Genomic DNA, 59,797 nt, shown 5'->3' on the forward strand with positions numbered 1-59,797 from the left:
CTGGTAAGAAGACAGCAAGATGGCCACAGTTGGGTAACATGGAGACATTAGGTCAGGATTAGTAACATTTTATATCAGTGTTGTCCATCTTGCAGTCCTTTAGCTGTTTTTGAAGCACAACTCCCAACACCCACATACCCCCTCCCCCCCAACAAGGAATCCTGTTTCCCTTTGTAAGATATGGCAGAAAGAAACTGTGTGTTAACTTCATTAATTCAGCAGAATGAGAATGCACTAGGATGAGGCTCATTAGCAACCCATTAACAGTTGTCTCTTTGCCAGAGAGCAAAACTCCATTATATATATACACTGGGGGTCATACACGGGGGGATAGCATGAACCATCTGCAACCAGCTGCTGAGATCAGACATTGGATCAGTAATGGGCTCCTCATATTACTCTCCTAATAGAAGTAAACTGCAAAGCAAATTTCTGTTTCTGAGCTACTGCTGAACACTAGAGGATTCTGGGAGCTGTAGTTCAGCAGCAGCAGGAGAGTAAGAGGCTTTTTACTGCCAATAGATTTGCTACATTAATGCAAACTAGAACGCTATATTTAATCTGCAGAATGCTTTACCATACCTAGTAAACAGCCCTATAAGCTTAGTCTCAGTAGCTTCCGTTCTGCAGCTCTCAGCAGAGAGTGGAGGGGGAGAGAGATGATGGGAGGGGGAGAGAGGAGCGAACTAAGCAGACTCGTGCCCATGCCCTGAAGGATTTTTCTGAGAGTCTGACACAGAAGAACATGTGTACACAAAAGAAGAAAAGAAATCCTGTGTTTCTTTTGATAGAGGACTCATTGAGCATTTCTGTGAGTGCTTATGGCTGTATTTACATAGACCTTTCTGATAAAGCTTTTTATAATTATACCTTGAAAGGGGCAATACCTTCATCTTTATTTTTTAAAGCAAAAAACTAGATTGTTTATATGTATAATCATATAACATATATAGTATATTATATATATAATTGAAAGACAATGGCAGCCGTAAAAAAAATACTGGATTTCATTAACAACATTGGACAGGGTTTTCAGTGCAGTAACCCATTGCAACCAATCAGCTTTCATCTGTCTACTGCAATATAAAAATTAACGTAAATCTGATTGGTTGCTATGTGTTGCTAAACTTCTCTGGTGTGAGTAAATGTAGGTTCCCTTCTCAATGGGAGAGGCTCCATCAGCATAGGTAAGAAAAATATCCCTTATACTAATCCCCCATAGAGCTGAAGTAATAGGGATAAATATGGCAGCTCCTACTTATGTATAGAGGTAATACATAGTGAAAGCTATAGGCTATAATATACTATTCTCAAATATATAATACATAGACGATAAAGCTCCCTTGATAAATTGATATATTTCATTTTAATTAGAAATATTTTGCTGCCGGAATATTCCCTGTTGCTTCCAGTAGTTGTAAATAGATTGAGAGACCTTGAGTTGAGTTCATATCTCCATATTATTAGCCATTAGTCTAATTTGCCCTTCAGAGCTTGGCAGCACCCAGCCCGGCGTGTGATAGGTCAGAGTAAATATTTAAGCAAACGATGAAATCCACCTGGGAAACCAGTAACAGTGTTCCACGAATGCCACGTCCCTGGGCGTCACAGCCCCACAGGCTTTATCTCCGGCTCTCTCTCTTGCCGTTCCTTCTTTTGGAGATTTGTTTTGGCTTGCCAGTCAAGCACCAGGTATATCCGCCATGAGGTGGCTCACTGTGCTCCAGCTCTGCCTTCTGTGCACGTTTTATACCGTGGCGCTTGGCCAAAATGCGACTTCTGAGGAACCCACGAAGAACTCAAGCGAGGAGGAGACATCAGACGAGCTTCTGGAAGAGGACAACGTCTTGGTTCTAAACAAGAAGAACTTTGACAAGGCCCTTGAGACCTATAAATATCTCCTAGTGGAGTTCTGTAAGTATATTCCTAGAAATATAAATGTATCAGGTCTATATCCAACCTTGTCAGACCCTCTCTCCAACAATGGACACTTTGCCATGTTGGGTAGAGGAGGTCTTCTTCTACATTGCACAGACAAAACTAAATGCATTACCAAACCCACAAACCCATATATATATATATATATGTGGAATAGTTTTTCCGGCAGATACTTCAGATATCTTCCAGAAAGGGATGGATGCCTATTTAGCTTCTGAGAAGGTACACGGTTACTGTAGATATTGGTGGACAGTTACTTCCACTAGGTACTACTCCCACTACTGAATTAATGCAGAACAGGTATCGGACCCCTTATCTGGAAACCCATTATCCAGAAAGCTCGGAATTACGGAAAGCCCGTCTCCCATAGACTCCATTTTATTTTTAATCAAATAATTCAGAATTTTAAAACTGATTTCCTTTTTCTATGTAGAAATAAAACAGTACCTTGTAATTGATCCCAACTAAGATATAATTACCCCTTATTGGGGGCAGAGCAGCCCTATTGGGTTTATTTAATGGTTAAATGATTCCCTTTTCTCTGTAATAATAAAACAGTACATGTACTTGATCCCAACTAAGATATAATTACCCCTTATTGGGGCAGAACAGCCCTATTGGGTTTATTTCATGGTTAAATGATTCCCTTTTCTCTGTAATAATAAAACAGTACCTGTACTTGATCCCAACTAAGATATAATTACCCCTTATTGGGGGCAGAACAGCCCTATTGGGTTTATTTAATGGTTAAATGATTCCCTTTTCTCTGTAATAATAAAACAGTACCTGTACTTGATCCCAACTAAGATATAATTACCCCTTATTGGGGGCAGAACAGCCCTATTGGGTTTATTTCATGGTTAAATGATTCCCTTTTCTCTGTAATAATAAAACAGTACCTGTACTTGATCCCAACTAAGATATAATTACCCCTTATTGGGGCAGAACAGCCCTATTGGGTTTATTTCATGGTTAAATGATTCCCTTTTCTCTGTAATAATAAAACAGTACCTGTACTTGATCCCAACTAAGATATAATTACCCCTTATTGGGGGCAGAACAGCCCTATTGGGTTTATTTCATGGTTAAATGATTCCCTTTTCTCTGTAATAATAAAACAGTACCTGTACTTGATCCCAACTAAGATATAATTACCCCTTATTGGGGGCAGAACAGTCCTATTGGGTTTATTTCATGGTTAAATGATTCCCTTTTCTCTGTAATAATAAAACAGTACATGTACTTGATCCCAACTAAGATATAATTAATCCTTATTGGATGCAAAACAATCCTATTGGGTTTAATTAATGTTTTGTTGATTTTTTAGTAGACTTAAGGTATTGAGATTCAAATTACGGAAAGAACCCTTATCCAGAATACCCTTGGTCCCGAGCATTCTGGGTCCTGTACCAAACTGAGCTTTATATACGGCAGCATATTCCTCCCTGTGACATATGTAACCAGTGCTGGAAACAGACTGGTGAGTACATGGGAAGAATCCCATCTGGGATGTACAGGTGCTGGTACTGCAGCCAACATGGGGCCATGGGAGCAACACAGCTTTATTACCCAAGCACAAAACATTGTATAGAGTAAAAGTAAAATCTGAACCCTATAGATTCGAAAACTCTCCATCTATGACGACAGATCCACTTATAGTTTGACCATTGGAGACCAGGAAACCTTCCTGCTGTGCTGGTTAATAAAAAGAAAGCCTCTTCCATACATTGCCCTTCCATAGCTAAAGGCTGAGGCTTATTGACCTGGCCTCAATATTTCAGTCTTTTAGCATTTGCTGATGTTTCATCTCCAGGAGCCTATAAGGGTGTACAGGTGGGGCTACAGGCTGGTAAGACCCAGGAACCTTTGCTCCCACTTGCAGTTTTATCACTTGTCAACATGGAGTGTAGTCCTATAGTTGCCAGAATAAGGAGAAAACAGTAAGGCTGGAGGAACAGTCCTATAGCATTTCAGATGCCCAACCATGTGATTTCAACATAAGGCACAGGGTCCTTAGTAGAAGCAGATTATACAAGTAGCTGGTCTGTAGCCCAAACTCCATGTGAAGGGTCCAGTGAAGGCTACATAAGTATCATAGTCTTCATCCAGATATTACTGAGCCTCTACACCTTAAATTAAACAGTTGGGTAAGATTAATGTGCTTCCATCGCTTCAACCCACATACTCCAACCATTAAGGTGCCTACACACCATTTAATATTGGCTGCCAAGCCAACCACTCTTGAGTGAGCTGACAGACTTTTGGTTAGTGTATGGGCCCAAAGCAATTCCCTCCTCAGTCAATATTGGTCAAATCCTAACTAGATCAGGTCTTGCAGAGAATCCCAGTGGTTTAGGTGGCCAATGAAAAGCTTGGCCAAGGAAATTTAGTCATATCTTGCCAGCCCATGCCAACGTAATCAAGTGGGTTTAACTTCTACAGCCATAAGTCTCTTGACACTATGGTGCTTCATAATATGTTCTCTTCAACAATTAATCATTCTGTCAGCCCTTTGCCCCCTACCACAGAGGTAAGAGACTTCTATTGAGCTTACAGGGATGATATCTACTTTATATGGCATCCAGGCATCTCCCATGAGTCAAACCCCTGGGGCCCATACTGCAACATAGAAAATATACATTTACGGGCAGCAGGGGTTGTAGTGGTACAGTGTTTGGATGTTCTCCCTTTGGTTGTGAGGGTTTCCCTTGGGGGGATCCATTCTATTACCAACCCCCATAGCACTCCCCAGTGTAGGCAGCCCCAATCAGTACCATAAAGTGATTGGCTGGACAGTTTGAATGAACAAAGAACAAGGGTCTGGTTGTACCGTTATTACAAAGGGTGGGTCACTAGTAATGGTTCTGCCTGTGTTAGAAATACTTACTGACTAATGCATGATATTTGCTTGCTCATCCCTTGCTATGGGAAAGGGTAATATCCTGGTTGCTATTAAATGCTGATGGGCTGTGGCCGGAAAGGATCGTTTCTATGGGCGCCATCGGCATAGGAAGCTAGAGACAGGGTATTGTGAAGCTCCATATGTAGCACAATTAAATGCACCACCGGTTACCCCCCCCCCCCGAGCTCTTCCGAGGATGTTATATGAGTTGCACTTAGCCTTTCCTTCTGGGTTGCAGTAAAGCACTGCCACTGCCTTGTAAATCTTTTACAACCTTCCACCTTTGCTATTATTATAAAGGGAATAAAAACCTTCTTTAATACCCCCCATGACCACCCCTAGCAATCGTGTAACTAAAGCGGGAGCAGACCCCATATCTGTAGGGATCAAATGGAGAGAGGGGGCCCAGTAAATTGCAATTCCTTCACTCCCCATTCCCTGCACAGGGGCCAAAAAATATACCTTGCCGGAGGGTATCTACTGATTAGCTGGTTCTATAGAGCTCAGGAAAATTTATATTGTAGTGTTTCCTGACTACAACTCCCAGCAGCTCTCCAGTTTGGTATTTTAGCAGCTATATGGTTGCTAGAGTCTTATATACCATAGCAACCAGGCAGTCGTTTGAATGAGAGACAGGAAAATGAATAGGAGAGGGGCTGCATAGAAAGATAAGGAAAGAAAGTAGCAATAACAATAATACTGTAGCCTCACAGAGCAATAGGGTTTGGCTGCCGGGGTCAGTGACCCCCATTGGAAAGCTGAAAAGTGTCAGAAGAGGAAGGCAAATAATTAAAAAAAACTAAAATAAATAATAAAGACCAATTGCAGAATTGGGCATTCTGTGAAATATTAAACGATAACCTAAAGGTGGACTACCCGTCAAACCTAGATGATATATTGGCCTGTTCTGGGAGAATAATGGCAGAAACATTTGGTCAATTCAGCAGTGTTATAGAAAGGTCCATATCTCCATTTGGTTGCACCAACCCACCCCCACCCTCATGCTGAATTTCCTCTATTAAGGGACGCTATTAAATATACAATTACATAGGTTTACTCTTGTTATGTTTCTAGGGAATAGGCAATGGGTAGACTGAGTGTTCTGACTCCGGGGCAGTGTTGGGTCCATGGTATTGGGGTTGTCCCTTCTTCTCAGCTTGCATTATAATGGCGCCCATGGATAATCGGAGACACTGAGGAGGTCGGGGCTGAATCCGGTGCCCCTGTATAACTCAGCTCAGAGCTACATTTTATCACCTCTGTGGGAAGGAGCAGGTGTAACAGCGCAGAGTCATTACAGAGAAGCCATTTTCTGCCCTGACCTTCGGGTTCCAGCTGGTTGGTTCCCATTGGCTTTGTCCTGATCAAACACAAATCTGTCATTCTGTGATAGTCATATAAAAGCCAAAGGGATTCTGGGAATCTCCCTACATAAGACCCTGGGTCTTATTGTACTCAAAGGGGCAAATGTAACAAACAGTGTCCAATGATGGTGTCTTGTTGTCTCCCAATGTCACAGAGAAAATTCTAATGATAATCACACTGTACAGTATATTATATATACAGTATAGGACCCGTTATCCAGAATGCTTGGGACCAAGGGTATTCCGGATAAGGGGTCTTTCCGTAATTTGGATCTCCATACCTTAAGTCTGCTAAAGAATCAATAAAACATTAATTAACCCCAATAGGGCTGTTCTGCCCCCAATAAGGGGTAATTATATCTTAGTTGGGATCAAGTACAGGTACTGTTTTATTATTACAGAGAAAAGGGAATCATTTAACCATGAAATAAACCCAATAGGGCTGTTCTGCCCCCCAATAAGGGGTAATTATATCTTAGTTGGGATCAAGTACAGGTACTGTTTTATTATTACAGAGAAAAGGGAATCATTTAACCATGAAATAAACCCAATAGGGCTGTTCTGCCCCCAATAAGGGGTAATTATATCTTAGTTGGGATCAAGTACAGGTACTGTTTTATTATTACAGAGAAAAGGGAATCATTTAACCATGAAATAAACCCAATAGGGCTGTTCTGCCCCAATAAGGGGTAATTATATCTTAGTTGGGATCAAGTACAGGTACTGTTTTATTATTACAGAGAAAAGGGAATCATTTAACCATTAAATAAACCCAATAGGATTGTTCTGCCCCCAATAAGGGGTAATTATATCTTAGTTGGGATCAAGTACAGGTACTGTTTTATTATTACAGAGAAAAGGGAATCATTTAACCATGAAATAAACCCAATAGGGCTGTTCTGCCCCAATAAGGGGTAATTATATCTTAGTTGGGATCAAGTACAGGTACTGTTTTATTATTACAGAGAAAAGGGAATCATTTAACCATGAAATAAACCCAATAGGGCTGTTCTGCCTCCAATAAGGGGTAATTATATCTTAGTTGGGATCAAGTACAGGTACTGTTTTATTATTACAGAGAAAAGGGAATCATTTAACCATGAAATAAACCCAATAGGGCTGTTCTGTTTAAAATTCATAATTATTTGATTAAAATGGAGTCTGTGGGGGACGGGCTTTCCGTAATACGGAATACAGGTTTCCAGATAAGGGGTCCGATACCTGTGTGTATATATATATATCACTGATTGCAGCACTTGCTTAGACCTTGTGCTCTGTTTCCAGTCTGTAAGCTGTGACCCTTTTCAGGCAGAGGGTTGGATCTGGTCTTGAACTGGACGTTCTCCCTGCAAGGACCTATATCTGATTGATAATTTAAAAAGATTTTATTAATCCAAAAAGAATATGAATATTAATACAGTCTTCCATTCTCCCAGTGGCTCGGAATTAAATATGTTACAGCTAATAAGGATTCCATCTTGGAGCACATTCAGTTATTGCAAAGTTGGGTGTAGGGTGCACTGGGTAAAAATCTATAACAATTTCTTTTGGGGGGGGTTGGTGGTAAAATGTTGGGATCTTCTATTAATTCCTTATTTTCTATCTAAGATGCTCCTTGGTGCGGTCATTGCCAAGAGCTTGCTCCAAAATACGCCAAGGCGGCGGAGATCCTGAAGGACAAGTCAGAAGAAGTGAGGCTGGCTAAAGTAGATGCCACCGTAGAATCTGAACTGAGCACGGAGTTTAATGTGAATGGGTATCCCACCCTGAAATTCTTTAAAGGTGGAAACAGAACGGGCCACATCGATTATGGAGGTAGCAAATTTGGTTCCTTTTATTTTTCCACTATTTTTTTTTTTAAGTGGTTTTGGAGTCACATGGGAGGTTGAATGGGAAACCCTAAACCAGGGGATCCCCAACCTTTCTTACTTGTGAGCCACAGTCAAATGTAAAAAGACTTGGAGAGCAACACAAGCACCATAAAAGTTCATGGAGGAGCCAAATAAGGGCTGTGATTGGCTATTAGGCAGCCTCTATGCACCCTATCAGCTTACAGGGGCTTTATTTGGTAGGAAATCTTGTTTTTATTCAACCAAAACTTGCCCCCAAGTCAGGAATTCAAATTGAGAGCAACATCCAAGGGGTTGGGGATCACTGACCTAAACCATAAGCTCAAAAATACCTTCCCTTCTTCTCTCCACTCAGCTTCTTTCTTCTCCTCTTTTCTACCATTTCTGACACAGACAAGGTTGATGTTGATGGTTCCGGCATAGTAATACATATATGGGACCCGTTATCCACAATGCTTGGGACCTGGGGTATTCCGGATAAGGGGTCTTTCCGTAATTCGGATCTCCTACCTTAAGTCTACTTAAAAAATTATTTAAACAGTAATTATACCCAATAGGATTGTTTCGGCTCCAATAAGGGGGTAATTAAAACTTAGTTGGGATCAAGTACAGGTACTGTTTTATTATTACAGAGAAAAGGGAATCATTTAACCATGAAATAAACCCAATAGGGCTGTTCTGCCCCAATAAGGGGTAATTATATCTTAGTTGGGATCAAGTACAGGTACTGTTTTATTATTACAGAGAAAAGGGAATCATTTAACCATTAAATAAACCCAATAGGGCTGTTCTGCCCCAATAAGGGGTAATTATATCTTAGTTGGGATCAAGTACAGGTACTGTTTTATTATTACAGAGAAAAGGGAATCATTTAACCATTAAATAAACCCAATAGGGCTGTTCTGCCCCAATAAGGGGTAATTATATCTTAGTTGGGATCAAGTACAGGTACTGTTTTATTATTACAGAGAAAAGGGAATCATTTAACCATTAAATAAACCCAATAGGGCTGTTCTGCCCCCAATAAGGGGTAATTATATCTTAGTTGGGATCAAGTACAGGTACTGTTTTATTATTACAGAGAAAAGGGAAATAAGTTTTAAAAATGTGAATTATTTGATTAAATTGGAGTCTATGGGAGATGGCCTTTCCGTAATTTGGAACTTTCTGGATAATGGGTTTCTGGATAAGGGGTCCGATACCTGTACAAGTGGTTCTGTTGGCAGGGGAACCCAATGATACCTGGGCCCAACATCCTAGTATTGTGGTAGACCAGTCCAACATGCTTATTTACTTATAAAAACAAGTGACTGATTCTTGGAGATGTTTCATTTATTCGTTATTCCAATTCAGAATGGATAGAAGTTTCCACCACTTAAATAATTTATAGCAAAGACTCAGGCCCAGGTTGGACCTTTCAAAGCTTCAAACCCCGACGCTCAGTGTCTCTCTAAGAGCCAACAAAAGTGTTTCCATTCCCAGTCTGGGTATCACAAAGCTTATTGCCATTTGTTTCTGTAAATCTAGGAAAGAGGGACCAAGATGGCTTGGTGAAGTGGATGCTGAGACGTTTGGGGCCGGCAGCCATTGTGCTTGATAAAGTAGAAAGTGCTGAGAAATTCACCAGCTCCCAAGAATCTCCAGTGATTGGTTTCTTCAAGGTAAGAAGCACCTTACCCCGGATCCCTGTGTATCAGATTCAGTTTATACCAACGGTTCTCAACATGTGGGTTGGGACGTCTTTGGGGTGGAATGATCCTTTCACAGGGGTCGCCAAAGACCATGGGAAAACACATATTTCCGATGGTGTTAGGAATAATTTTATGGTTGGGGGTCACCACAACATGAGGAACTGTATTAAAGGGTCGCGGCATTAGGGAGGTTGAGAACCACTGGTTTGTACGGTTTGGCCTTTATAAATGGCTACAGGAGAGGGTTGGTCAGGTTTCCGATGGCCCTCAAACAAAGCCAGATGTTTTTGCTGGAAGGAGGATCTTTACCCATGCAGGCATATTAATGTGCAATGATTGATTATAACTAGGAAAGAAACGCAAATAGATCCACTTTTGCACCCTCCAGTGAATAAATGTTTGCTGCCCCAGTTCTACAACCAAATGCTATTGATGAGCTCCCATAATAAGTTTCTCTTGTATTGTGAATTGTGGGCGTAGAATGAGTAGAATTGAGTTTAAGAGATAATTTCCAGGTTCTTCACACAACAGGGTGGGGGCAAGGGGTGCCCAATGTTCCCTATTACAGATGTTAAATGCCCCTGGCCTTCCAGCAACAAGGTAGGGCAGACAAAATATATAGATAAGGCTGAATTTTTGATATTATAGAGCAGTGGTTCTCAACCTTCCTAATGCCGCAACCCTTTAATACAGTTCCTCATGTTGTGGTGACCCCCAACCATAAAATTATTCCTAACACCATCGGAAATATGTGTTTTCCCATGGTCTTAGGCGACCCCTGTGAAAGAGTTGTTCGACTCCCAAAGGGGTCCCGACCCACAGGTTGAGAACCGCTGTTATAGATAAAGCCAACTCCATTACCACTAGGACAGTGACTCCTCAATGTGGACTAGAGTAGTGGCAGGGGGGGCTTAGGATGTAGGACAATTAGGGTGGGATTTGAGCATAATATCTATTCATACTCCTCCTAAACCTTGTTCAGAGCTATGGGGTTCCCCAAACAAAACTGGCTCTTGAATAGGAACTTGAACCTAAAAAGTAGGATAACACTAGGATAACGATCAGGATATCTGTAAGATCTTTACCTAACATTTCCTGCAGACCCTCCTTGTGGATTAGGGAGCCAATTATAGTTGCCAAATTACCTTTGTTTATCCCCTACTGCAAGGGGCCATACAGACCCTTCCAGTAGGCAACATCCTTTTGGATGGGGGTCTTGACATCTGTGAGTATCCTGAGAAGAATGTGAGCTTTGATAGAGGTCCATGGTACATGGGTTTGAAATCTTGGCCACTGGGCATATTCTACTGATCTGTTTGGCCACCATTGGAAACAACATGGAGTAACTACTCTTAACCATTTCTTCCCCCCCAGAACCCGGAAGATGCCGATATCAAAATATTTTATGAAGCTGCGGAGCTTAATGAAGACTTCACTTTTGCCCTGGCCCACGATGCAAAACTGTTTGAGAAATTCGGAGTGACGGAAGACACGGTCATCTTCTTCAAAAACGTAGGAGCCTTTCTATGTCGTCATGACTAGGGCAGTAATACTCTTATACAGGTCATGGAACTCCGAGGTGACTTCTAATATCCTTATATGTTACAATAAGTCATGTGACAGAAATGACATCACTAAGCTCCGATTATAACTGATGACATCACTAAGCACCGTTTATAAGGATATAATTTACACTTTGGTCCCATGGGGTAATGACCAAACTGTATATTATAAACATATTAATGATGGACTTGGCTGACCTGAGTCCACTGCTTCCATATCCACTGACGCCATTTGATGATGTCATAGATGTGTGGGACTGCCCACCAGAGGGAGGTGTTAGTATGATTCCATCCCCAAGTAGAGAGACCCTTCTTGATGTTTGACCTTCCAGCTGTGTCTGGATCTCATTTTCTTGGTCAGACCCACCCATTGGACCAACCCATATGGACTAAACCATATTCTTCTTTCTCAGATGGGGTTTTTGCCTTCCTCTGGATCAACTAGCAGTTAGGCAGGTTATATATAGGCATTATGGTTGAACGTGATGGACGTAGGTCTTTTTTTAACCCAACTTACTATGTTACTATGTTACTATCTATGTTACTATGTATGTTACTATGTATTTTTACCAGACTGACTGACCCAGCGAAGTCATTTTCCATAGTTATTAATAGACTAGTGTTATCTATTTCAGATTTAGGGTTTGACATCTAGAGAAAATGCCCCATTGGAGACAAGCAGTATGGCTTCTCCTGCTAATATATATATATTTGTATGTAGGAATACTACAAACAATTTACATGTGTTTTTTTTAACCTTTTCTTTGTCAGTCTGAGGAGAAGCCTGAGTTTAAAGTTGATGAAGACCTTGGATTAGACAAAGATGAGCTTTCCAAGTTCCTCAAGATAAACAACATCGACCTCGTCACAGAATACAGCGCTGAGGTAAAGCCATTTACTATGTATGGATAATATATGGAGCTGGTTTCACTTTGGTCAAGAAATTAATACTATCTGTATTATTATTGGAGCTCCCTATAGATTCTCTCAGGGGTGGGTGTGTCCTAATGGGGGATGTAGCCAATCACAGCCCTGCACTCACACAAGCACAGACAGGCTTCAGTTCCCTATCAGGTCAGCCTAGCTGCTGAAGTGCAGCAGGGCGGGACTAGTGGGACAGATGGGCGGGACTAGTAGGGTTTTTGCAGAAATTTCCAATAAATCAGCCTGAAACACTACTTTTTAAAGCACGTTCCTTCTATATCTAGATGAGTACAATTCGGTGGAACAATGTTATTGTGGCACCAAGTCAAAAGCACGATGATGCCACGATTAAATCAGCACTGTGGGCTCCTTTGCCAACTGGAGCTTCTGATGTTCTGTCTCCGGCCAACATTTCACCAAATGGGCCAACATCTGCCTATGGGCTGTGCTCCAAGCGAACCTAATCCCAACTGGAATCTTAGTCTTAGTCAGCAACCCAACTAATCTAGCTATCGGGATGCCCAATGAGCACATAGGGGCTATATTGGTTACCTTAGTTACGAGTAATGGTAATGGGACCAAACTGTCCTACGTTGCTTGTTTGTTGATTGGGTCAGACAGGCCAATCAGTCCCTTTGTACCCAGCATATTGTTGCTAGATCTGGTGACTTCTAGGTGTTGATGGATCTACTTGTCCTTTTGAGGTTTCTCTGCTTAAGGAGATTTACTTCTGACCATTTATTGAGCCTTCCCTATTAAAGGGGATATATTTTGTGAATTACACTGTAATATAGAAGGAATGTGTGCAGCTAGGCTGACCTGATAGGGAACTGAAGCCCATCTTTGTTTCTCTGACTGCAGGGCTGTGATTGGCTACTCCCCTTCCTACTGTGCTTCTGGCAGGGACCGTTAGGACACGCCCACCCCCATTTAAAACACAGACAGGGACCTGAGAGGATCTATAGGGAGCTAAAGGGGCCATTTTTACAGATAGGGTTAATGTTTAGCCCAAAGGGAAACCAGCACAGTATATTATTTATAATTGCCTACAGGGTTAGGGTTTTTTTGGGTTTTTTTCCCGTTTATCCTATATGTCTCCTTTAACAGATCTGCTGAAGTTTTAACCCTTGACCCCCTGATCAATTTTGCTGTTATTTGCCCTTTGAATGAGTCTTTAACGTTGCACCTTGGTAGAAGATCTAACAACACATGTCCTGTTGGTAGGGATGCACCAAACCCACTTTTTTTGGCTCGGCTGAACCCCCGAACCCACCCAGAAGGATTCTGCCGAATCCCGAACCAAATCCGGGATTCCGTGCATTCCTACCTGTTGGTTGGTTGGTTATATTTTGCTGTCCAACTTGGTAGGTAGATGTAGACCTCTTGCCCTGAGCTAGTTAGTTAGTAGCCATGTTAAATCTCCGCTGTTGGAGTTGAACCAATGCTAATACGTATTTATTATCTCCATGTTATAATACCCATTGCTTCTGTTGCTCCACAGACTTCCGATAAGATTTTTGCTGCCCAGATCCCCAACCACTTGCTGCTTTTTATCAATAAGACTGAGGATTCCCAACTGGCGCTGTTGGAACATTTCCGCAAAGCGGCGACCCATTTTAAAGGGAAAGTAAGTGCACGATGGTCTGCCATCTTTAGATCTTTGGAACAGTTTAGATGTTCTGCTCACTTGGCTCATCGAAATAACGACTATATGGATAGGAGAGGGACTAAATAGTTACAATAACAATGAATCTGGAGCCTCACAGAGCAATAGTTTTGTGGCTGCCGGGGTCCGTGACCCCCATTTGAAAAGAAGATTACAAATACCGTATATACTCGAGTATAAGCCGACCCGAATATAAGCCGAGGTACCTAATTTTACCTAAGAAAACTGGAAAAACGTATTGACTCGAGTATAAGCCTAGGGTGGGAAATGCAGCCGCTACTACTAAGTTTCAATAATCAAAATAAATACCAGTAAAATTACATTAAATGAGTGGGGTATGTGTTTTTAAATATTTATTTAAACAGTAAACTAGCTCTAGTGGAGAAGAGGGTCAACTAAAACAATATGGTATCAATGACGATACCTTAAGAATACTACCCCCTTAGCTCAATCAGCAACCACTAAAACAGAAAGGGGCACATTTACTAATTCACAAATCCCGAATGGGAAAAAATCGGATTGGAAACAAAAATTTAGCAACTTTTTTGTCGCCGTCGCGGTTTTTTCGTATTTTGCGCGTTTTTTTCATCGCAGTCACGACTTTATCGTATTTTGCACGACTTTTTCGTCGCCGTCGCGTTTTTTTTTCATATTGAGCCATTGTAAACGGCGGAAAAACCAATCCGATTTCTTTGCGATGACGGCGAACAAGGCACGGAAAAATATACGATAAAGTCGTAACTGCGACGAAAAAATCACAGGACGTATGAAAAAGTCGCAAAAATGCCGATCATTGCGAAAATACGCGTTCGGATGCTTTCGCTCTGTTCGTGGATTAGTAAATCTGCCCCAAAAGGACAGAGGGTGCTAGTCTGGAGCACCCTAGTCTATAGCACCCGATTCGAGTATAAGCCAAGGGTGACTTTTTCAGCACATTTTGGGTGATGAAAAACTAGGCTTATACTCGAGTATATACAATACTTCAAAAACTATAACAAATAATTAATGAAGACCAACTGAAAAGTTGCTCAGAACTGGCCATTCTATACGTTAACTAAAAGATGACCCACCTGTTTAATTATATTTCATTCTAACTGTATCTGCCCTGCCCAGATCCTCTTCGTTTTTATCGACTCCGACGGCGGTTTTTCTTCGGTCCTTGAGTATTTCGGGCTGAAATCATCGGACGTTCCAACCCTCCGATTTATAAACCTGGAGTCGGTGAAGAAGTACGCGTTCGATGCCCCGGAAATCACGGAAGACACTATCCAAACATTCTGCAGGACTGTCCTTGAGGGAAACGTCAAGGTGGGTATTGTGTGTGTTTGTTCCTCGACCCCATCCTCTCTCATTGCACCGTGAGCAGAATTCAGAGCTATAATCCATATGTTTCATCTCTGCCTATGGATTATGTGAGGGCAATGGAGGATAAATCTAGCTCCCTGCCTGGCAGTGTTATCTGATTGTTCTTATAGGATTACAGGATTTCTGTCAGCTTCCAACATCCATCTCCTATGGATAAAGCCATATTGATAAAATGAATGGGTGTTTTGCTATTAAAGGCTGAATGCTGTGCCGTATGCATTGGGATTAGTGATGTGCGTAATGTTTCGGCAGGCATGGATTTGCGGCGAATTTCCGCGTTTCGCCATTGGTGGATTGTTTCGCGAAACGAATGAAAAATTTTGCCGCAGAAAAATTTGCCGCACGTCCAAAAATTGTCGCCGGCGTCAAAAAAGAATAGTCGCGGGCGACGAAACAATAGCCGCGCGACAAAATAATAGCCACGGGCGACGAAACAATAGCCGCATGACAAAATAATAGCCGTGGGCGACGAAACAATAGCCGCGTGACAAAATAATAGCCGCGGGCGACGAAACAATAGCTGCGTGACAAAATAATAGCCGCGGGCGACGAAACAATAGCCACGTGATAAAATAATAGCCGTAGGCGACGAAACAATAGCCGTGCGACAAAATAATAGCCGCGGGCGACGAAACAATAGCCACACAACAAAATAATAGCCGCGGACGACGAAACAATAGCCGTGCGACAAAATAATAGCTGTGGGCGACAAAAGAATAGTCGCGGGCGACGAAACAATAGCCGCACAACAAAATAATAGCCGCGGGCGACGAAACAATAGCCGCACGACAAAATAATAGCCGCGGACGACGAAACAATAGCCGCACGACAAAATAATAGCCGCGGGCGACGAAACAATAGCCGCATGACAAAATAATAGCCACGGGCGACGAAACAATAGCCGCACGACAAAATAATAGCCGCGGACGACGAAACAATAGCCGCGCGACAAAATAATAGCTGTGGGCGACAAAAGAATAGTCGCGGGCGACAATTTTTTTTGTTGCACAACATTTTCGCCGTTTCGTGAATTTTTCGCCGTTTCGCGGATCTTTTGAAAGATTCGCAAATTTTTCGGCGAAGCAAAACGGAACAGATTCGCTCATCACTAATTGGGATTATTGCCCCAGCCCAGAGGTGCCTTTGCCCCTGTATCATTGAACCTACAGAGTTGCCTCATATTATCAGGAAATGTTAATAATCAAAACAAATGAAGGTAAAATCGTTATTAGTTCTTTTGCAATTATTGTTCGGCCATTTGTAGCCAATGTGACCAGCAGGTGGCGCTCTTGTTTCAAATGGATTATATTGGAAGTTTAAAAACTGCTGATATTTTGAAAACTAGAAAACAAAATTTTATTCTAAATTGTAAAAGGGCTCAGAGGGCTTTGGGGGTTGATATTCCTTTTAATCTTCCTGTTGTTTTGTGTCAATGGCAATGCGCCAACTTAGTGCGTCCTATGTATGTATGTATGTATGTATAACTTTATTTATAAAGCGCCACAAGGGTACGCAGCGCTGTACAATCTTACAATATACACAATTACACACAGGGAGGACAAGTGTTATAATAAATACAATAAATATATATATATAAGTGCCATGTGGTATGAGACACAGTAGGAAGGAGGTCCCTGCCCCGTAGAGCTTACAATCTATGCGCTGTAGGTGCCCAAACTGGCCAGGGTAAGTCCTCTGATGTTGCCAGTAGTTGCCTAGGCAACGTCTCGGCAGTTAGGATACAGAACTTTGGGAGACTACATAGGGCTTCCACTGTCAACTCTAGTCAGTATTGGACTGGCCCCCCAGGGTACCAGAAATAGTGCCGGTGGGCCCTCCTGTTCACCCAAGTATTTTGCTTTATATGCCTTTATAAGCTTTATTTCAATCTTAGAACACAGGGGCAAAAAGCTATGGACTGAGCATTCTGGGGTATGTTTACTAAGCCTGGAGATAAATATCACTGGTGATGTTGCCCGTAGCAACCAATCAGATCTTTGCTCTTGATTTCTAACTTGTAGGTGACTGTTCAAATCTAATTGCTGACTGGTTGCTATGGGCAACATCACCGGTGATATTTATCTCCAGTCTTAGTAAACATACCCCTTAGTTTTTTAGGGTGTTAGTGCTCAGGGCAACTCAGCAGCAGCGCTGAACACTAACACCTTCTTGGTCAGTGAGAGAAGGAACACAGTAAGAGTGATGTGCCGGGCAATGACATGGCGGTACTGGCCCACTCGCTGATATGGTGGCTCCCGTGTAACTCCACTTCACTTCTAACATTCAGCAAAACCTCATGAGTGAGGAAATCCCGGCCGATTGGGATAAGAATCCAGTGAAGGTTCTGGTGGGGAAGAACTTTGAAGAGGTGGCGTATGATGAAAGCAAGAGTGTGTTTGTAGAATTCTGTAAGTATCTATTTGTCTGTCTATCTATCTATCTATCTATATCTGTCTGTCTGTCTGTCTATCTATCTATCTATCTATCTATCTCTCTATCTCTCTCTCTCTCTCTCTCTCTCTCTCTATCATCTATCTATCTATCTATCTATCATCTATCTATCTATCTATCTATCTATCTATCTATCTCTCTATCTATCATCTATCTATCTATCTATCTATCTATCTATCTATCTATCTATCTATCCTCTCTCTCTATCTATCTATCTATCTATCCATCCTCTCTCTCTATCTATCTATCTATCATCTATCTATCTATCTATCTATCTATCTATCTATCTATCTATCTATCATCTATCTATCTATCTATCTATCTATCTATCTATCTATCATCTATCTATCTATCTATCTATCTATCTATCATCTATCTATCATCTATCTATCTATCTATCTATCTATCTATCTATCTATCTCTCTCTCTCTCTCTCTCTCTCTCTCTCTCTCTCTCTCTCTCTCTCTCTCTCTCTCTCTCTCTCTCTCTCTCTCTCTCTCTCTCTCTATCTATCTATTCCCCATGACCCCAGAGTAGACTTATCCCTGGGCAATACCCTGCCCTACCCTGGGGGCCACTGGGAAAGCCTTGTAAGAAGGTGGTGCCGGCCCTGGCCGACCCTGACCCCCCAAAAGTATTTGTGCAGTTTTTGTTATTTTTTGTGAGCGCACAAGATTCTGTGATGCACTAGGGTCGGGGGGGGGGGGGTCAGGGTTTCTACCACATACTACGGACTTGATGTGATGGCTTTCCTTGCCCTTTAATAGGCCACACCCTAGTTCCACCCAATGCCCAACTACTTTCCTGATCTGTCTAATCCCCATCCATTCAGCATCCTGCTACATCCCTTACTGGCCCCCCTATAATGATATGTTGGGGTCCCTGACAGGAGTCCCATGTGTCTGCCCTGTGTAGCCAACCAGCCCCACATCACCCATCTATTTTCTGTGTAACATAGGGAGATCACTGGGCAGTTTTGATTTGCTGATCTAACACAGTTCTGATGAGGCGCTCAGAATGCGTCGAGTGAAGGTCACTGATGTTGCTGCACTACAACTCCCAGCATCCTGTAACCCTTTGTTAATATGTTGGAGGATGCTGGGAGTTGTACAGCAGCACCATTAGCCTCTGGTTAGCACATATACATCCCCTATAGACTCCTTGGTAAAACTAATATCAGTGGGTCCCCTTGTCAGTAACCAATACGGACACTAGATGTCACTGTTTCTTTATTTTGTGTTTTGGTTTCTACGCATTTGAAAATAATTCCTGGCTTTCTGTGAGAAGGTTGGCATGACGGGCCCTTCCCGGGAGAATATGCCATGTTTCACGGGTTTATTTTGTCAAAACAGCTGAAATTGATCCCCTTACTGCCTCCCAGGCCAAAATGCACCATTGCCAACAGTGATTGGGGTCATTTATCAACACTGGGCACATTTGCCCATGGGCAGCCAATTAAATTGTTGCATTCATTGTTCTACCTGCAGCTGGCTATAAAAGCCAATCACTGATTGGTTGTCATGGGTTACTGCCCATGGGCAAATCTGCCCAGTGTTGATACATGAGCCCCATGGCTTCAGTAGGGATCCAATAAAGGTTCTGCACCAATCACACTGCCTGTCTGTGCAGATGCCCCTTGGTGCTCTCACTGCAAAGAGCTGGAACCAGTCTGGGAAGAACTAGGGGAAAAGTACAAGGACCACGAGAGCGTTATCATCGCCAAAATGGACGCCACCGCCAACGAGATCGATGGGCTCCGAGTACGAGGATTCCCCAACCTGAGGTTTTTCCCTGCGGGCCCCGGGCGCAAGGTAATGGATCCATATTATCACTGGGATATTGGCACATTACTAGGGTGCAGAACTGTCCAACTGGGGGCCGGCGGGCCGGATGTGACCCTCCATGGGATTTGTATGGCCCCCCAGTCAGGGTCAGACTGCCGTCCCAGGGGCCCAACAGCTTTCTTCCTATTGCCCCACCAGCCCAGTCTGACCGTGCCCCCCCCCCCCCCCAGTATGGCCCCCCAGTCAGGGTCAGACTGCCGTCCCAGGGGCCCAACAGCTTTCTTCCTATTGCCCCACCAGCCCAGTCTGACCGTGCCCCCCCCCCCCCCAGTCTGCTCAAAAGCTCCATAGACTTCACTATATGACACCATCATTTTAATTGAATCCGGCCCCCATCGAGCTGCATGGGATACTATTGGCCCATTCCTTGTAATAAGTTGGACAGCACTGATATAGTTGATAATAAAGATGGCCCCCCACAATTTATAACCCCCAACACGCCCAAGAGACCTTTGCATGTATTTGTATCCTGGGATGTGTAGCCCCTTCAGGTACGGCCAGTCTGTAAGACTACAAATCCCACTCCATGTGCTGGCTTTACTAAGGTTGAACTTGATGGACTCTGGTCTTTTTTCAACCCTATGTAACTATGTAACTATGTTTTCAAGGGTCCAAATACGAAGGGAGATGTAACATCAGGGGATATTGGGGCTGTTTGCTGCTTGGCTTTTATTGGTTAATCTGTGGATTGAACTATGTTACAGCGCCCCCTACTGTGGCCTCATTATGTCCGAATGTGTTTTTGATCAGTTCTGACATTACTGTCACTCACAGATGATTGAATATACAAAGGAAAGGACCGTTGAGCTGTTTTCGGCCTTCATTGACAGTGGGGGGGTGCTGCCCGAGGAGAAAGTGGAAAAGGTTGGTGCAAACTCGGGTGTAACTGGGGTACAGGGGTACACTATGGGGACATGGGTGGCTATGGGACAGTCACATGGGTGGCTATGGGACAGTCACATGGGTGGCTATGGGACAGTCACATGGGTGGCTATGGGACAGTCACATGGGTGGCTATGGGACAGTCACATGGGTGGCTATGGGACAGTCACATGGGTGGCTATGGGACAGTCACATGGGTGGCTATGGGACAGTCACATGGGTGGCTATGGGACAGTCACATGGGCGGCTATGGGACAGTCACATTGGTTCCTTTGTGATTTGCACACACATTAGCCAGGCTGGGCGCAGGTTGGCAAGAAGTGGTTTGGGCACAGGCTGGGAACATTCTGTTCATTAGCAGTCAAATGCATTATAAAGCACCCTTTTGCCACCCTTCTGGTTTTACCCCGACATCCCAGATTACAGAAGGACCGCCCAGATCAAAAATGTCTGCCCAGTTTAATAGGAAAACTGGCCAAGACTTTCCGATACTGATGTGGTGATTGGCCAATCAACAATTGCTGTGTCATAGCTACGCCCCCCCACAGTGTCACCGCCCACCCGTGGGATGCCACAGTCCCCGCCCCATGATGTCATCACCCACCCCCTGCTGATATTTCAGTAAGGGAAAATGGCAACTTATGAGGCCTTCTCCCACTGGGTCTGTATAGGCCCATGTTACAAGCCAATCATTGGCCCCTAGGCTAAGCTTTAAGACTGGCTTATCTGGCCCAGCACCCAGTGGCCAAGCCGAGCCTCAACATACAAGCATTTATTTCCATCCATGGCTAGCTTCACACCTGTAGAGAAGCCAAACAAGGCATTGTGAAGTGTGGAACAACAATTATACAATCTGCGCCCAAACCTCAACGCGCCTCCCCCACCCCAGCCCCCCATGCAGCCATGATTCTTAAACCTGCTCCCAACTTGCCACAAAAAAGTTGCTGAATTACAACTACCATTATATTATTAAGAGGAGCTGTGGCCAAACAACACTAGGAGTGGTTTCTACGATCAATAATATTTGATAAAACTTTCCCCAGCTGTCAAGGTCCAATGGCCCACTCTATGCGAGAGGCTCCTCCAATGAGAATCCTGCTCCCTATTCTTTGCTCTTCCTATCAGAGCTGAAGGCAATAACAAGTGTTTTTTATGGCTCTGAACATCTTAATAGCACTATATCCTTACCCTTCACATAGTATAATATCTGCAAGCTTGAGTGGTACAGGGCTCTCCCTATGCTAGCTAGGATAAAGATGGCAGTAGCACTGGGAGGCAGGATTCTTATTGGAACATTATCTTGCATCTGTAATTAGGTCCTCCTGGGCTTATGCCACCATATAGTAAATAATATAAAAATTATTGCCCAGGGTCCTACTCTCTCTCAACCCAAACCTAACCCACCATGCCATCTCTTATATACCCATGCCGGGCCCACCCATTGCTGACATCACTGGAGGGGGCGGAGTAGGCATGAGTATATAAATCGAAGATGGAGACACCTTTAGAAGAAACATCGGATTTAATATCTCAGCTCTGATGTTGGTGTGTTACCCAGTACCCATCCTCCCTAGTTGCCCCTTATGTTGGCAGTTTTGCTCCCAGGCTTGAATTCTCATTGGTCCCAATCTGATCTCCTTAGGATGCTGAAGCAGAGGAGAGCAAGGAAGTGGCGGAGGAAGACAAAGGAAAGGATGAGTTGTAACCCTGTGCTATGGGATAAAGTGCCCCGCTGGGAGCCAATGGCTTGTGTAAATGACCAGTCAGTCGGGGGCCCCCCGGCCCTTGCCCCGCCCAATGCTCAGGCACAACTAGGATTTGTATTCTTCATTTGTTGCTGTTACCAAAACATTTTTGACATTAAAGGACACTTTTATTTAACATTAGCCTGGTCTGCTTTGTTTGTGTTGGATTTCAGTGACCCAAGTCCCTTCCCTCTCACGGTACCAGCCCAAGGGTTCAGCAGCCCTGTAGCAAGAATGGTCCATATCTTCAAAGTTGCCCACAGCAGCTCCCCTTTATGGACCTTGTTAGGCCATTTTTTGAGCATCAGGAGTTGCTGTATGAGCCCAATGGGGGCATTTCTAGCCACTGCTTGTCAAGCTTTAGTTTTCCTTTAAAAGAAAAGGCTGGACAAGGAGGAAACCAATCATGGAGCAGGTCTAGTCTTTAGGCAACATCCAAGACAAGTCCTTCTTATACCGCATGTTTATTGTATTAAAGAGATGTTGAGCAAAGAAGTCCATGGAAGATCTTGAGCAGACTGGAGGCCATAAAGATTTCTTTAGAGCAGCGGTTCTCAACCTGTGGGTCGGGGCCCCTTTGGGGGTCGAACGTCCCTTTCACAGGAGTCGCCGAAGACCATCGGAAAACACATATTTCCGATGGTCTTAGGAATAATTTGATGGTTGGGGGTCACCACAACATGAGGAACTGTATTAAAGGGTCACGGCATTAGGAAGGTTGAGAACCACTGCTTTAGAGGGCCAAATCCATACTGAGGGCCACTATTTGGACAGCTCTGATCTAGTACAAGAAACCCCCTGCCCAACCCACTCAGGTTTATTGTTCTTAGCTGAACTTAGAGTTCAATAATTGAACCATAAATGTAACCTGCTGGTCCTGAAGTAGACCTTGTCCACCAGGTATTTCCTATATTGGACTGAGGCCCACTGAGAAGGGGCCACAAAGAAGCCTACAAGGACTTTCCCTGCTATCCCGGTGGGCCATACGACCCTGCTCCAATGTCCCGGATATTGGAACAATTTTTGGCCAGATACTGGTTTAGAAGGACTTCAGAAAGGGTCCCCCATACATGGGCCAACAAGCTGCTAACTTGGCCAGTGAAGCAAAGTCCTTATCAACCCATGTAAGCCTCAGAGGTGGCTCTAGGTCGTTAGCCGTAGCAAGCTATTGGATGCTTGCAAGTCTTTCTAATACCGCATGTTTATTGTATTAAAAAGATGTTGATAAAAGAAGTCCATGGAAGATCTTGAGCAGACTGTTGGCCATAAAGATTCCTCTAGTCTAGAGGGCCAAACCCATCCTGAGGGCCACTATTTGGACAACTCTGATCTAGTACAAGAAACCCCCTGCCCAACCCACTCAGGTTTATTGTTCTTGGCTGAGCTTAGAGCTCAATTATTGAACCATAAATGTAACCTGCTGGTCCTGAAGTAGACCTTGTCTACCAGGTATTTCCTGTGTTGGACTGGGGTATCTGAGGCCCACTGGGACTCCCACCTTAGGACCCCCTGCCCCAGTTGCAAACTCCTCCATCCGCCAACCTACCTGTGAGTTGCTCAACCCGATAGCGGAACAGAAGGGGCCACAAAGAAGCCCACCAGAACTTTCCCTGCTATCCCGATGGATACTGGTTTAGAAGGACTTCAGAAAGGGTCCCCCATACATGGCCCAACAAGCTGCTAACTTGGCCAGAGGAGCAAAGTCCTTATTAAGCAGAGGTGGCTCTAGGTCGTTAGTCGTAGCAAGCTATTGGATGCTTGCATTCAGTAAATACTACCTGCTGATTGGTTGGTTTGTAACCCTAGAAGAGAAGACCCTTTCCATGCTATTATATGGCACCCAAGGGCCCATTCCTAAGCTAATGCCAATGGTGGAACATAGGTGCAACTACATCAGGCCTTGGGAGAATACGGGGGTCTCACCCAACACATGGGAAACAGTGAGGTATAGCAGCGCCCCCCCGGAGGCCGGAGGAGTAAGGAAACACAAAGACCAATGGCGTATTATCAGTTTATTATTTTATTATTCTCCAAGTACCTTTAAAAAAAAAAAAAAAACCAATGTACAAGCCGGCGTCTGTGGGTACTGATCAGTGATACACGGGTGCAACTGTGCTTCGGGACACCCCTTTTTTTTTTTTAATTTTATTATATTTTAATAGGAAAATGTACATATTTACAGTTTACCCCCCAAAATGTGAAACGTAACAAAAACAAAAGCCTCATTGAGATCCCTGGGTAACGGCAACGTGTTCGAGTTCTGCTGAGGAACCCCAGTTGGAAGGCACTCTGTGACTAACACTTATACACCCAAACACAGGGGGGGCGGGGTTGGCCGCCCAAGTCTCTCTCCCACTGTCCCCCAATCCCCTCCCCCCCCCCACTCAGACGGATGTGGCACGCTTAGTTTGGCTTGTCTGCGCTGATGGGCACCTAATTACACAATAACAGAGGTATGTTAAAGACACAGGCCTTGGTATTTATCATTCAGTAATAACCAACCAGCCAAGGGCCCCCGACACTGGGTACATTGAAGTATGAAACAAAAGTACAGTACGTATAGGTTTAAAAAAATTAAATAAAATGTGTGTGTGCTTGGCAGTTAGACTGATTGGTGCTGATGCTGTGGGGGAGGAGAGCACTTGGGTACAGCAACGGGGAGTGTTTCTGGGAGCATAGGATCTACCGCGGCCTATAAAAGTGTGATTTAGAAAGCACCTTGCTCCTCGGGGGTGGAGCTTAAAAAAAAAAAAGGTGAAAGAGCATTTATACGTAGATCCAACATTTCCTACAAACTAGGGAATGCTTTTTGGTAAATCCTGGAATATGCCAGTGTTGTTTCTATAGCCGGGGAACAGACCCCAATCCAGATAAACTATAGCGGGCACGTGGCCCCTCCCATTTGGCGCAGTTAGATCAAATAAGTGATACATAGTGTTGGAAGCAAGGAGTTGCCAATGCGTGTATGTACGGGTATATCAATGACATTCCCAGAAACACTCACCCCCCCCCCCCCCCCACAACAGTGGTAAAAGCAAAGGGTTTCTACCCAGGATTTCTTAAAGGGGTAGTTCCACTTTGAAGGTAACTTTCAGTATCTTAACTAGAAAGTCCTGTTCAATTGGTCAACTTTTATTTTGCTCTTATATCACTTCCAAGCTTTGAAATGGGTGGTCGCTGACCCCAGCAACCAAGAACTACAATTATACTGTTATTTTTATTGCTTATCTTTCTAACCAGTTTCTCACCTGTTTATCACACAGTCTCATTTAAACCACTGCCTGGTTGCTGGGGTAAATTGGACCCTAGCAACCAAACTGGAGAGCGGCTAAGACATGAATAAAAAAGCAGACCAATTGCAAATTGTCTTACAATATCACAGCCTTTATCATACTAAAAGTTATTTTAAAGGGGAATTGCCCCTTTAATAGTGAAACAGCATGGATTTAGACTAGAACGACCAATTAATCTGACATGACTCCCCCCCCTCTAAAATATATTTATGTACATTCATACAATTAAAACCAAGGGGTAAAAAAAAAGACCTGGTTATAGGATTTACAAGACAAAAAAAAAAAAAAAAAAACGTCCACGAACAAAAAGTTCAGTGATTTCGAGTATTGATCATGTGACGTTGCGCTGGAGGAATTCCGAGAAGAAATAGGAACACGTTTAAATTAAGATCCAAGCTATATGTATATACACATATATATATACACACATATTCACTTAGATGTCATTCCAGCAGTTTGTAGTGGGTGGGGCCTTAGAAACTGCCAGCTTAGGCCGCTCCAAGGCTCCACCTCCACCAAACTGGCTTTTTTATATTAAAAAAAAAAAAGGGGGGGGGGGGGCAACATGCAGTAAATATATTATTTATATATTAGAAAACATAATATACAAAACAAATCTAACAAAGCAGTTCTGTGTCACAAACGTGTGTTTTTTCTCTGTATGCACCAAAACATGAACCTTTCTAGCAAAATCCTTCATGGGATGTAAGAAATAAGGGCACTTGGTTCGATCCGTCGCGGTATCGTTAGAGTTCCGGGTCAGCGTGGAGCTGGATCTATAGGGGGCACCAATTCCACCCTCTGTACGGCGGGTTTTTATCATTGAATTGAGAAGATTTGGGGGTATTTAGGCCTTGGATGGGCAAAGGATACTATAGGTTCATGTCATGTAGGGAGACTTTATGGGCAGTTGTTCCCCCCCCCAGTGAAGTCATAGGGGCTCACAATCACCCCGCCCATTTATTCATGCCATATATGAAGCCACTGGCGGGGGGAGCAAATTGTGGTGTGCGCCATTGGAGCTTGGAATGGATCTGGCTGTGACAGGGGGCCCTTTAAAATAGGCTTCCAAGTGGTCTTTATAAATAGCCAGCGGATCACATCGGCCAATAGAATTAGCCGTAACAGAATAGGAGCTGCCGTATATCTTGGATAGACTGAGCCAATAGCTTGGCTGCATATAAACGCAGCGTCCTATCAATAGCAGAGTTACTGGGGATGCAGTGTGTGTAGAGCCGGGCTGTCTAAGGCACTTTCTCTGAAGTCTGACTTGGCTGGGAATAGTTATGTGGGATATTTCCCCTTTAAACATACAGCACAGTTGTAAAGTCTGCATTATATATTGCATATATATATAGAAATCAGTATTTACAAACCACACAGACTGAAATCAGTTCATCAATGGCCATTTTGAGCAGGAAAATCGGTGGGAATTATCTTTAAAGGGGAAGTCTGCCTTTCAATTAACATTTAAAGATGTTATAGATGGACCTACCCTAAAGCTGGTCTTCATTGTTTATTCTTTATGGGGTTTTTTTGTGTGTAACTTATTAGTATTTTAGGCCTGCAGATGAAAATGCTGTCTGGTTGCTTGGGGGTCACTGACCCCTGGCAACCAAATAATAGATCGATTGTGTGGCTTTTCCATTTTATCTTTATTATTTAAGTTGTAACTGAAGGGCCACAGTGCAATGGAACAGGCAGCATTCTCCATGTGTCCCATGTTATCAGCCAGGGGTCCCCCTAAATGATCATGAACTTGGTATTTCCCTTCCCCGAATCACCCGATATTCCTTGGTACAGAAGGTTGAATTGGTGCATCTTTGGCTACCTCTTATTCCATAAAGGATGCGCTGCTGCCGACGGTGTGGCTCAGGACGGGTGAGCTTGGAGAATTCTACATTGGTGCCAGGGAAGGAGAGGGAAAAAAAAAATATTTGGCGAGTGGGTAAGTCATGGACAGAGCCACAGAATCGACATCATTAAATAAATTAAAGGTCCGGTTAATGGTGGAGCTGCAGGGAGAGATATTAGTGTTATGGACAGTCCGGTGGGGCTGGTTCCGGTGGGCTCAGCACCTCGGCGTCTGTGTACGTAAGAGCACTGACAGTGGAAATTGCTTCCCCTTTATTATTATGTATCAAAAATATGCAACTTTCAGAGCCAAGTTTCCATGGCAATCTCTAACTGTACACGGCTACAATACATCGGCTATTTTCAAGATGGCGGCAGGACGCTGGATCCAGGCTGGCGCGGCATCTGAAGAGATCAGCCATCGGGTTGGCACGAGATGTAGGAATACGCTGCAAACGCGGGCACCGACAGGGCGCCGACACAGCTTTGCTCCTATACGGAGGGACAATTGGCGCTTCCCCACGCGCACACTGACTGTAGCCCTTTCATCTTGTATAAGCTCTGTTCCCAAGCGCAAAGGGGTCACAGCCTTAATCGATCTTTTCAACTTTCCCGATAATCTTCTCTTCGTAAATGGGCAGAATCATATCGTCCTCTCGCACCTCCTCGAATACCACTCCGCAATCAAATTCATCGCTTACTTTCTTGAAGTAATACCTGGGGGGACACAAGCAGCATTAACCCATTTGGGACACACAGGCTGGCGAACTGGTGGAAAAAAAAAATGTGTATAGGACCCATTATCCAGAATGCTCGGGACAAAGGGTATTCCGGATAAGGGGTCTTTCAGTAATTTGGATCTCCTACCTTAAGTCTACTAAAAAAAAATCAATAAAACATTAATTTAACCCAATAGGATTGTTTTGTATCCAATAAGGATTATTTATATCTAAGTTGGGATCAAGTACAAGGTACTGTTTTATTATTACAGAGAAAAGGGAATCATTTAACCATTAAATAAACCCAATAGGGCTGTTCTGCCCCCAATAAGGGGTAATTATATCTTAGTTGGGATCAATTACAAGGTACGGTTTTATTATTACAGAGAAAAAGGAAATCAGTTTTAAAATTCTGAGTTATTTGATTAAAATGGAGTCTGTGTGAGATGGGCTTTCCATAATTCTGAGCTTTCTGGATAACGGGTTTCCAGATAAGGGATCCCATACCTGTACTTAAGATGCCAGGGCCTATTTTGAACCCCAGACTGCAGACAGGGGCAGGTTATGTTTGGACCAACATGGAGAACCACGACGGTCCAAACTCTCCTCCCATTCATCTGAATAACGAAAACCTGCTGCGTGGGCCACAGCGGGAGACTTGGAAGATGCCAGTCAGAGCATCAAGGAATTCCAGTCGCTCCCTATAAACCAATCAGCCGTAGCGACAAGACTCACCTATAGTTTCCTTTCTTGGTAAGCAGCTCCTTGAACTGTCCCAGAGTTACCACGCGCCCTTTCACCATAGTTCGGTAGGGGATGGGTTCCCCGCAGAAGTAATAGGCCACGACGATGTTGTCGCACAGCTGGGAAGGAACGCCGACGCTCTTCTTCTGCGCCTTCAACCTGTTATAGAGAAAAGCAGGATCCTTAGACACCCCATAGCAATGATTACATAGAGTGCACAGTGCCCGCACACAGCCAGGCATCCCCGTACTACAGGCATCATGCCCATAGCACTATTACTCATACTGGCACACAGCCAGGCATCCCCGTACTACAGGCATCATGCCCATAGCACTATTACTCATACTGGCACACAGCCAGGCATCCCCGTACTGCAGGCATCATGCCCATAGCACTATTACTCATACTGGCACACAGCCAGGCATCCCCGTACTGCAGGCATCATGCCCATAGCACTATTACTCATACTGGCACACAGCCAGGCATCCCCGTACTGCAGGCATCATGCCCATAGCACTATTACTCATACTGGCACACAGCCAGGCATCCCCGTACTATAGGCATCATGCCCATAGCACTATTACTCATACTGGCACACAGCCAGGCATCCCCGTACTACAGGCATCATGCCCATAGCACTATTACTCATACTGGCACACAGCCAGGCATCCCCGTACTACAGGCATCATGCCCATAGCACTATTACTCATACTGGCAAACAGCCAGGCATCCCCGTACTACAGGCATCATGCCCATAGCACTATTACTCATACTGGCAAACAGACGGGCATCCACGCACTACAGGCATCATGCCCATAGCACTATTACTCATACTGGCACACAGCCAGGCATCCCCGTACTATAGGCATCATGCCCATAGCACTATTACTCATACTGGCACACAGCCAGGCATCCCCGTACTACAGGCATCATGCCCATAGCACTATTACTCATACTGGCACACAGACGGGCATCCCCGTACTACAGGCATCATGCCCATAGCACTATTACTCATACTGGCACACAGCCAGGCATCCCCGTACTACAGGCATCATGCCCATAGCACTATTACTCATACTGGCACACAGACGGGCATCCCCGTACTACAGGCATCATGCCCATAGCACTATTACTCATACTGGCACACAGCCAGGCATCCCCGTACTACAGGCATCATGCCCATAGCACTATTACTCATACTGGCACACAGACGGGCATCCCCATACTAGAGGCAGCATGCCCATAGCACTATTACTCATACTGGCACACAGACGGGCATCCCCGTACTACAGGCAGCATGCCCATAGCACTATTACTCATACTGGCACACAGCCAGGCATCCCCGTACTACAGGCATCATGCCCATAGCACTATTACTCATACTGGCACACAGCCAGGCATCCCCGTACTACAGGCATCATGCCCATAGCACTATTACTCATACTGGCACACAGACGGGCATCCCCGTACTACAGGCAGCATGCCCATAGCACTATTACTCATACTGGCACACAGACGGGCATCCCCGTACTACAGGCATCATGCCCATAGCACTATTACTCATACTGGCACACAGACGGGCATCCCCGTACTACAGGCATCATGCCCATAGCACTATTACTCATACTGGCACACAGCCAGGCATCCCCGTACTACAGGCATCATGCCCATAGCACTATTACTCATACTGGCACACAGACGGGCATCCCCGTACTACAGGCAGCATGCCCATAGCACTATTACTCATACTGGCACACAGACTGGCATCCCCGTACTACAGGCAGCATGCCCATAGCACTATTACTCATACTGGCACACAGACGGGCATCCCCGTACTACAGGCATCATGCCCATAGCACTATTACTCATACTGGCACATTGGCACATAGGTTACCCACTTAGGGAGGCTGCCGGGACCATGCCAAAAGCTGGCAGGTTTTACCCTTCAGCAGCGACCCCCTGACCCTCGTCCCTGCAGGACCCCTAGCACTTACAGGGTTAACTGCTCCGCTGAAGTCTTACTGTGCAACTGTAGGGAACCCCTCCCATAGACACAGCATACCTACCATGGAGGCACCCATATGTACTCAAATGCATACTTTAAATACACTTGAAAAAAAAAAAAACTCATTGAAATTTCAACATCAATCTCATATGGCTCAAACAGATTTTAGGAATAATAGCCATTGGTTAAATGTACGACTTTCCAAGCATTTCCAGGTACACAGATCACATGATAGTGTATACTTCCTGACCCCCACCCCCCAGAACGGTTTTGAATGAATGCTATCACGGTTGGTCAAACCCCCGCCCACTATGCTCTGAAGCCCCACCCTCTTCTGATAGGACTCTCCCACTCAGCAGGAGTGTTTACACCAATGACTGAATGCGGGCTATTCTTCTGCTACAAACCTACAACAGATGGAGGCGGGAGCAAGGAGGGAGCTGGAGAACCAAAGGTGGCATCACCGTACCCTAGAACCAGTCCGTCCAAATCCTACTCAATCCCACCAAGGCTACATTATAAGACCCCTTCATTCAGCAAGGTTGCAAATGGGGGGGCTCTTTACAACAGGCCAAATGGGGATGATCTGATAGTTGCCCCAGGCCTTTTGGGAGAGAATGGTATCAAAGGGACCTTAGACTTAAAGCTCCACTGGGGCAGGGGCTGATGGGAATGTGATAGGGACCTTAGATTGTAAGCTCCACTGGGGCAGGGACTGATGAGAATGTGATAGGGACCTTAGATTGTAAGCTCCACTGGGGCAGGGGCTGATGGGAATGTGATAGGGACCTTAGATTGTAAGCTCACTGGGGCAGGGACTGATGGGAATGTGATAGGGACCTTAGATTGTAAGCACCACTGGGGCAGGGACTGATGGGAATGTGATAGGGACCTTAGATTGTAAGCTCACTGGGGCAGGGACTGATGGGAATGTGATAGGGACCTTAGATTGTAAGCTCACTGGGGCAGGGACTGATGGGAATGTGATAGGGACCTTAGATTGTAAGCTCACTGGGGCAGGGACTGATGGGAATGTGATAGGGACCTTAGATTGTAAGCTCACTGGGACAGGGACTGATGGGAAAGTGATAGGGACCTTAGATTGTAAGCTCCACTGGGGCAGGGGCTGATGGGAATGTGATAGGGACCTTAGATTGTAAGCTCCACTGGGGCAGGGACTGATGGGAATGTGATAGGGACCTTAGATTGTAAGCTCACTGGGACAGGGACTGATGGGAAAGTGATAGGGACCTTAGATTGTAAGCTCCACTGGGGCAGGGACTGATGGGAATGTGATAGGGACCTTAGATTGTAAGCTCACTGGGACAGGGACTGATGGGAAAGTGATAGGGACCTTAGATTGTAAGCTCACTGGGGCAGGGACTGATGGGAATGTGATAGGGACCTTAGATTGTAAGCTCACTGGGGCAGGGACTGATGGGAATGTGATAGGGACCTTAGATTGTAAGCTCCACTGGGGCAGGGACTGATGGGAATGTGATAGGGACCTTAGATTGTAAGCTCCACTGGGGCAGGGGCTGATGGGAATGTGATAGGGACCTTAGATTGTAAGCTCCACTGGGGCAGGGACTGATGGGAATGTGATAGGGACCTTAGATTGTAAGCTCCATTGGGGCAGGGGCTGATGGGAATGTGATAGGGACCTTAGATTGTAAGCTCCACTGGGGCAGGGACTGATGGGAATGTGATAGGGACCTTAGATTTAAGCTCCACTGGGGCAGGGGCTGATGGGAATGTGATAGGGACCTTAGATTGTAAGCTCACTGGGGCAGGGGCTGATGGGAATGTGATAGGGACCTTAGATTGTAAGCTCACTGGGGCAGGGGCTGATGGGAATGTGATAGGGACCTTAGATTGTAAGCTCCATTGGACTGATGGGAATGTGATAGGGACCTTAGATTGGAAGAATTTATGGGCCCACGTAAGGAATAGCTATAAACCAATCGGATGCGCGATGCCCATATTCCCTATAAATGCAGAGAATACACACACAGTGCTGGACAGTACACACAATATAAATGATACACAGACAGTGGCGCAATAAGCTTGAGAGCTGCCGGGAAGGCTGGAAACTAGCCGCACACAAGGGGGAGCCTCTACACAAGGATAGAGTGTTACACTACAGACAGGGTTACACACACAAGAGCCACATACTCTGCCTCTGAGAGGTCCATGTCGGAGACAGCCGGCACCACATTCAGCAGTGGGACATAAGCTGGCCTGGCCGGGCAGCGGCCCCGTTGGATAACCTCTTGAACATACCTAGAGAACAACCTGACATATTAGAAATTATATCATATGCCCCATGAGCCAACGCTTGTTCTGTGGCCAAACTAAGGGGAAGCAAAGGCACGGATACAGCTTTTATCTGCTCCAATACCCATTGGGCTAATGGGGGACCCTGCGAATCAGCAGCTCAGTGGGTAAAGCAACACTGGCTCAGCGTCCCCACTGAAGGGCTAACCTTTGGTCAGCGTCCCCACTGAAGGGCTAACCTTTGGTCAGCGTCCCCACTGAAGGGCTAACCTTTGGTCAGCGTCCCCACTGAAGGGCTAACCTTTGGTCAGCGTCCCCACTGAAGGGCTAACCTTTGGTCAGCGTCCCCACTGAAGGGCTAACCTTTGGTCAGGGTCCCCACTGAAGGGCTAACCTTTGGTCAGGGTCCCCACTGAAGGGCTAACCTTTGGCCAGCGTCCCCACTGAAGGGCTAACCTTTGGCCAGCGTCCCCACTGAAGGGCTAACCTTTGGTCAGCGTCCCCACTGAAAGCCTACATAGGGCATCCCAACTGGGCACCTACAGAAGGCAGGAGAGGACCACCTACCCTTAGGCACGCTGAGTATGCCCCACAAAGGCCCCTGCACTTTTATGAGGGAAAATATTTGAACAAAATACATAAATCACAGAGGCTGCTATGAGGAAAGCTAATTTGCTTCCACTATTTACTCACTGGATGCACCAAGAGACACAGTTATGGGAACTATTATGCTCGAGACCTGGGGATTTCCACACACAGGGTTTCCCTGTCATTTTGTCAATACAATGCATATCTGTAAACACGACAAGCCCTAAATGGGCTACTGAGGATATGGGTAGCGCTGAGTAAGGGGGCTGCTGCCTGTGCCTTGGGACACAAGGTGGGTTCTCCAGAGATAATCAATGAAACTAGGGGTTTAAACATGACAATTCTGGGATACAATGCCACTGCCTGTAATCTACAGTTTTACCATAAACTATAATCGGTTTTGTGTATAAATGCAGGCAGAGAAACAGCCATTCCATTCTGCACTGGCCCGGGAGAAGAATCATGGAGGAGATTTCAAGTGTGGAGAGAAGCACAAGTGGGCAGGCTGTTTTCCGGCCTGCATATTTTAGCCATCCGAAACACAGCCAAGTGTGGCACTACCTATAAACTCTGTAACTGGATTTTTTTTTATGAGTTGAACGTCATTATCAGGATAAGGGGGAAAAGGGTGGGAGGAAAATATTCTGATTTCTGAAAGTAAAGATTGTAACTTTGAATTTCAGCAATGCTTGGAAAGCCATATGAAATTTTAATGTGTTTAAAAGCTGCGCACAAGCAGTAGTTTGGCTCCCTGCGAGTCGGCTGCTGTCGAGCACAAACCCCCCACTGCCTGGCATAGCCTCCAAAGCGTAAGGATAATGAGCTACTTACAAGCGAGAGCTCCTATAATGGGTGTCCCATGGCACCAACAGACTGGTGCTAAGAGGGATCAGCTAGTTCCCTTACATCCAGAGAACGTTCCCTTTTATATGGCATTTCACAGGGACGCAACAGCTTATCTCATTTAATATAAATAAAATGAAGCAGCGTTCCTACCTGCGGCTAAAGGACAGTTCCAGTCCAGCTGTGTCCTTACTGACAAGTGCAGCGAGGTCCCTTCAGACACATAGCCGGAGGGGCACGCTGTAATTAGGAGTGAGCCTCCAGCTAAACACAAGGCCTGAGCTGCCTTCAGAGGGGGGTGACTGCTCTCAGCCCGTACAGGTAGGTAGGAATGGTATCAAGTGGTCATAGTAACCCTTGTGTAGCCACACTGCCCAACCTGCTGCTGTTCAACTACTGCAAGCACCCCCTGTAGCTGTATGTGCACTCATATGGTTACAGATATATGGCTGCAACTTCACCACCCTGAGAGAGTTCCTGCAGCAAATAAACATGCTCCGCATCTCACCATCATTCTCATAAAGGCTGGAGGAATGAAAGCGCTCCCCAACACAAAAAACAACAATAGTGTGTGTGACCCCGGTACCTTTGTTTCTGCGGCATCTTCCCCGCTCTTTTCTCCTCTTCCTCGAGACGTCTCCTCGCTTCTTCCAGCTGCGTCAGAGGATTAGGGGCAGGGTTGGGGGGCATGGTAGGGTCTTGGATGAAGGGATGGGAAGGCTGTACCACGTTGCGGAGCTGAGCGCTGACCCAAGGATGAACGGCACCGGGACGCTCGATAGAAAGTGGTCTGGGCAATTCGGAAGGAGGCTGCTTCTTGGCACCAGAGGAGCTGTAACCCCAAAATGAGATATGTCACCCCAAAGCAATTTAAGAAGCAGTTGCTATGCATGAATATCGGTACTTAGTATGTGCACCCCACAGCCAATGAAATTAAGCTTAGCAAAAATGTGGATCCTTTTGCAGCCCAGGCCTAGGTAGTACCAATGGGAAAGGATCACATCAACAATGTGTTCAACCCCCTATGGGATTTTCTAACCTGCCTCATTAATATCTTTCTCAAAAATGGCGAAATATCCAACAGGTAGGCTGACTAGAACTGCAAAATAATTTTTATTCAAAAGGGGCCTTAAGATTAACTTTTAGTATAATGTAGAGAGTGATATTCTAAGACAATTGGTAATTGGTCTTCCTATTTTATTATTTGTGGTTTTCGAGTTACTGCGTTTTTTATTCAACTGTTATCCAGTTCAGGATTTCAGCAGCTACCTGGTTGTTAGGGTTCATATTACCCTAGCAACGAGGTATTGATTTAAACAAGAGCACGGAATATGAACAGGAGCACGCCTGAATAGAAAGATGGGTAATACAAAGTTGTAATAACATTACAATTATAGCCTTACAGCACATTTGTTGTTTTGGCTGATGGGGTCAGTGACCCCCATTTGAAACCTGGAAAGGAAGTGGAAAGCAAATAATTCAGTAACTTAAAGAAAGAAAAAATAAAGGCCAATTAAAAATATATAACATACTAAAAGTTAAAGGGGTGGTTCCCCTTCAGTATGTTATAGAATGGCCTATTCTTAGCATGTTTTCATATTTTATTCTTTATAATTTTTGAATTATTTGTCATCCTCTTCTGCCTCTTTCCAGCTTTCAAATGGGGGTCACTGACCCCGGCAGCCAAAAACTATTGCTCTGTGAGGCTACAATTTTATTGTTATGGTTAATTTGTATTACTTAACTTTCTATTTAGGCCCTCTCCTATTTATATTCCTGTCTCTCTTTTAAACCACTGCCTGATTGTTGGATTAAATTGGACCCTAGCAGCCAGATAGCTGCTGAAATTCCAAACTGGAGAGCTGCTGAACAAAAAGCTAAATGTTTCAAAAACTGCAGATAATTAAAAATGAAGCCCAATTGCAGATTGCCTCAGGATAGCACTCTCTACACCAGGGATCCCCAACCAGTGGCTCGGGGGCAACATGTTGCTCCCCAACCCCTTGGATGTTGCTCTCAGTGCCCCCAAACCAGGGAGTTATTTTTGAATTCCTGACTTGGGGGCAAGTTTTGGTTGAATAAAGCCCCCTGTAAGCTGATAGTGTGCATAGAGGCCCCTAATAGCCAATTACAGCCCTTATTTGGCTCCTCCATGAACTTTTATGGTGCTTGTGTTGCTGCCCAAGTCTTTCTACATTTGACTGTGGCTCATGAGTAAGAAAGGTTGGGGTCCCCTGCTCTACATCATAGTAAAAGTTCATTGAAAGGCGAACCCCTCTTTCAAGAGGCTAAACACTCAAAATCACATATGTTACTGGCTGGATCATGTTTGACTAAACATGCAGGAGAAAATGACTTGCATATGGTTACAAGGCCCCATATTATTATTATTATGGTTGAACGTGACGGACGTATGTCTTTTTTCAACCTAACTTACTATGTTACTATATGGTACCGCCACCCACACCAGCCAAAAGGCAGCATTCTGTATGCGAATAAACCGGTTTGCACTCACCTGTGGTTACTTTTCTTGTGTCTGCTTATTTCCTTCTCTCCCTCCATTATCCACTGTAAGATCTTCTGGTGTCTCTCTGCATCCTCAGGGACAACAGGCATCTCATAGCTGGCACTTTCGCTCTTGCCTAAATCTGCCTTTTTAGCGTTCCTTTTTGAAAGCATGCTGACTTTGCCACTGTGGAAGACAGACAGGTTACTGCTTTATGGCTGCTAGCTACTCCTGCCTATTCCTCATCCTTCATCCAGTTACTGTTTGTGTCTTAAGCTTACAGAGAAGGGGGAGTTTGTTGAATGGAGAGGTCTTCTGGCAAAGGTTATTTAACAATTTGCTATACATTTTCATTTTTAGGGATCTAACAGACCTGTGAAATATAAACAGATAACAATTTTGCCTTTAGTTACCTGTAAGCCAAAGAATCCATAGGATTGGGAGCCATACCCATGCTCTCTGCATAATTGCGCGATTTGGTTGCATAGTTATGAGACTCTACATTCCAAGGGAAGTTGGTCTGTACTCGCTGTGTTGCTTCCGCCTCTATCTGCTCTTTTGGTTTAACCCCGCCATGGTGATGGACGTGGTGGTAGACGTGCTTGTGATGATGCATGTTACCAGAGTCTACTTTTGAGCCGGACTTGGACGTATGCTTTCCATGTCCCGTTTGCATTGTTCCCAGAGACCCGGGAAGGGTCTTGCTTACATGGCCATCTGGGGAGCGGGGTTTTGGGGAATGACGTCCGGTCCCAGGAGACTGGCAGCCTGGGGTTTTCATGACGCGCTGCACGTGCTCATCGAGAATAGATTCCGGATTTTCCTCATGGGCGTCTCGGACTTGCATTCCGACGCATCCCATGTCAGAATAGCGTGAATTATAGTGATGCATCGGCGGGCCTGAAGGCAACTTGTGGCTAATAATCGAAGGTCCAGAGGAGACATCCCCATCGTCCCCTTCTTCTTCCTATAAAGGGAAAAATAAATTTGGGTTGAAAACCGCGACACAGATCAAATCTACTACAAACACCGGCCTCTTAGAAAGTATTCATGCTGTCACCGCAGCCATTCACTAAGCAAAGTGCATTATTTGAAGCTTGCAAAACATGTGGCAAAACCCTCTGCATTGACAATAAAGGTAACTGCCCTGACACCTTCAGGTCAATACATGCTCAGAATTTTCAGTCAATGCCATGCCTTTTTTCTGTGTTTTGCCAAATACTTTGTGCTATTTAAGGTTTTTAAACCTTAAACACCTACAGGTGGGCAATATTGGGTTAATTCAGTCTTTGGCCCTAAGGCCAAATGGTCAAATTAAAACAGCGGGTATAGGTGCCATCAGTATGATTTTTCCATCGGATCCAGGGACGAATGACGGGTCTGCCGGACTGACATGTGCCCAGAAAACGGGCAGATCTCAATTGGTCAGGTTTGAATTTTCCGTCGGATCTGGGGATCGCATCAACAAGTCGATGCAATCCCCTGATCAGACGGAAAATTGAAACCTGGCCAATTGAGATCTGCCCATTTTCCCGTCAGATGTCAGTCGGGCAGACCCGCCATTCATGCCCATACACGGACAGACAAGCTGCCGAATCGGTCTAAAGGACCAATATTGGCAGCTAGAATCGGCCCATGTATGGCCACCTTAAGAGTTAAGAAGGCTTTATTTATACATAAAAGGTTAAACTTGACATACGACAAGGGCTTTTAGGTGCCATAGAAAGCAGTGGAGGGCAGTTTCAGCCTTAAGTGTTCAAGCAACTAAGGCCCGGAAATGGCATGAATACCATTGCTATTAGGCCATTATGTATGTGCCTAATGCTTCTCTGCTGCCCAACATAGGGCTGACTTAACTGATGCAATTTAGCAACTGAAAACAAAAACAATAGATTGTAAGCTCTTTTGCTCTTGTATCGGTTATTGATTGCTTTATATGTTACTCTGTATGTCCAATGTATGAAACCCACTTATTGTACAACGCTGCGGAATATGTTGGCGATTTATAAATAAATGTTAATAATAATAATAATAATAACAACTTGTAGTGTGATCAGAGATAAAGCAATCGGTACTTACGGCTCGGACGCGCTTAAGCCGCTCTTCAAGCTTCTGTTCTGCTTCGCGGTCTCTCAGGACCCCCTCCAAGCGACTAATAAGTTCAGCAGCAAATTTTTCTGGATCGACGTGAATATCCTTTGGCATATGATATGTACGCTGGGGGGAAATATATGTCAGAGAGTTAATTAAGGAACAATTCAGCAAAACAGAGTGCGACGGTTCATGCACAGCCCTAATGATTCCAGGTATATTTTTGGGTTCCAAATACTTCATTTCTTTGGGTGGTTGGCAGCATGGAAGAAAACACTACCAATTTCCATTTAAATTAACTTATATGTTATAGATGAACCAAGCAGCTTTCCCAGCTGAACCTTTTTTAGGCGCTCTCCCCATTCGATGAAAATTGCTTGAGTGTTACCCAGTTGCTATGGTAATTACACCCTAGCAACCAAGGGCTGTTTAAATGCCAAGCTTCCCATATGCAGAACAATACAACACAAAGGGGCACAGCCTAAAGCCTTTGATACGGAAGACTATTTTTCTAAATACAATTTTTAATATAATATCCCCGTTGTTTTCTTGAAAGGGAAATAAAATCTGCTGGAAGCGAAAGAAGGGAAAGGGAAACAAGACATTCATTAGTTTCATCTTGACTCTGGGTGGATCCCGACCAATAACTCTGCAGGGGAAGGAGCTGCAGAGCTTTCAATAACCTGAAAGAACATTCCAAGGGGGGGAACAAAAACTACAAAGATTAGTCAGCACCCCAGGGCTAAGGCATAATGGCTGAGAGCTATGGAAACAAATCGAGTAGGACAAAACCCCCCTGTCTGAAGGATAAGAATGAGCTCAAAAAGAAAATATAAAAAGGGGTTTCAGACAAGCCCTTCCAAGGGGGACATGAATATTCTTCCATATCCAGATTGGGATGTCTCATACAGAGAGTAAGGGAACACACACAAAAATAAATATATATTGTAAAAAATGCTATCAATGATGTTTGTGCAACTGGTACATTTCGGCTATTAGTGGCCCACAATGGGGTACCTTGCAGAGAGCCTGCCCATACCTGGGTAAATTAAAGGTGAACATACACTGACCCAATAAAGGATAAATATTCCAAAATGGCTGTGCTGCTAAAGGATATGCTTGGTTAGTAATTCTACAAAGAAATAATAACTCTATAAAGAAATTTCACATTATTATAGACAAGTGTTCCTGCTTCTTTGAAGGCATGGTTCACCTCTAAATAAACTTTGACTATGTTATAGAACGGCCAATTATAAGCAACTTTTTGATTGGTCATCATTTTCTACCTTAAGTTTGTGAATTATTTGCCTGCTCTGTTCGGCTAGAGTTTTATTTTTGTTACTTTTTATTACTTATCTCTATTTAGTCCCTCTCCTATTCATATATCAGTCACTCTAACGTAACCCACTCCCTGGTAACTAAGGTAAATTGGCCCCTAGCGACCAGATAACTGCTGAAATTCCAAAAAAGGAAAACAAAAAAGTAAAATAATTCAAAAACCAGCAATAATAGAAAATGAAGACCAATTGCAAATAGTCTCAGAATATTACTCTCTACATCTATGTTTACTGTTACAACAATTTTATTCAGGGCTGGTCCTTTATGGAAACTTGCTGGACATGGGAGATGTTTCGTTTGCTTGTGTCGTTTATATATTAATATGAATGTTATTTTGTTTATCAACAGTATATAGTGAGTGGCTTCCTAAGCTCAGGTGATGGCAGCCCAGAGCATATACTGGGAATCAGCAGAAAAGAAGATGGGAAGCCCAGATCATCAGGTATCTCATTTATAGCCTAACTTACAGTTCACCTTTAGCCTGAAGCCTGCGTAAGAAAAAAAAAAAGTGATTGTGAAAGAGGAGCAGAGATAGGTATGCCAATTTGAAACCCCCAGCTATTATATTCCCGTGCCCCAAGCGCTGAACTGCTGAAATAAATGCATTAAGAGCCGACACCCTTCTGCCACCCGTTCTCTCACATGGTAAAGGGTCCTTCACTTTAAGTAAGGAGAGAAAAGACATTGTTGTATTAGAAATAGGAAACAAGGGAGATTTTCCGCACTCACACAGACCTACCCCGAGTCGACTAATTTCCTTGTGTACCCCTGCCCTTAGGGCAATGAGACACGGGGCTAATTTGAGTGCATGAAGCACCACTTTTTTGTAAATAGGATGGAAACATCAGGCCAAAATGCTGAATGAAGCCTTGAATGTAAATGGCGATATATGTTTGCAAAGTGATTTACATTCAAGTCTATGTGGGGCTGCTAGGAGGGGTGCCATGTTGTTAGGCATCCTTTTAGTGACCATAGGTTCTTACCTGCTGCCCCAGGCTGGGGATCCACATCTGCTTGAAAAATGCACCGGTATAAATGTGCTCTCTCCATGCTGCCATATTACTCAGACATCCCTTGGCCACCCTAAGCAAGTACATGCCCTGCTCTGTGTCTCATACAGAAAATGTACAGATGTCTGTACCGTGTAAGTGCCTATATAGTAAAAGGTCAGGGGATAACTGGGAAATCTGAAAAATATGGAAGAGCCCAGTGCACAGTAGCCCAGCCTGGGAGTTTGTTGATTTATTTATTTATAAGTGATTAGTACCAGCCTGGGGTAAGGAAAGAGACTACAATCACTAAGGGTGCCAAACAACTTGGCACCCCCTCTAAGCGATTCCAGCATTCATTTCCCATGTAATTGCTATTAAAAGCAGTATCTGTCTGGCTGTTTGCATTCCCTGCAATCCTGGCTGAACAGAGAATTAGAACCAAATGTTTTAAGGAGACCGAACCCAATGTAAACCAAGTAAATAAAATGCCACACTGGGGCTCATTTACAAACCCTGGGCAAAATTGCTACATAGCAAAAACCTGTAACAACCCATCAGAGATTTGCATTCCTTATTCTGCCTGCAGTAGACAGATCAAACCTAACCGCTGATTGGTCGATATTGGTCAAGAAGTAGATATGGTCAGTGTTGCCAAATAAGTCCCACTGGGCCTATGCAGGGGCTGCTGGCGGGAAAGCTCAAATGAAAGGTTCCAGTAAAGCATCAATGTGTATTGAATACTGAAACAAATGCAGGTACGTACAGGAATGTGAGGTAGCGGCCCCCGACCATTGGCGTTGGCACTTTCTTGCATTTCTCTGCGATAGTGTTTTCGGAGTCTGTACGGTGGGATCCCATCTCTGCAAGAGCAATAAGTAACAGGGATGATCAGAAAAGGCGTGCATTTTAAAGCAATTTATAGTTGAGAGTCTATACCCTAACAGTTTCCCACCAAACTGAACTTAGTATAAAGAAATTTAGTATAAAGGGGGGCATTTTGGGCAAATGGAAAAGCCATTTCCTATTTAATCACCCACAGAATACTATCAAAGCTCAGATGTTGTTATAAAGCTTCTACTGTAATTTATCAAACAACTGTGTGTTTCCTGGGTTAATGTGAAATGTGCGTGGATAACGCTGTGCGTGGATAACGTTGGTGCAAAACACACTAGTACTTACACACTGCTGTCAGTTAATGACATAGTATCGGCATCGCTTGACATACTCTGCTGCTCGCTGTCATTGGCACTGGTGACCGGTGCCACAGCATACCCAGTGTTGACATAGTAAGGGTTAACAGGCTCTCTCCACGTGCCGGGCCTATTAGGGAAAGAACACAAAAAAAGTGCATTAGTGGAACATTCAGTAACCAATTGAGAGCTTTCAGCAGCGCTTACAACTTAGATCCCACACAAGTGTCACTGCTAAAAAGATTTATTTGTTACCATTGGCTAGCAGTGAATTGTCAGCAAAAGGGTTACACTCAAGGAATAGTTCTATTGGAAGGGGGGGACCCTACTCATTTTTAGCCTGAGACTAATTTCAGTGCAATCCGATGGTAATAATAGAAGTTGCAGATGGAAAGCCCTTTGCATCGCTTCTTTTACCTAAGTTGCATGAACTTGACTGCAGGAGGAATCCTTTTGCGACTTCGGATTACCAAAGCAATGCGAAGGGCGATTACCCTAAATTCTTACCCTAAATGATCATTTCAAGACAAGCCTGGTCCTATGATAATAAAAAGTTCTTTTAACAATCTTAAAGGGGTAGTTCACCTTCAGGTTATAGAATGGTCTATTCTAGCAAATTAATTGGTCTTCATTTCTTTTTTTGAATTATTTGCCTTCTTCTTCTGACTCTTTCTAACTTTCAAATGGGGGTCACTGACCCCCAGCAGCCAAAAACCTATTTCTCTGTGAGGCTACAGTTTAATTGTTACTTTTTATTACTTATCTTTCTATTTAGGCCCTCCTCTGTTCATATTCTTGTCTCTCTTTCAATCTGCTGCCTGGTTGCTAAGTAAAATCAGACCCTAGCAACCAAATAGCTGCTGAAATTCCAAACTGAAGAGCTGCTGAACAAAAAGCAAACTAATTTAAAAACCGCAAAATAAAAAATGAAGACCAATTGCAAATTGGCTACATTATTGCAAAACTTAAGTTAAAGATGAACTACCCCTTTAACGTGTATGGCCAGCTTTCCTCTAGGTCAGGGGCGGTCAGACTTTTTTTTATTCCACGGTCAACTGATGACCGGGGAATGCGGAAGTGCGGCATGAATGCGTACATACGCGACACTTCTGTATCCCCGGCTTCATCGTGGTCCACCAGTGATTCACGGGGGACCAACTGGTGGACCGCGATCAACGTATTGGCCACCCCTGCTCTAGGTATTCCCCACAACGTCTTCCCAATTCCATCAGCTGATAGCTGCCCCCAACCTGAAACTTAAATGCACAATTGGCCACCACTGTCGTCAATACCCTGTGTGCAAATGTCAGCTGATCCCAAATTCGACTGTACAACATAACGGTAAAAGAGCCGACGCTACTCCGTATGAGAATATGCTTTTAAACTTGCCCAATAAACCCTGCGTGGGGCTCTGAGGCGCATTCCTTGCCCAACGTTAATGAGCTCAGTAATATGTAGGCATATCCATTCTCTCCCAGTTACCAGCCTGTATTATTAGCAACATCTCCAGCAGAGCATCTGTTTCCATAACAAAAGAGACTTTGAATTATAGGAGTAGCGGCGGGGGCAGTCAGGGATGCTCTTATTTTTTTAATGTTGATGAGGGGGGCTGGCTATTTAAATGAAAGGGACCCCAAGATTTCGGCTGGTGGTCCTGACTGCCTGTGACCCAGAAGCGTATGTGCATATGAAAGGAAGATGCATTTTGTTTGTTTTTAAAAAGGCCCCCAGGCAGAAAGATGCAGAGAGCTGAGTGAATAGCACTGACCCAGTTACACGTGGGCAGAACCCAAAGGCTAATTTAAACACTCCCTTTGCCAATACTGTGTAGCCACTTAAAGACTTGGTTTCATTATTCTACCTGCAGCGTAACGATCAAAGCTAACTGCTGATTGGCTACTATGGGTTTAGTGCCCTATAATCGAGCGTAAAAGAGTCTGATTGCCCCCTCGCATGTTATAAGCCCCTTGGCCATCTCCCATAGATTCCATTATAAACAAATAACTCTAATTTTTTTAAATGATTTCCCTTTTCTCTGTAATAATAAAACAGAACCTGTACTTGATCCCAACTAAGATATAATTACCCCTTATTGGGGGCAGAACAGCCCTATTGGGTTTATTTAATGGTTAAATGATTCCCTTTTCTCTGTAATAATAAAACAGAACCTGTACTTGATCCCAACTAAGATATAATTACCCCTTATTGGGGGCAGAACAGCCCTATTGGGTTTATTTCATGGTTAAATGATTCCCTTTTCTCTGTAATAATAAAACAGTACCTGTACTTGATCCCAACTAAGATATAATTACCCCTTATTGGGGGCGGAACAGCCCTATTGGGTTTATTTCATGGTTAAATGATTCCCTTTTCTCTGTAATAATAAAACAGTACCTGTACTTGATCCCAACTAAGATATAATTACCCCTTATTGGGGCAGAACAGCCCTATTGGGTTTATTTAATGGTTAAATGATTCCCTTTTCTCTGTAATAATAAAACAGTACCTGTACTTGATCCCAACTAAGATATAATTACCCCTTATTGGGGCAGAACAGCCCTATTGGGTTTATTTAATGGTTAAATGATTCCCTTTTCTCTGTAATAATAAAACAGTACCTGTACTTGATCCCAACTAAGATATAATTACCCCTTATTGGGGCAGAACAGCCCTATTGGGTTTATTTAATGGTTAAATGATTCCCTTTTCTCTGTAATAATAAAACAGTACCTGTACTTGATCCTAACTAAGATATAATTACCCCTTATTGGGGGCAGAACAAGCCTATTGTGTTTATTCAATATTAAAATAATCTTAGCAGACTTAAGTTATGGAGATCCAAATTACAGAAAGATCCCTTATCCAGAAAACCCCAGGTCCTGAGCATTCTGGATAACAGGTCCCATACCTGTAAATATCCAGAAGATAAAATAAGAACTTATCCAATTCACCATACGCAGGGGCTCACCATCCACTATTTAAAGCCCCCCCCCGCACCCAAAATTGCCCTGCCTAACAACTAGGGAATATATTAACATCTCAATGCTTATAGGCCTACTAGTTGCCCCTAATAAACAGGCACACACCCAAACCTTACCAATAACTGGTCTTCAAGCTGGGCTTCCATGAATGCCAATCACCCTAATAAGTTTTCAGGCTGGAGCCCTTGAGGAGTCAAGGACTCGCTCCCCCCCCCCCCCCAATGCCTGGGAACCACTGCCCCCGGGGCACAGATACATGATTTTAATAGAAGTCGTAAAAACCTTACAGTAATGCCATTTCAAAGAAATCTTCTTTAATAAAACTTAACATTGTTTGTTTTTCCTGACTCCCAAAGCACATTTTCGGCTCACACACGCATTATTTTTGGGCACAGTTTAGAAAATTACTGGTAGTCGTCAACTTGGACGACAAGTGAGCAGTGTTTGGCCTGGGCCACACCTAATGCCTTTACGGAAAATGCTTCACTGTCGGAGGGCTGCGGTGGCCTGGAACTGGAGCAGGAGCTGATGGAGTAACGTGTCAAGATGAAGCCTTTGTTGTTGAGTGTTAGTTCTCCTTTAAAGATGAAAAGCTGTATCTACCCGGGAGAGGGTTCCAAGTCTGCGGCAAGTAGCGCCAGCCGGGGTGTCGGAATGATGTCACGCTGTACATTCATCTTGATTTATCGCTCGGCCTTATCAGCGGCCCCATTCAAGTACTGAGCCGGTGCAAAGTTTACATGATAAAAAAAAAAACTTCAAGGCAGAACGAGATATTTTATTTGAGGAAACAGGTTAGAGGAATGGGGCCGGTCTTCAGATACGCCAAGAAAGCGAGGATCAAAGGGGGGCATTTCTACTCTTCTACAGAAGCAGTGGGCGAAAGGCCAGATGTGCCCAACGCCAGAAGCGCGACTATAGGAAGGAGGCTTCAATTTTTCCTTTTTCCGTCTCAAAAAGAGTTTAAAGGAACAGTACCATCGGGTGGGCCGGGAGAATTCCTTTCTGTGGCTCCCATTCACTTAGTAATGGTAAACTCTGAATGCAACGATGGGTTAATGGTTACCCTTAATCTTACTATCCTGGGATTTAACCCTCTACAGGTGGCCATACATGGGCAGATTTAAGTTGCTGATTTGGGTCCTTCAGATCGACGGTCCCCTTCATTGTAATGCAATCGGATGAAAACAGTATCACCCATATCAGGAAAAAGGTCTGCTCGTTTAGCGACCTTGCCTAACGAGGGAATCTTATAATGTACGGCCACCTTAAGTGCCAGCACAGTGTGACAGACCCAAAGGACATCAAAACATATTCAGAATCTATTGCAACAGAAGAATGGTTCTTATAGGTCCGTGAAGTAGACTCCACTTCTGTACTGGTTTAAAGGCCAGTAGCATAGTGTTTGGGGTCCTGGGTTCCACTCTAATCTCTAATTCACTAAGGCAGTGATCCCCAACCAGTGGCAACATGTTGCTCCCCAACCCCTTGGATGTTGCTCTCAGTGCCCCCAAACCAGGGAGTTATTTTTGAATTCCTGACTTGGGGGCAAGTTTTGGTTGAATAAAAACAAGATTTCCTACCAAATAAAGCCCCCTGTAAGCTGATAGGGTGCATAGAGGCTGCCTAATAGCCAATCACAGCCCTTATTTGGCTCCTCCATGAACTTTTATGGTGCTTGTGTTGCTCTCCAAGACTTTTTACATTTGACTGTGGCTCACAAGAAAGAAAGGTTGGGGATCCCTGCTCCAAGGATTTGCTCAGACAATACCTCATGAAACACCTGGAATAACAAATGCTACTTTAGGTGGCTAGTCTTTCCATCGATTCGAGGAGGCCACATTTTTATAGGAACTGACCAAGTTTATCATCTTCTTTCTAAATGAAACCCTGGCCTCCTGGTGTCAGACTTGAACAAGTGTCCTTTCATGACAATTGCATCTTTGAGGTTAGACTTGGGGGTGAAGCAAAGACCTGATGGACTGGAGATCCAGTCTTAAGTCCGACATCATTGCTGCAAAAGTCTTGGGGAGAAGGGATGTTGGGGTCCTACAATGCTAACATGGGTCTAGGGCAGTGTTCCCCAACTAGTAGCTCGGAGGCACCATGTTGCTCACCCCCCCCCCCCTTCCCTTTGATGTTGTTCCCAGTAGCCTCAACCTGGGTGCCCATATTTACATTTCTGGCTTGGACGCAAGTTTTGGAAGCTCAGAGAACCAATTTTACTCCCAGCAGATCCTTCTGCAGGCCAGCAGTCCACATGGGGCTACCAAATGGCTAATCACAGCCATTATTTGGCATCCCCAAAGAACTTTTCTCATGCTTGTCTGGCTCACCAAAACTTTTTACATCTTGAGTAAGATGTACATTGAGTGTGCCTCAAGAGTAGGTTGGGGATCCCGGGTCTAGGGAAGGGCAGGAATTTAGTTACAGTAGTACCAGGAGCTGTTTAAAGTGATACTGACAAATTCCTGCAACAGACCTGGAATATATCAGTATCACTTATGCAGGAAGGGCTACAGATACCCTAAGCTGCTTTAAAAAAAAAAAATCCTGCTGATCCTTGAGCTGCAGCTCCAAATGGAACATCTGGTGGCACGGAACCCGCACACTGACATAGGAACACGTTTCCAAGCCGGGGCAGATATGTGTCTGGTTTCACTGTTGCGTGTTATCAATTACAATGCCAAGCGCTCGATTACAAAAACATTCCTCAAGCCTAACAATGGCCGAGGTTAGGGTTCTGCTTTCACTGGCAGGCACGCAAAGGAGCAAGCCTCGCACACAACATATAATTCGGTAACTTATTCAGATTCACATAACATGGAAGTACATACACATTCTGCATCAGATCCGATTAATAATCAGCTCTGCACCATCAGCTTCTCCAATCTTAATACTTTGCTTTCTGCTAATGTTCTGGCGACTTGCAACAACCCCTAAGCATAGCTAGAGCACACTGAGCATGTGCGGTGTCACCGACACACAAAAGATGACCTAAATGATCCAAGATGGGGAGCTGCTGTGCACAGCTTCGAAGGAATGGATACTTACTATTACAGGGTTGCTCAACCACTGGGCTGGAACAATAGGCTCCCTATATAAAATGCAGCATGTCCAGACAATCTTTTGTAGGCTTTACTTCTCCTTTAAATGAGACCACATTTAAATGGTCACGCACAGATTAGGAGTGTCCCAGTGCAACAGATACAATGGAGGCTTTCAGCCAATGCAAGTTTACCTGATCCACTTGCCAGGGCGGAAGGGTGCCCAGGTTCAGAGCAGGTAATGTTTCCCCTTAAGCAGCCTGTAGATGGCAGCTGCCCAAAATCCTGCTAACTGCATTATGTGCCCAAAAGCTGTGCATAAATAATGTTTTTAATCCTGAATTTCAGACATTAATTTATATTTAGATCAAAAGAAGTAAAAGGAGTTGTACACCTTGTAGAGAGATATTCTGAGACAATTTGCAATTGGTCTACTTAATATTTGTGGGTTTTTTTTTATTTTATTTGTGTTATTTGGGTTTTTGAATTATTTAGCTTTTTGAGCAGCAGCTCTTCAGTTTGGAATGCCAGCAGCTATCTGGTTGCTATGGTCTGAATCACCCAAGTAACCAGGCGGTGTTTTCAATGAGAGATTGGAATATGAATAAGAGAGGACCTGAATGTAATAAAAATAAGCTATAACAATAAAATTGTAGCTTCTGGGGTCAGTGACCCCCATCTGAAAACTGGAAAGAGGCAGAAGAAGGCGGCAAATAATTAAAAATAAAAATGAAGACCAACTGAAGAGTTGCTAAGAATTGCTCATACTATAACATACTACAAGTTAACTCAAAGCTGAACTACCGCTTCAATCGCAAGGCTTTTCAACGTGCCCGACAGAAAGTTAGCCTATATAGGGAAACTCCTTCCCACGCCTGCCCCCAGTCCCCTACTGATCAAGGCACAAAGTTAGTAGGAATGCTGGAGGATCTACACAACAGGCGGGCATGAAACTAAAAATAAACGCAGAGGGAAAAGTAAGGGTAAGTACAACTGCATTTCTAGTGTCAGTGTGTGTCAGGTGCTGCTTATGTGAGGCAACTGGGTCACAATACCAAAAAAACAAAATTTTTGCCAATTGGTGCCGCTGCACAACCAGGCAAATTCTTTGGCGAGCTCACTATTTCATCCCAAATGATATTGGGTTTCTAATTTTAACTTCCAGTGCCCTTAACAATGCCACTCCTCCCTACATCTCTGCTCTCCTCTCCAAATATAACCATCTGAGCTCCCTTTGCTTCTTCCGACCAAGGTCCCCCCCCCCCTTCTAACTGCCTCCCACTCTCCTATGGTGTAGCCGTTTGTTTATGGAATTCCCTACCCTACTCCTATCATGGAAGCTTCAAGAGGTCCCCCTGCAAAAGTGCATGCCTGGAATAGCATTATGCATAAAGGGGAGCGGTCACCCACACACAAAAAGCTGTACAGGTATAGGACCTGTTATCCAAGGGTATTCTGGATAAGGGGTCTTTCCATAATTTGGAACTCCATACCTTAAGTCTACTAAAAAAAATAAATAAACATTAATTAAACCCCATAGGATTGTTTTGCATTCAATAAGGATTATTTATATCTTAGTTGAGATCAAGTACAGGTACTGTTTTATTATTACAGAGAAAAGGGAATCATTTAACCATGAAATAAACCCAATAGGGCTGTTCTGCCCCCAATAAGGGGTAATTATATCTTAGTTGGGATCAAGTACAGGTACTGTTTTATTATTACAGAGAAAAGGGAATCATTTAACCATTAAATAAACCCAATAGGGCTGTTCTGCCCCCAATAAGGGGTAATTATATCTTAGTTGGGATCAAGTACAGGTACTGTTTTATTATTACAGAGAAAAGGGAATCATTTAACCATGAAATAAACCCAATAGGGCTGTTTTGCCCCCAATAAGGGGTAATTATATCTTAGTTGGGATCAATTACAGGTACTGTTTTATTTCTACAGAGAAAAAGGAAATCAGTTTTAAAATTCTGAATTGTTTGATTAATATGGAGTCTATGGGAGACAAGCTTTCCATAATTCGGAGCTTTCTGGATAAGGGATCCCAAACCTGTATAGTAAAAGACCTTTAAAAATTAAACATGAAACCCAAATTTTTTTTTGTTTTAAATGTATTTAAAAATCTGAGCTGTCAATCATATATTGCCTGCCCCGCCTCTATGCCGTAGGCAATATATGATTGATAGCTCAGATTTTTAATTACAATTACTTTAACTTTCCAGATATCACCTGGATGGTAAAAGCACAAGATTTTGGGGTGATACAAAGTTTGCCTTAATTTAGATTTTTTAGGGTAACAGGTCCCTCTTTAAAGTGCACCCCACCCCATATTAAGCTGCGGTGTCTCACACAAACACAACCCTATTAGGATTTGTAACATTAGCATATAGCGCAGAGAAAATATGGTGTTTTATTTTACTTTATGTAATAAGGCTGCTTAGTAACATAGGCAATGATAAACCAATGAGTAATCCTTGTATTGGCTTCATCAGTGTTGCCACTCAAACAATATTTAAATTCTACTTCTATTTAAAATGCTGCCTGGTTGTCCGGTCCACTGACCCCGGCAACAAGAATAATCCCACAGGTACATTTATATTGTTATTGAATTTTTTTTTTTTTTTTTTTATTGCTTCTTGTTCCAATTTTCAGCTTAACGTTAAGATCCACTTGTTTCATGACCTCGCCAAACAGGCAAATCATCCCCCAGATATGCCGACCTAAGGTGGGACACCATACCTGGGCAGATGAGCTGCCCAATTGGTCTGAAGGGCTTAAATCTGCCTGTGTATGGCCACCTTAAAGGGAACATAGTGTGTGAAAAACAACATTGTGCCAATGAATTGTACTCATCTTAATACAGAAGGAATGTGCTTTAAAAAGTAGTGTTTCCGGCTGATTAATTGAAATTTTCTCCAAAAACCCCATTAGTCCCACCCATCTGTCCCTCTTCCTTCTGCCTCCTTTCCCAGGCTGTGCAGGGGGGACCCAATAGGCTGACCTGATAGGGAACTGAAGCCTGTCTTAAGGTCCCCATACACGGGCCGACTGTAGCTGCTGATATCGGTCCCTTAGACAGACTCGGCAGCTTATCGGCCCGTGTATGGGCATAAATGACAGGCCTGCCCGACCGACGTCTGGCCTGAAATCGGCCAGATATCTATTGGGAAGGTTTAAAAATGTAGTTGGATCTGGGACCGCATCGGCTTGTTGATTCGGACCCCGAAACGAATGCGCCTATTGCGGCGCTCTAATTCGATCATTTGGTCCCAGGGCCAAACAACCGAATTAGCCTAAATTCGACCTCGCCAAGCGAAGGTATCTTAACGTGTATGGCCACCTTTAGCCAGTCATAGCCCTGCAGTCATACAGGCACTTTCCCTCCTACTGTGCTTCTGGCAGGGACAGTTAGGCCACACCCACCCCTCATTTGAAACACAGACAGAGACCTGAGAGGATCTATCGCTCCAATAAAGGGGCCATTTTTACAGACAGTAATAATTTTTTGACCAAAGTGAAACCAGTACCATATATTATTCATAATTGCCTATAAAATAATCTTTTTTAGCTTATCCTACATGTCTCCTTTAATTAGGACCCACACATCTAGATAAAAGCGGAAGCCAAACTGGACCTGGTACATAACTGCAGTTGAAATAAATCATTAACCACAAAGAATATAAAAGCATAAATATAAACATCACACTAAACCTTAATTCTAAGGTGAGCTCTGTGCCTTTACGTCAATGTGCCAAAAAACCTAAGAAACACAGCATCTAAAGCTCTCCAATTGCAAAATGCAGAAAGAAAATTTCATGGCACATAAAGTTCAGGCACTTCTCCACTTTATCATTCACCTTTCTCTGATTTTGGCCCAAAAACTCCCAAATGTTTCTGGAAAGAAATCCACCTGTCACCGTAACAGGCTGCACAGCCATGATCAGCATAAAAAGTAAACCTTCAAGCCTTTATATGGGCACAGGACTCCTTCTATACTTATTTTTTACAACTAAGGCTATATTGCTTATTATTTGCACACATTCATATTTAGAAAAATTGCTGCTATGCTGCTGGTAGCTAGAATAAAATATCTTTCAAACACAAACACAGTTATCATGTGACTAGGAACATGCAGAAAGCAACAATTTCCACAATCCCATGAATGGCCCTTATGTGGCCAGGATTGTGCATTGTGCAACTACACCTTGGTGCCTCCATACAGTTTACAAACATACCTGAATTCTCTGCCGTCACTTAATCTTCTATTAGGCCCCACACAATGGGACGAACTGTCTAAAACAAGCTTCTGGGTAAATAAGCTGGAGGGAACAGAATCCCTCTCCCTTTCGAGTTCCCCTCCTTGGTCACACCTCCATTCCTCATCTTCATTTAGAGTAGGTAAATATCCAGAAGGCCCTTTCCCCGTCCCAGATGCCGAGCTCTGATCACTGTAATTTTTAGGACTTTCCCCACCAATAGTTGTATATTCTAAATATGTATCTGATTTAAGGAACACAGGATATGTATTGTCCTCCATCATGGACTGGATTTCCGTTTGGGCCTGGTCAAACATAGCTGGGTCTATCTGTTGCCTCAAAACGCAATCTTTTATGAAGCTTTTGGTCGCTGGTTTGATCTGCCGTGACACGATGCCGTTGCTGTCCAGAATGTATTTTTTGTAAATGGCTTTTGCCAGTTTTAGTCTCTTCTCCACTTTTGAGTCGTTGGGTTCCAGCTTCCGAAAGCCGCTGCATGCAAACCAGAAGTCCAGCAGGTCCGCACAGTTCTCTTGTTGCAAAAAAGTCCTGAACAAGTTAATCCCATCCTGATCGTCCAAAAGAGAGTGCAACGACTCAGCCCATTTTAGGTACGGAGGTGTCGGGGAAGCACTACCTTCAGGCTCATAGCCCAAGTCTAGGTCTGGTCTCCTAGGGGTGGCTGTTGAGGTTTCGTTTTTGATCCCATCGTTTTTCAGAGAGTAGTAACTGTGGCTGAAGGGTCTTTGATCTGTTGTAATCAGTTCTCCTTCCTCGCCAGGAACTGGTGGCCTAGGTGCATCTTCAGTAAAGCTTCCCCCTAGGTCCAAAGGGAAACCTTTCCCTTTGACACTCATTTTGATGGCGTTTGTATACACAGTGATGAATAAAACACTGATTCAGAATATGGACATCGTAAATAGAAGGTCCCAGGTAAAAGTATGCCTCCTGCCAAGAAAAAAAAACAAAGAAACATTTAGAAGTCAGTAGGAAAAAGATAATTAAGTTCCGCTTACTCATTATACTGTTGCATTTCATTAAAGGGGAACTCCACCCAAAACAGTATTTACACCTAATAAAAACAAATATAATTCTAAGCAACTTTCCTATTACATTCATGACACATATTTAGTGGCTTTAGAGTTATCTGCAGGGTGAAGACACACAGAGCTACTAGTAGCAGCTACTTGTCCCTGCTACTAAAATAGACAATGCTGATCATTTACTGATAACTGTCTCTACATGTGTCTTAATCTCCTCGCAATGCCAACCTACCGGCATGAATGTAAATCGGCGGTGGGATGGCATACACGTCACTTAGTTTTCCTGAAGTCGCCCAAAGTTTTCTTGAGAGGCAACTTCGGGAAAATGAATCATCACGTATGCCATCCCATTGGCAATTTACGTTCTTGCCAGTGGGATGGTATTGCGGGGAGATTAGTCGCCCGCAGTAACGAAGATCTGTCACGGCGCAACTAATCTCCCCATTTGCCACTGCCCTTAGAAGAGGCAATTCTCAGTTGTCTATTGGCAGGGTATTTTATGTTGTTTAGTAGCTGTGAAAAAGTAGCAAATACTAGTAGCCCGTGTGTCTTCACCCTTAGTGTAACTTTTGTTAATAACAGAATCTGTGGGGCAGTTCTGAGTCTTTGCACTGCTGGTTCTGTCTCCTAAAAATGCAGCAGAAGCCAGCTCACTAACAAGACCCTGAGGATAACCGACATATGTTACATTGTTTCAAGAGTCAGAACCAGAAAGCAAAAAGCGATAAACAGAATGCCATTTCCATTTACCTAGTCAAGAGCCCAACATGAATGAATTATGGAAGTGCGTATTTGAAGTGTGTGGCTGGCAAGTGATCCTCTGGGATGCCACTGCTGCCAAGGTTAAGCTGCAAATAGTCTGGGGCCAGCAATGAAAGCGACAATTGCCAAACAGAAATGGACTTATCTTACACGACTATCACAGACCGGCAGTTGGGTTTATTGCAGTTGAGTAACACAATAGAAGCTTTAGTGAAAACCTGTGACAATGCCAGTCCTCGTTGGGCAACTGCAGCAGTGACACTAATTTTTGAATGCAAAAACAACTTGCAGCCACTGTTCATAATATAGTCACACACCCAGTTGGGACTGAACGTGTAGTGAGCTTGAAGACCAGAGGAAGCGTGCCAGCTAGAAAGCAGCTGTAGCAATAGCACATAATAGCAAGCATAGCGGGCATCGTTAACTGCCCAGCCACAATTACCCATAGCCAGCAAGGCACAATACAGCTGGATATTGCAGCAGCCATCATTGACTGCCCAGATACAATTACCCATAGCCAGCAAGGCACAATACAGCTGGATATTGCAGCGGCCATCATTGACTGCCCAGCCACAATTACCCATAGCCAGCAAGGCACAATACAGCTGGATATTGCAGCAGCCATCATTGACTGCCCAGATACAATTACCCATAGCCAGCAAGGCACAATACAGCTGGATATTGCAGCGGCCATCATTGACTGCCCAGCCACAATTACCCATAGCCAGCAAGGCACAATACAGCTGGATATTGCAGAGGCCATCATTGACTGCCCAGCCACAATTACCCATAGCCAGCAAGGCACAATACAGCTGGATATTGCAGCGGCCATCACTAACTGCCCAGCCACTATTACCCATAGCCAGCAAGGCACAATACAGCTGGATATTGCAGCGGCCATCACTAACTGCCCAGCCACAATTACCCATAGCCAGCAAGGCACAATACAGCTGGATACTGCAGAGGACAAGGGTTGCTCGCAAGGTGTGTTCGTGAGTGTGACGCCAAATGTTCTTGTGTATCAGACTTAGAGGCTCCCTGGGATTCCCCCCCTGCTCGAGGCATACCCAGATAGGCTGTATCTGAATGAATGAACCTGCTATTGCCAGGGCCATTAAAGCTATTGGTACTTTGAACCGTGCCGCAGAGATAAACAGCATAAAGCAATAACCAGGGACACTAAAATACTATATTACCCATCCCAAGACATGCAACTGCTCACGTTCTACTCCTCAGCACCACTAGGCGACATCACCTTCTGCCCGGCAATCCCTTTTACTGTTTCCAGTGGGGGCTATAATAGACTAACTCGCCACACACACAGTGTAAAAATCCTCTTTCTAGCCAGCTACATGTGTCTGCATTCCTTTTCTCTGGTTCCGACTCCTGAAACAAGTTAGTTCTGCTCTCGATAGTTTCTGCTATACTGATTCAGAAGTCAGAGCCAGCAGTGCAGAGAATACAAACACCCAGGCAGCGTTTTTCCATACCAATTACATTTACACATAACTTCAAAACCAATGACATTTATGAATGTATATACTGCTTACAGTTACATGTCAGTTACAACGAAAATATATTTTAAATATCTATCTCTCCTTGATAACTATAAGACTTCTGTATAATGTGTCAAAAATACAAATATTATATAACAAAGAAGTTGCTGGTCCTGAGAGTTCTAATTCCAATTTGATATATACTATACATATATATTTTCTTTTTTACACACATCACATTACACATATATTCACTTTTTTTTTTTTTATAAATAGACATTTCCCCCCCAACAATGAGGATAGATTTCTTTGGTCAGACCAAAAGCAGATATAATAAGTCAGGAGTGGGCACACAGCCTTGCAGGATTATTTGCAAATGATCAGTATATATCAGTAATATACCAAGCACTGGGTGCCGATGGATCAGGTAGGCAGGTAGGAACACAAGAAACAGGGTCCCCCACACCCCCAAGGCGTCTGGCTACGGCATTCAGATTCTGACATGCACAGAATGCGGAGAACTTCTGCCCCCAATATATATTGGGCACCATGGAAAGTGCTAATGCATGAACTGACAATACCCCACACTCCCACGGTACCTTAGCATTTCTTACATAAAACTGCAGTTGTAACGAAAACTATAAAGCCAATCATACCCCCAACCCACACATAAACTGGCTTAGTCCCTACAGCAGCAATGAGCAACCTGTGGCCCTGCGGGTATTGCCACAGCAGCCCCCCTGTTTCCTTAAGGGTGAGAAGCCCAAGGTAGGTGATGGAACACAGTGAGCAATGGTCAATAAACACCTTGCTGAACTACAATTCCCACCCATGGTGAAACTGCCGGACAACCCACAGAATACAATTCCCACCATGATCGATTTAATGGTCAAGACACTCAGAGCTACTAGTAGCAGCAACTAAAATAGACAATGCTGATAATTTACTGATAATTGTCTCTATGTGTGTTTTAGAAGACAATTCTCAGTATTGTCTATGGCAGTGGCAGCTACCTAAGGGTGAAGACACATGGAGCTACTTAGTAGCAGCTTCTTGTCATGGCTGCAAAACACCAGAAAACACCCTGACAATACTAAGAATTGCCTCTGCTAAAACACACGCAGAGACAATTATCAGTAAATGATCAGCATTGTTTATTTTTGTAGCCATGACAAGTAGCTGCTACTAGTAGCTCCGTGTGTCTTCACCCTAATACTGCACTGCTGCTGATTCTCCAGCGTTTGTAGCCACAGTGCATTTGCTAGTGAAACAACTCCCATCACCCCGCTATGCAGAAGTCAGAGCCAGCAGTGCAGAGAATACAAACATCCAGGCAGCGTTTTTCCATACCAATTACATTTACACATAACTTCAAAACCACTGTCTATGGCAGTGGCAGCTACTAGTAGTTCTGTGTCTTCACCCTAAGGGTGAAGACACATGGAGCTACTTAGTAGCAGCTTCTTGTCATGGCTGCAAAACACCAGAAAATACCCTGACAATACTGAGAATTGCCTCTGTTAAAACACACGTAGAGACAATTATCAGTAAATGATCAGCATTGTCTATTTTTGTAGCCGTGACAAGTAGCTGCTACTAGTAGCTCCGTGTGTCTTTACCCTTAGGGTGAAGACACACTGAGCTACTAGTAGCAGCTACTTTTTCATGGCTACTAAACTCTAGAAAATCCCCTGCCATAGACAATACAGAGAATTGCCTCTGCTAAAACACACGTAGAGACAATTATCAGTAAATGATCAGCATTGTCTATAATAGTAGCCGTGACAAGTAGCTGCTACTAGTAGCTCCGTGTGTCTTCACCCTAATACCGCACTGCTGTGGATTCTCCATCGTTTGCAGCCACAGTGCATTTGCCAGTGAAACAACTCCCATCACCCCACTAACAGCTTATCACGTAGATAAGTTGTCTCCCCCCCATTAATGATGGGATCCCTGCAAAATAGTCCCCCCCCCCCAGATATAGTAAGGATGTAGTAAAGCCCCAGTAAAGCTGACAGATATCCCCCATACAGCCCTGTGGATGATGCTGAATTAAAACTCCCAGTAACCCCTCTGAGCCCAGAGATGTAGTCATTCAGTGTCTGGTGATGTTCATCCCTGGGACTACATTTCCCAGCATGCTCTAGCAGAAAAGCAAAGCATTCAGAGCCCCAATGTTGGGAATAAGGGCAGCAGAGCAACCTGTGATGGACTCTATTACCACAGCCACGTACAGGGCCACAGGGTTCCCATGCATGCCTATAGACGGGCCAGGGTACGGGGCTTCCCAGTAAGATGCGGCCCAGCGGTACTGGCAAAGCCGGGGCCTGGCCTACAAACTGGATCCGTCCGCCTCTCCTGGAAAGTTTCCTCCCCCCGTTCCTCTCACACACACACAGACAGACAGAGAGCCGTGTGGCCTTGCTCCTCACCCAGGCAGCCCTGAGCCGGCTCTTGTGCCCAGCCGTTCCGGGCCCTCTCCCTCCGCTCCGCAGCCACCCATCAAGCTTCCAGCTGGAGCCGCCACCGCGCAGGGATACTCGGGAAACAGGAGAGCGCAGAGCGCCGGGATGCGGCCATGCCCCGGACAGTGCGATACACAGTGAGTGAGTGTGTGAGAGAAACACCGTGCACGGCACCCGCGGGAGTGCGCATTGGCGTGCCCGCGCCTCACATGCGCGGCCCCGCAGCTTCTCGCGATTTTTCCCGCCCCGCTGGTACGCGCAGTCATGTGACTCCAAGCAGCTCTCCGCTTTTTACCTCAGGGATGCGCTCCCCGGCTCTAATATGGGGTGTCTGTGAGGTGGGAATAGTATATGTAGGGCAGCCATGGGCCCTAGGGCCCCAGTGTGGGAGGGTTCTCTGAGGAGGGATGGTAAGAGTTGGTGAGGAAGCTTTTGGGCTGTAGCTCCCACAAGAACTACTCTGGTTATGGGGTGAATTGTGGTCCTGTAGTGTATGTCCTAGTATTCCAAAGCTAGCCAATGGCTGCCAGGGGGGGGCTGGGAGTTGTGGTTTTTAATGTAGGTAATGTCTCCCAGCCTTCTATTGGTGGGAATATTGAGGCAACTAAAGTAACAATCACGCTTTGGGGCCCGTCTATCGAAGTCCGAATTCTGGACTTCAATAGAAAAAAATTCGTATTAAATCCGATAATTTATGATGTGCGTTAAAAACGCGAAAAATTTGTATCGTGGTCATACGTAAATATTGTGGTACGGTCCGAATGATCGTAAATGGCGCGAAAACCTTTCTAACTTTGAAACCTTCTGTGCATGATTTTGGAAGCCTCCCATAGGGCTTAATGGCACTCTGCAGCTCCAACCCGGCCCAAGGAAAGTCTCCCATAGGGCTCAATGGCACTCTGCAGCTCCAACCCGGCCCAAGGAAAGTCTCCCATAGGGCTCAATGGCACTCTGCAGCTCCAACCCGGCCCAAGGAAAGTCTCCCATAGGACTCAATGGCACTCTGCAGCTCCAACCCGGCCCAAGGAAAGAGTGCCATTGAGCCCTATGGGAGACTTTCCTTGGGCCGGGTTGGAGCTGCAGAGTGCCATTGAGCCCTATGGGAGACTTTCCT

The 59,797-nt window shown here is 44.3% G+C and overlaps 2 protein-coding genes across 3 annotated transcripts; one reads left to right on the plus strand and one right to left on the minus strand.

The window, feature by feature from the left end:
• Positions 1 to 1,661: 1,661 nt before the first annotated feature.
• Positions 1,662 to 22,320, plus strand: pdia2 (protein disulfide isomerase family A member 2). Its single transcript, NM_001011281.1, is given in 11 exon segments — positions 1,662 to 1,914; positions 7,813 to 8,019; positions 9,582 to 9,715; positions 11,120 to 11,257; positions 12,079 to 12,192; positions 13,733 to 13,858; positions 15,011 to 15,205; positions 17,550 to 17,670; positions 19,343 to 19,524; positions 20,332 to 20,421; positions 22,082 to 22,320. Coding segments are annotated over 11 exon segments (1,581 nt in total). The 5' UTR covers positions 1,662 to 1,703; the 3' UTR covers positions 22,145 to 22,320.
• Positions 22,321 to 24,188: 1,868 nt separating this feature from the next.
• Positions 24,189 to 58,941, minus strand: axin1 (axin 1). 2 transcript variants are annotated; one of them, XM_002935835.5, is made up of 11 exons: positions 58,651 to 58,941; positions 52,897 to 53,865; positions 42,614 to 42,754; positions 42,198 to 42,294; positions 39,093 to 39,230; positions 37,427 to 37,980; positions 37,023 to 37,199; positions 35,094 to 35,339; positions 32,975 to 33,082; positions 28,786 to 28,953; positions 24,189 to 28,048 (listed from the first exon to the last, which is right to left on the minus strand). In XM_002935835.5, the coding sequence occupies exons 2-11, from the start codon at positions 53,772 to 53,774 to the stop codon at positions 27,922 to 27,924; spliced, it is 2,634 nt and encodes an 877-aa protein (XP_002935881.2). In that variant the 5' UTR covers positions 53,775 to 53,865; positions 58,651 to 58,941; the 3' UTR covers positions 24,189 to 27,921. The 2 variants fall into 2 exon arrangements, with proteins under 2 accessions (XP_002935881.2, XP_004918152.2); XM_004918095.4 differs by lacking the exon at positions 32,975 to 33,082 and having other exon boundaries at positions 58,651 to 58,939.
• Positions 58,942 to 59,797: the final 856 nt, after the last annotated feature.

The sequence above is a fragment of the Xenopus tropicalis genome, chromosome 9 (assembly GCF_000004195.4).
Source record: "Xenopus tropicalis strain Nigerian chromosome 9, UCB_Xtro_10.0, whole genome shotgun sequence".
In the NCBI taxonomy this organism is placed as follows: domain Eukaryota; kingdom Metazoa; phylum Chordata; class Amphibia; order Anura; family Pipidae; genus Xenopus; species Xenopus tropicalis.

Bases quoted from the DNA above. Each gene is read 5' to 3' on its own strand.
- axin1 (XM_002935835.5), bottom strand. From the start codon at position 53,774: ATGAGTGTCAAAGGGAAAGGTTTCCCTTTGGACCTAGGGGGAAGCTTT. The intron at 42,295-42,613 runs GTAAGTACTAGT...TTGCTCTTGCAG, and splicing joins TCATTAACTGACAGCAGTGT to AGATGGGATCCCACCGTACA. The intron at 28,954-32,974 runs GTATGTGGCTCT...TCTCTATAACAG, and splicing joins ATGGACCTCTCAGAGGCAGA to GTTGAAGGCGCAGAAGAAGA.